This window comes from Vicia villosa, unplaced genomic scaffold, assembly GCF_029867415.1.
Source record: "Vicia villosa cultivar HV-30 ecotype Madison, WI unplaced genomic scaffold, Vvil1.0 ctg.000060F_1_1, whole genome shotgun sequence".
NCBI lineage: Eukaryota > Viridiplantae > Streptophyta > Magnoliopsida > Fabales > Fabaceae > Vicia > Vicia villosa.
This window is the reverse complement of record NW_026704990.1, coordinates 1,155,019-1,223,735: the sequence shown is the minus strand read 5'-3', so window position 1 is coordinate 1,223,735 and position 68,717 is coordinate 1,155,019. Positions and strand designations below refer to the sequence as shown.

Here is a 68,717-nt window from a genome sequence, read left to right as displayed (position 1 = left end):
AAAATACTATTATAACTACTCAATGATGCTCTTCTATGGATTCAAAGAGAATAGTTTGTTTCCAAGCTTGTAATTCAATGTAAGCGTGTTAGAGATGGTCATTTTCGAATGTGAGATTGGTCATTGATTGTGAGAGTTGAGAGCGAGAGTGTGTTTAAGTTTAGGGCTGATCCCAATTTTCTAGAGGTCTGGAACAAATAAAATGGACCTCCAATAAAAAGGTTGACTTTTTACTAACCTCCAAAATGAAGAAGAACCTCGGAAACAATATAAAAAAAAAAAGAAATTTTAGTTGTTTCTTAAAAAAAAAAAATTTAATACGAATAAAAGTTTTAACAAAAATTTAATAATGAATAAATTAATTGTATGATAAACTTTTAAATATTTGATGCCAAATGTAATCTTCACATGCATGCTGATACCAAAAAATGATTGTCCTTATTTTACTTTGTTTAAAAATAAGGATCGCCAATATTTTTATAGAATTTTAAATTTTTTGAAACCAATAAAAAAAATAAATTATAAATTAGTCTAATAAGGATTGCCACAACATTTTCGGTTAGTTCTAATTAACGTGCCAAATGTGTGAGTGAAAAATATTTGAAGGACTATTTTTCAAAAAATAAAACAAAATTCTCAATATTTAGCAAGACCATAAACATATTTAATCATTAATTCATTTATTTTTTAAAAATAATAAATATAATATAATAAAATTATGCTACTCACTATTTATTCTTCTCATTTTTTTAATAAAAAGGTTCAAAAAAATCGAATTGAATTTGAAATGCAGCATTCAGTTGAGTCTTCAGCAACAGTGGATCATTTCTATTTCTCAAATCATCACTTCAATGGTGAAGTTCGCAAATTGCTCGAAGCATCCATTTCAGTTACCAGCAATGCTTTCTCCAAATGGAACCATTAATCTCCCACCATCAACGCCTCGTTCTTCCTTCCTTTCTTCCCTTTAATCGCCGTTTTTGGATTCAAAGGTATCAATTTTTTTTCCGTTGTTAGGGATTCAATTACATTTACATTTTCCCATTCGGTACTGATTCTTGCTTCGATTTAACAATGCGGTGAAGCTGGAGTGGAATGATTGCTTCTAGTGTTACCGAGCTTCACAGTCACAACAAAAGATTGTTGAGATTTCCTTTACTTCAAAGAATGGTTACACTTTTTGTAATGATTAAGGCCCAAGTTTTATAGGCCCATTAGGATTAATAGTGATGAGTCATTACTATTTAGAAGGATCTAGATAGTGGTTAATTAATGGATTGTAATGTTATAAATAGATGCCTTGTGAATGTAATAGATAATCAAGAAAATGAATGAAGAAGTTAGTTTTATAGTTGTTAGTATTTTTTAGTAGTATTTCTTTATTTCTCTTAGTTCCAAAGTTATGTTCATAACAGTTTTCTATACTTTTCCCGCGTGGATTGTTGAAATTGACGCTGGATTGTTTTTATTCAAGTTGAAGTTTGTATAAATTGTTCAAAATTCATTGCACGTTAGTTTACTCTATGCGCTTTAGACATTATCTGCTTGAATTATAGAATCCGATATTAATTCTAATTCGTCTAACTGATTCAGAAGAAACAGAAAATTATAGAATGAAGTGAAATTAATTTATTGAAGTTACTCATCTAACTAACTGTTGGTGATTTTAGTATCATCAATGCATTTTGGTAGTAATGTGATTTACTATAGGTCAATGCAATTATGCGTTAAGTTTGAAACGAGTTAGGGTAGTGCGGAGTGCACGCTCGTCGAGCCAAACGCGTAATTGAATATGAATAATAGAAACGAGCATAACGTTTCGTTTGAATAGTTGCACCCGTTCCCAACGGACATAACGATTCGTTTGAATAGTTGCACCCGTTCCAACAGACATAACTGTTTTCCGAAAGGGTGTGTCTGTTCGTTTCTATTATTGGTCTCCTATATAAGAAGTCTTTTGGTCTTGATTTGATATACGAAATTACATACTTCCTCTCTACATTCTGATCTGTTCTCCATTGTCAGAAACAGATCGTTCTTCAAGAATTATTCCCGCAAAGATTTCGTGAACCTAGACAAGAATAGGGTCGAAATACTTTGTTCGGAAAGTGAACAAACACGATTCTTGAAGATATCCAGGATTATCATACCATTATCATACATTGATGTAATATCATCAATGTATATAGCAGGTATATACATAATACACATATTACATCAATGTATGATAATGGTTTCTGAAAACCATCTAAAATAAATTCATATTGGTATTATTTTTTGCAAATGGTTTCTCTATTATTAAAAAATATATTTTAACCTTTGTTTTCATATTGATATATTTCAATTTTTATAATTATAATTGGTGTGTGAACGGACAGTGAACAAGTTTTGGTCAAATATTTATGAAAATAATCTTTTATTGGCATATCTATGATAAAAACTAAATCGAAATAGAAAATTTGAAATTTTAAAGTATGGATTGGTTGAATACTAAAGTAGTCAAATTTATTCATAATTTCAAAATATGCAATTGAGTTTTGATTTGGATTCTATGTGAACAACATGTTTTGTTTAATGATATTTATTATTATAAGGTGTAAAATGATCATCTGAAATGGATCATGACTTGTATAGAATTTTGGATTTGGAGTCTAATATAACTATTAAATTTGGAGATGTGAAATTTTGAGAATCTTATCGCGGAGGATAAGGAATTTGTGATTCACACAAATAAGGAACCTTGTGAGGAGGTTTCTCCAAGGGTTGTTGAAAACAAAAATCGAAAGTTCGTCAATGATTGTTTGTGATTAATTTGTGACTACAATTTTGATAGAGAAATGTACTAATATTTCTTTACGAGGCTTGTTATGATAAGGCATATAAAGATCAAAATTCATTGGATGCAAATGGATGTTTAGAAGAAAGTGTCATAGTGATGGTACATTAAACATCTACAAGGATTGATTAGTAACCAAAGGCTTCAGACAAAAAGAAGGGATTGATTATTTCGATACCTATGCTCCAGTTGCCCGTATCACTACTATTAGATTGTTGATTGCCTTGGCGGCTATTCATAATCTAGTGATTCATCAAATTCGTGTCAAAACAGCATTTCTGAATGGTGATTTGGAAGAAGAAGTGTATATGAAGCAACCTGAAGGTTTTGTAATGCCTGGTAATGAGCATAAAGTGTGTAAGCTAGTTAAGTCGTTGTATGGGCTGAAACAAGCTCCGAAGTAGTGGCATCAAAAGTTTGATGAGGTTGTTTTGTCTAATGGTTTCATTCTAAACCAAGCTGACAAATGTGTATATAGCAAATTCGATACACCCGGTAAAGGAGTTTTCATTTGTCTATATGTTGATGATATGTTGATCTTTGGCACCGACCAAAATCAAGTTGATAAAACAAAGAATTTCTTGTCATCAAAGTTCTCCATGAAGGATATGGGAGAAGCAGACGTTGTTCTTGGTATTAAGATTAAACGGGAGAATAAGGGGATTGTAATTACGCAATCTCATTACATTGAGAAAATACTCAAGAAGTTCAATTATGAAAATTGTTCTCCAGTAAGTACTCCCATGGATCCGGGAGAAAAGCTTATGCCAAATACAGGTAAACCTGTGGATTAACTCGAATACTCAAGAGCTATAGGCTCTTTGATGTATGCTATGATTAGCACTAGACCGGATATTGCTTATGCGGTTGGAAAGTTGAGCAGATTTACTAGTAATCCTAGTAGACATCATTGGCATGCGATAACTAGGGTATTCAAGTACTTGAAGGGTACTATGAATTATGGATTGTCATATATGGGATTTCCTTCGGTGTTAGAGGGTTATTCGGATGCTAGTTGGATAAATAATGTTGAAGATTCATCCTCTACAAGTGGATGGGTGTTCTTGCTTGGGGGAGGTGTCATCTCATGGGCTTCCAAGAAGCAAACATGTATAACTAGTTCCACAGTGGAATTTGAGTTTGTAGCATTAGCTGCTGCTGGTAAAGAAGCAGAATGGCTAAGGAACTTGGTATATGAGATTCCGATATGGCCTAAACCGATATCACCAATTTCTATCCGTTGTGATAGTAGTGCCACATTGGCTAAAGCATATAGTCAAATATACAATGGAAAGTCTAGACATTTGGGTATTAGGCATAGTATGATTAGGGAATTAATCATGAATGGAGTGATATCTATTGAGTTTGTTCGGTCGCAACAAAACTTAGCTGACCACTTGACGAAGGGGTTAGCAAGAGACTTAGTGAAGAAGTTGGTAATTGGGATGAGATTAAAGTCCATTTAAATCTATTAGTTATGGTATACCCAATTCCCTTCTAATACAACGTTAGAAGCAGAATTCAATGTGGAAAGATCATAGTTAAAGATTGGAGCAATTGTGTTTATCTTCCCAAGGTATGTGCTCAGACCTGCAAGTGATGGCTAGGTTGAAGTATATCTTCTTAATGGTTCTTTTGAAAAATTGCAAATGCAGGTGCAAGATTAAAAGGATCACCTATGTGAGCATGAAGTTTTGCCGCTTCAAGAAGCTTGGACTTGGCTTCCTATATGCTTATTAATGGATAAGGACACATGGCTTGTAAAGTGTCAAGTATGAATAGTAGAGTATTGTAAGAAACATATGTGTACTATATCTTTAGATATTCAAATGGATTGACGGGTTCAATCATTATGACACCCCGATTTTCGAATATTTGGAATGTGTATTTGTACTAAGATGAAAATTCAATTGTAAGACATTTTCTTCTATGCATTTGTTTGATCGTTATACCTGTAAAGTAAATCAAGGATTATACTAAAATGGGGGGAGTTTGTTGGTGATTTTAGTATCATCAATGCATTTTGGTAGTAATGTGATTTACTATAGGCCAATGCAATTATGCGTTAAGTTTGAAACGAGTTAGGGTAGTGCGGAGTGCACGCTCGTCGAGCCAAACGCGTAATTGAATATGAATAATAGAAACGGGCATAACGTTTCGTTTGAATAGTTGCACCCGTTCCCAACGGACATAACGATTCGTTTGAATAGTTGCACCCGTTCCAACAGACATAACTGTTTTCCGAAAGGGTGTGTCTGTTCGTTTCTATTATTGGTCTCCTATATAAGGAGTCTTTTGGTCTTGATTTGATATACGAAATTACATACTTCCTCTCTACATTCTGATCTGTTCTCCATTGTCAGAAACAGATCGTTCTTCAAGAATTATTCCCGCAAAGATTTCGTGAACCTAGACAAGAATAGGGTCGAAATACTTTGTTCGGAAAGTGAACAAACACGATTCTTGAAGATATCCAGGATTATCATACCATTTATCTAACACTAACTAACTAACTAACTGCAAGTGATCGTTAAGGCATCCTGAGTGTTTGGAATCTCTTCCAACCTCGAGTCCGAGACACTATTTTCTGAAGTATTGTTTGCTTGTTCACTTTCTCGTGAGTCGTCGATTTGTCATTAAGAGTTGTCTATATTATTTGAGGGAAACAATTGTCTATAACTTACCTTTGGCCTCATTTTCAACTTCTAGTACTGTGAAACCTTTTTTTATTTATAGGAATAGTATGCTTTTTGAAGTATGCAGAACACTTGCAAGAAACCAATAATGCACAATGAGTTTGTGGCTTTGGCTCATGATATTTTCCTTTTTAATTCCTCTTGATTTGGAAGGTATGCCAAACTTATTCAAATTTCTTTAATTGGAACAAGGTGTAGATATGCAATTGTGATGGTGCATCTTTTGCTAGTCTCCTAGAAAATGAGGTAAGAGTTAGTTTATCTTTGCAATTTTGTAATTTTAGGACTATATTTATTGTTTGGTCTCGTTGATTGGTGATTGTTTGTGTGCTGGCTGTATATCAAGATAAGAAATGTTTCCCTTTGGCTTTATTTTGATTTAAGATTTTATTTCCAGAACATACTACTATATATACTGCAGAAGGAAGTTGGTTGTTTTTCATATGCTAAGATCATATGGGAAGCTATTATGAATGAAATCTTATCAATTGGCATGTCTGAACTCTGAAGTAAAATAGGTTATTCTTCCACTGTAATAATACCGTTGCTGTGTGCATTGCAAACTTTCTACTTGCTGCAAAAAAGTTAGTTCGTTTGACCTTGACTTGCAAGCTTGTATTTTTTAGCTTAAAGTGTTTATAATGTGTTATATTGACTCACATTAATTACCTAGAGAGTTATTAACATTAAAATTTCCTACAAATCTTCTTGCAAAATTTTTATGGGGATATAATATTTACTTGCAGAATTCAAAACTTGCAGGATAATTAATCTACAGGAAACTGTTCAAAATATAGTCAGCTGCAGTCTGCAGATGCATCTTTGCAGTGATTCTTTGGTCTTTAACTGCATATAGATTGAATGTGAATGAATCTATGCATAACATCCTCCCGCATGCATCTACGGCGTGGTGGGATTGGAAACATGCTAATTAGCTTCATCAACACAGATACCTCCAACAGGTTTTGTTAAATTTAATGCACATGCAGACTTTTCAAATGAGTTTGATATTACTAGGATAGACATCGACTTTATAGGGGGCTAGGGAGAGTTTAGCTCAGTCTGTTCATCTGGGTCCTTCCTTGAAGACCAGTGAAGGTGACAGAATGCCAATCTACTTATATGATCTTTAAGTGTTTATTCATTAACCATAATTTGGGTTCAAATGGAGTACATTTGAAAGTAAACAATGTGTTTAAAGTCCTGGTTAATTGTGTTCGGTTGATGGTTAATGAAGTATAATACTTTGTTATTTTATTAACCACCAAATGAACCGCACAATCACACATTTAAACCACAATAACTATGTTAAATTTGTGTCAAAAATAATTTCTCTTTATTTGTTATTGAAAAATAATAGGATGACGCAATATTTGGTTATACTAAGAGCGAAAAGATTTAGAAGACTTTTGCTTACAAATAATACTCTATTTTAAATTATGTGACGGTTCAGCTATTTTACATGAATTAGAGAGTGTAGTTTACTTTATATGAGAATTCTAAATTATAGGATAATTTACAAAATTATTTTTCATTAATAAAAAAATTAAAAATTTAAAGAAAAGAGAATAAAAAGTAGGAGGTGGTATAATGAAAAGATAAATATAAATGTTTTACTAAAATTAAGAAAATTTTTAAATTTGGGTCAAATATTTTTTATGAATCAAGTAATTTGGAATGAAGGTAGTAATATAAAAGTTTTATGCAGATAGTTTATAAATTGAGTAGATTACCAAATTTATCATTCACTCCTATAAAATGTATAAAAAAAATATTTTAAATAGCTTTTCTTAAAAATTACTTTTACAAAATATTTTTTCCAATAAATATACAATTTTTATTATGTTAAAGTGTTTTACAATAAATATTCAAGTCGCTAAATTTTAAAATTATCATAAAAGAGTTAGAAATAATTTCAATTATTTTAAAGTAATTTTTCATAAAAATTAATTTTAGAAATATTAAGATAAAATTATTTTTAAAAGTATAACAAATACCAACAATTTTTATTATATCATTTTGACAATTTACATTATTAAAAAAATATAATTAATTTTATATTAAAACAAAGAGATTATAAATTTTTTTACAAAATTATTATAAATTATTATTTATTAATGATAAAAAAGAAGTTAAAGAATAGAAGAAATAATCCTTAATATATTAAAACAAAATACAAGTTTGCCTCCCAATCCTTAATAAGTTTTCCTCCTAACTTCTTATTAAATCTATAGTTGTATTTAATTATTCAAATCTTTTTATTTTTTTATACAACTCTTTTCAAATTACCAATTCCAAAAATTTCAATTCCACAAATTAATTGTTATTTTTATATTCATAACATATAAAATATATTTTATTTTTATTTTTATAATTAAATAAATACAATATCTCTTTTTAACTTATCCTATGCATCGCACATGTAAAAGTACTAGTTAATAATTAAGAGCATAATATCGTGACTTATAATTTAAGTTTTGATTTTGGAAACATAACATAATAAGAGAGAAGAAAGGAGATAGTGTTAGTAAATTAAATTTTGAAAAGTTGAAATTTGAAATATTCATAACACTATTAGAGACTATTTTAGTAGTAGTTTAGTAATTTAAAATTTCATAAGTTGTCCACGGTTCTTACTCCCAAGACAGAAACATGGGAGGGAATCTATGTTAAAAGTAACACTACTTTTTGCGAAGTTTAGCGGGAAAGGTGGTGAAGGGACCTACACAGACATTTTCCAATTTTGTATTCCATTTTTTAATCTTTGATTTTTTCGAGTACCTTGTCTAAACTCCTATTAGTTTAAATATTTAATTAAATTATTATTAGTTAACACCGACGAGCCTCAAGTTGTCGTCATGTTTATTGGTAAAAGATGCAGACTAGTAGGGATCCTCTCCATCTAGTTGGGTGGTGGTTAATACTCCAGATCGTCGTGACCCATTCTCTCATATCTACGACGCAGTCAACACCTCAGCAAAAGCGTTGACAAATGAGTGAAAAAAGAGTAATCATGGAGAGAGAAAAAATAGCCTCTTTCGTGGACCTTTCTTCCCACCTTTTAATAGACTTAAAATGAAGATTTCTTTGTTATCCCTTGCAAAAATATGGGTAGAGTAGAGCTACTTTACGATGGGTAAAGATTTTATACTGTAAAAAATTGTAGGACCCACCCCTCAGGTTTGTATTCCCCCATAAAAGAAAGGGGCTACTGTTTTATTTATTTCAAGTGAGTTTTTCTATAACAGATCTAAGCAACCAGACTCCTTTTCTGTTTCTGTTATCATCTGTATTAACTCCTCCACTCTCTTCTCTTCCCTTTCTTGGTTTACACCAAACAGAAGCTAAAAAAAGAAAAAGTGGTGATAACTAATTGATTATCTGAAATATATATGCCTACTTCTCACAAAGAGTACGATGTATTCATTAGCTTTAGGGGAGAGGACACTCGTAAAAACTTCACTGCCCAGCTTCATCAAGCTCTTACAGATAACAATATCAACACATACATTGATTATATTCTTAAAAAAGGAGATGAGGTTGGACCTTCTCTTGCCAAAGCAATCAAGGACTCACATATCTCTCTTGTAGTTTTCTCAGAAAACTATGCAACCTCAAAGTGGTGCTTGGATGAACTCCTCCATATACTCCAATGCAGAGAACTTCATGGACAGGTAGTTATACCCGTGTTCTGTGATGTAGATCCATCACATGTACGTTATCAGAAAGAGAGTTATCAGAAAGCATTTGCAAAATACATGAGAGAACTAGCCAGCAGTAAATCTCATCTTGACAAAGTGTTGGAGTGGAAAGATGCTCTCACTTCGGCTGCCAATATATCTGGATGGGACTCTCGCAAATATAGGTAAGTACTACCTCGGTCCTTAATTATAAGACTTGAGTTTTTTTCTTGTTACTTTTTAAAAAAACTATCTTCCTCTTAATCATGGTTACTTCTAAAATGGTCAAGTACCGATACCGGATAAGCATACGTACTGGGTATACTTACCGTATTCGTGATGCTTTATTTTTTTTTCCATTATTCGATTTCGAATGTAATTTGTAGTTTTCTCAAATATCTGTACAGTTAGTATGTTTATGTATTTTAATTTCTTGTTATTGTATCTTAATATTATTTTTGATATTTTAAAACTTTTATAGTAATGTTTTGTTGTTAACATAACGATTTAGTTCTCTATTCATACATTTTATAGAAAACCTTTATTTTTTATTAAGGTGCTCGTACCTTTTTTTTTAAATGACGTATCTTGTACCGATACCACTCCCCGTATTGGATACCGTACGCGTACATATGCATCATAGCTCTGTTCACATGTACATTAAATACTTTTTAAAATATATGCTCCTAATTATATTACAAATTTTTCTACTATCTACATTAAATACTCTTACACAAATATTAAATAATACTCGGTCTTAAGAATAAACTTGTAAAATTATAAAAATAGTCAACAAAATTAATACTACAACCAATTTTCTTAATTCTTGTGATTTACTTTAGAGAGTCTTATATTAGAGACGAAGGTAGTACAATTTAATTTAATTTAATTCCTCTACACTCTTATTCAATCTTATGTTGTACTATATATTTGTAATTAACTTTTCAAATTAAAGGTAGTTATATTAATGCTGAATTTTTGATGAAAATATAATATGATGATTCTGGGTGTCCAATTGAATCATTCATCAACACAAATGCTCGCATTTAGGGGGCTGATCCTGTTTTCAAATAAAATTTCAGAAATTGGCCAAACTAAAGTTTTCCTTTAAGTTTAATTTGTTTTTAGTTTTTATCTTTCAGGGATTATTCTCAAGTCATCCATGAAGTTGTGGCAGATGTTAAGCAGAAGTTGTCTCTCATGTTTCCTAATGAACTGAAAAACCTTGTTAAAGTTGATGAAAAGGATGCACATATTGAATTATTACTGAAAACAATACCAAGAATCGGAATTTGGGGCATGAGCGGAATAGGAAAGACAACCATGGCTAAACAGATGTTTGCCAAGAACTTTGCCCATTATGATAATGTATGTTTCTTGGAAAATGTAAGCGAAGAATCAGAAAAGTTTGGACAAATGTATGTTCGTAATAAGCTTCTTAGTGAGCTACTGAAGCGAGAAATTACTGCATCTAACGTTCATGGACAACACACATTCATTAAGAGGAGGCTCAGTGGTAAAAAAAGTTTTATTGTACTTGATGATGTTGATAATGCTACACAATTAGATGATTTGTGTGGAGTACTTGATGGCCTTGGAGATTACAGTAGAGTCATCATCACAACGAGAAACAAAGATATTCTTAGCGGAAGAGTAGACGAGATATATGAGGTCACACCATGGGAGCTTAAAGACTCTCTAAAGCTTTTTAGCTTAGGAGCCTTCCGGCAAAGCTATCCCAGAGAGGGTTACGAGCGTGTCTCGGAAAGGGCAGTTAAATATGCAGGTGGTGTTCCATTAGCTTTAAAAGTTTTGGGTTCACATTTTAAATCAAAAAAACCAAAGTCTTGGGTGTCTGAGTTGAATGATTATGAGAATAAAGGAGAAACCTTCCCCGGTATTCAAAAAGTGCTAGAGCTAAGTTATAATGGATTATCATGGCGAGAGAAGGAGATGTTTCTAGACATTGCATTCTTTTTCAAAGATGAAAACAAAGACTTGGTCACAAGGATACTAAATACCTGTGATTTCAATGCAACTAATGGAGTAGAAGTCTTAGAAAATAAAGCTCTTATATCCATTTCAAACAGTGATACGATACAGATTCATGGCTTACTACAAAAGATGGCATTTGATATAGCTCGACAAGAAGATAATGATCGAGGAAAGCGTCGCCGATTGAAAGATGCTAAAGACATTTGCGATGTACTTAGAAATAACAAGGTATGGGGTGTTAAGTGTTAACATTTTCTAAATATAAAGTTATAGTTGATTTGCTTTGCTAATGTAGTGACTTCTTTGAATTTGTTAGGGCATTGATGCAGTTGAAGGAATAATATTAGATTTGTCTCAAAAGCTAGATTTAGAAGTTCAAGCTGACACATTCAACTTGATGACTGAATTGAGATTTCTTAAATTCCACGTCCCCAAAGGTAAGAAGAAATTGGGCACGGTGCATCTTCCTGAAAATTTTAAGCTATATTTTGAAAAATTGGCATACCTTGAATGGAATGGGTATCCCTTGAAGTCTCTCCCTGAACCTGTTCGCGCTGAGCAGCTGATTCAGATTTGTTTGCCGCACAGCAACATTGAACATCTCTGGTTCAAGAAACAGGTGTGTGTACTTGTATACTAATTCATTTTGGTTTATGGGGCTCTCTCTTGTTTTTATTCATTTGTTTGCTTCCTTTGTATGATGTGAAAACGAATGGATGCTTGAAAGACCAATGTAAATTAAATTTGAGAATATTAATAGGATTTGAAGTGTCGTTTTGAATTATTACAGGAACTTGTGAATTTAGAGGCAATCGACCTAAGTGGGTGCAAAAAGTTGAAGAACCTCCCTGATTTGTCTAGGGCGCCAAAACTCAAACAGTTGCGCCTTTCTGGTTGTGAAGAATTACTTGAAGTTCAGGCTTCTGCTTTTTCTAAGGACACACTTGTTACTTTGCTACTGGATGGGTGCAAAAAATTGTCAAGTCTTATGGGTGAGAAGCATTTAAAATCTCTAGCGAACTTCAGTGTCAAAGGTTGCTACAGTCTGAAGGAATTTTCGTTGTCTTCGGATGCACTAAGAAGGTTGGATTTGAGCAATACAGGAATCAAAATATTGCACCCATCAATTGGTGATATGAGCAATCTTTATTCGTTGAATCTAGAAGGTTTAAATCTGACAAGTCTACCGATTGAATTGTCTTACTTGGCACTTACTGAACTTCGGGTTTCTAAGTGCAGTGTAGTAACTAAATCAAAGTTAAAAGCCCTATTTGATGGTCTGAGCTCATTAACATTACTACACTTGAAAGACTGTTGTAACTTGTTTGAACTCCCTGCAAACATTAGCTCCTTATCATCATTGCAAGAATTAAGACTAGATGGAAGCAATATGAAGGAGTTGCCTGCTAGCATCAAATACCTCTTAGAGCTAGAAGTTCAGTCTTTAAACAATTGCAGTAAGCTTCAAGGTCTGCCAGAATTGCCTTTAAGCATCAAAGAGCTTCAGGCTGACAACTGCTTGTCGTTAACGACGGTATCCACTTTGAAGACTTTTTCAGTAAACATGATTGGACAGAACAAATACATTTCTTTTCAGAATAGTATTAAGATGGAATTGGATGGACCCTCCCTTGCCTGCATGACAGAAGATGCCATGTTAACAATGAAAAGTGCTGCCTTTCACAATGTATTAGTGAGAAAGTACAGATTCCAAACCCACAGCTACAATTATAACAGCGCCGAGGTATGTCTGCCAGTAGACAAAATTCCAAGTCAGTTTAAACAAAGATCCTCCACATATGCCTCCTTAACTGTCGACATTCGCAATTGGGTGGGCTTCATTTTAGCAGTCGTTGTTACTCCATCTAGCATAACAGATGAGCATGAATACTTTGTTGGAATCTTATGTCAATGCTATTCGGAAGATGGAAGGACGGAGGTGGGAAATAAGTCTAAGTGGAAGCCTAAACTGGTTACAGATTTGAAAATGGATCACATTTTTGTCTGGTATGATCCATTCCTTTGTGATACCATACTCAGAAGGCATGAAAGAAAGGTTTCTTTTAAATTCTGTATTACAACTTATACAACTAGTGGCAGAGAACTTGGTGACCTTTTAAAAATCAAAGAGTGTGGGGTTTGTCCAATTTACTACTCAGAAAGTCAGAAGGTTTTAGGCACCAGCAATTTAGACAAGGACTTGGAAAAAGAGTTGTATCAGGAAATTGAACTTGAGAGATCAGTTGAAGGCTATGATGAGGGAGAAGGCATTGACATTGAATCAAATGACAAGGAAGGAATGAGCCTACAGATCCAAGAGTTGGACTGTTTAATCGGTATGAAACCTTTTCAATTCTCTCACAAATGTTGTATGTTAAGTTTCTTTTGATGTTTTTATTTTACAAGCTCACAGTTTCTTTTTCTTTGATTAGATAGTCAATTTTTCTGTCAAACTCACCGTTTCTTTTTCTAGTCTCTAAAGATACTCTGGTACATGACAATCCTCAAGAGAAAGAAAATTTGGAAGATGATGATAATTCCAAAGAAATGATGAAATCTGAGATTCTTCATTATAGTACTTCTTTGAAGTCTGGAGAGAAAGATTCTACTGAAGGGAGTTCTGATGCAGAATTGTCAATCAATAAAGAAATTAAGGTATTACTTACACCTACACCTTAAGACGGAAAAATAATAAAAAAAAATACCTTATCATTTATTTTTGTTACCTTTCGACAGAGAGGCGACTCTTCTGGTGTTGATGAATCACACTCTTCTACTTTTACAGTAAGATTGAGTTTGACAAACAAGTTGAAGATATATGAGGTTTTTATTAAATCCTTAATGAATTGAAATATGCTTCATTCTTATTGAAAACTACTTTTTTCCTTATTGACACTTATGTTTGATTGTATCTTAATCTACCAGGAAACTAAGAATCTTCAACAGTCAGTGAAGATTCCATCTGATTCTTATACTAATTTGTTACAACTAAAAGAAGCTCCCAACAAACTAAACCCAAACTCCTCAGTGGCCGCTGAAGGCTATGATGAGGGAGAAGGCATTGACATTGAACCAAATGACAAGGAAGGCACGAGCATACAGATCCAAGAGTTGGACTGTTTAATCGGTATGAAGCTTTTTAAATTCTCTCACAAATGTTGTATGTTAAGTTTCTTTTGATGTTTTTATTTGACAAACTCACAATTTCTTTTTCCTTGATTAGATAGTCAATTTTTCTCTGTCAAACTCACCGTTTCTTTCTCTAGCCTCTAAAGATACTCAGGTACATGACGATCCTCAAGAGAAAGAAAATTTGGAAAATGATGATAACTCCAAAGAAATGGTGAAATCTAAGATTCTTGATTATAGTACTTCTTTGAAGTCTCGAGAGGAAGATTCTACTAAAGGAAGTTCTGATGCAGAATTGTCAATCAATAAAGAAATTAAGGTAATACTTACACCTTAAGACGGAAAAATAATTAAAACAACAAATACCTTATCATTTATTTTTGTTACCTTTCAATAGAGAGACGACTCTTCTGGTGTTGATGAATCACACTCTTCTACTTTTCCAACAAGATTGAGTTTAACAAACAAGTTGAAGATATATGAGGTTTTTATTAATTCCTTAATGAATTGAAATAAGATTCATTCTTATTGCCAACTACTGTACTTTATTCCTTAATAATACTTATGTTTAATTGTATCTTAATCTACCAGGAAACTAAGAATCTTCAACAATCACTACCATCATTAGTGAAGATTCCATCTCATTCTTATACTAATTTGTTACAACTACAAGAAGCTCCCAACAAACTAAACCCAAACTCCTCAATGGCTGCTGAAAGTTCTTCAAGCAAACCTTCTTCTTCAAAGGGTCAAATAAAAACTGAAGAAAACTCTTCAAAATTAAAGAAATCAAGTACTCCAGAACATTCTCCTGTCGATTACTCTGAATACAAGAAAACTCTTGAAGAAGACCCTTGGGCAATCATAGAGAAACTCTTATCTGATGAACATGGTAGTACTTCACAGGCTTCTCAATCTACAACACAAGCAGAATCTACCGAAACTCAGAACGCGTCAATCCAGATGCTGCTTGATGAATTAAGGCAATTGGCATTTTCAAGGAACCTGTTGAAAAATTTAAACAATGATGTGACCCTTGAAGAAGATGTGAAAGCTTTACTAGATAAACTCAATGATAGAGCTAATGAGCTTTCTGAGAAACAAAGTTCTGGTATTACTGCTTTCACCACAATCTTTAACAAGGCCTTAACCAATATCGATGAAGAAAAGCGGAGCAATGCTACTCTTCAACAACTTAATGTGGACCATGAAGATTCAATATCCAAGCTTCAAGAATCTAAAAACAAGATAAAGAAGTTCGAAGAGTCCATCATTGCTGATGGGGATAAGATTAAGGTCATGGATGTTGAAATTGAAGATATTAGAGCACAGATTGTTTTGCTGGAGGAAAAAGCAGTTAAGGTTCAACAAGAGAAGTTGCAGTTAGAGGATGCCTTGCTGAAATGTAAAGAGAATAGAAGTGGAATTTTCGATGAAGCTAAAAATGTGGCCTCTAAAACCATACAAACCCGGGAGAAGATTGATAATGTCAAAAGGAGGAAGCTGGAGTTGGATTCAAATAATGAGAAGCTTCAAGAACATTATGCCATAATGAGACTATCACCTCCTTTTTAGAGTCCACCTTATTATTATGCCTGTTAATTCCTATAGCTTTGAATAAACTGTGAGAACAATTTCCAAAATATATAGTCCTTATAGTTTCTATTATAATTTGTTTACTTTTTAAATTTATATATTTTTACTTTTATGTTAATTCATCAATTTTATTAGATATATCATTATTAAACTTTCACACATTTTAATATAAATATTTATTTATTTCTTAACTCAACAACATCTTTACTTTTTTTAATTTTGTTAAAAACTTAAAATTATATGTTCGATTAGTTTTTATTAGAAATGCGAGTAAATAGGTATGTGTATAGGTAATTAGGTACCTAGAGGGTATAGGACAAGTATACATGTTGGTGTCCACGCAGGTATGAGTTTGGGTACGTAGATTTTTTTAAAATCGTGGGTATGGAGACGAGTACTATAGTACACTTCAAAACCCCATTCATTGTCGTCCCTATCAACAAAGACTTCCGTTTAATAAATTGGTTGGATACCGCCCACCATAGGAAGAAGTATGATTTTATGTCTTTTTTAAAATATGGTATCAATGTGTCTCTATGTGATTCTTTTTGCTATGTGTAATATTTGTTTTTCTATGATTATTTGTTCTCTGTTTTTTGATAATGGCAAAGAGGGAGAAATATAGTTTTAGACTTTGTTTGAGAGTTTGGAAGAGAGGAGAGATAAAGACTTTGATTGAGGGATTTAGGCGATGATGATTTTAAGATATTTATTTTTATTCAAAAATCAAAATCGTTCTAATTTGAGGGAACTAAACAATTGTATAGAAGAAGGGATTTGAAGGGTTTAAACAAATTGTACAAATATAATCTATGTTGTTATAGTATTTTGAAAATTAAAAATATGTTAATAATAAACACTCTTTTATCATTTTATACAAATTTATTTTTTCAAAAAATATTAAAGATTATTATTTATTTATTTATTTATTTATTTATTTATTTATTTTTATTAGATCAATAATGTAAAATTAAGCGTGTGCTTGATAAATGCCAAATTTATTGATTTTATTTAAGTACTTATTAATTTATATCACAAGTAATCACGAAACAAATCTCTAATTTGTCATAAAAAGGACATAAAACACCTGTGTGAACTTTTTAACCATGTTATTTATAAGTACATGCGAAAATAATCAAGGAAATTACAAAGTTTATAAGCTTAATGGTAGAGACCTTCCAGGAGAAACAAGGGCTCGCCCGACCAAAAAGTAGAACATTCGCTATGCAAGACAAGAGCTAGCTAAGCCAAAAATAGGACAAACCTTTCAGGGATCTCCTCACCAAGCAAAGAAAAAGGTCTTGCTAAGCAATAATGGAAGTTCAAAAATCACTTCAAACGCAAGTTACTTCACAAAGAAGGAAGACACTCGTTAGGAAAGACAGTTACCTCGCTAAGCAAGACAATGTGGTTCAGAGATTTCTTGACTAAATTACTTTATAGTGAAATAAGAGTTTGTTGCAAGGTGATAAAGGAAGGCTCACTAAACGAAGTATGGCTGCAAAAACCTACTAGGGGATTAGTTGAACATGACTTAGAGGTGAAGAAAAGAAGACTCGCTAGGTGAGCTAACGGTCTCGCTAAGCGAGAAAGCCTCAACATAACTCTATAAATATCAGTCACACCCATTCATTTGGAGAGTTCTAGTTACAATTTTTTATATCACACTTTCACATCAGAAAAGTACAAAAATACAACAGAAGAGAAAGAAAAAAGGAAGATTGAAAGCGTTGTTTGAGAAATCGACATAGATATTCAAATTCTTTCCTCTAGATCGTCATTGTACAACTACTATGAGTAGAGTAGTTAATTTATCTTTTTTTTTGTTTAGATGTAGTCTTAGAAATACTCTTGTATCAATCTCGATCATGGTGTTTTATGAAGTTCTAATTATGCTTTAATATTGATGATCATTTTCATGCATAATGTTTCTTTAGGAGTAGCTAACTATAACACATTTGCAAGGTTTTGAATCGATATTGAGAAATAATTTTCATATGCAACCTAACTTTTCTATTTTAAATTTTTTTATGCAAAATTTATTTTGTGAATTGAAACAGGTAAAATCAGATTTTGCCAATTTTGCAGACATTTTGCTGGGTGAGATCATCTACTCGCTAAGCAAAGACTTCACTTACATAAGCTTACCCAACGATTTATTATTGTCGCTAAGAAAGAATTTCTATCTCAGATACATATTAAGGACTCAAATCCTAATTTCCCACGATACTAGCCTCCGAACATGCCAAGGTTTTCTACAGGGGTGGATGTTGAGACAAGGGATAAAGCTCGTCAAAACATATGAAATTTGATTCAATTATTTAAATTCTTTATTAATGTTCAAGTTCCAACACATGAGTACCGTTTGGACAAAAATTTGAGAAATTTTGAATTTTTTTGTTCGAATATTTGTCTATTACAATTAAAGTGAAGATGATTCAAATGGATTGAAAACTCAGATGCATATGAATCAAAAAGTTCAGGTTGATGACAAAATCAGAACAAAGGCATGATAAAAGAATATTTATTTTAAAATGTTTCATTCATGATTGATATTGTGATTATCTGCAAATGATAATATGAACATGAACTAGTTGCTTCACCTAATTTGAAGTAGAGGTAAATCAAACAAGAGCTACCTTAGTTATACTCACAAATCCTCTCCAAGTCAATAATGTATTTGAGATAGATGACATCAACATAGGTTACACTTTTGTCCACAAATATGGATGTGCCAACCAAAAACATAAGGTATGCCCTGAATGCACATCCTTTGTGATACAAAACCCATGCATCATTACCACATTAACTTCCACTTCATCAGCTAAGTGATCTCAATATAACGTTTCCAAGAATGAAAATCTTACATGACGTTCTCTGGTGCGTCAAGTCAACTGCATGTGAAGTAGTTTAATAATCTTCACGCGATCGTAAAATCTAAGAGGTATGACACATCATCAAGTGTAAGGGACATGTCACTGATTGAAAGATGGAATGACAATGTATGTGCGTGCCATCTCTCTGCAAAAGCAGACAATGTACCATTGTTAATATAACCATACCCATTTCGGCATAAATCTTATAGCCCATATGCATGTATAACATCTTGAAACCATATTTTTTAGGCTCAACAATTTTGCAATCTTTCTACCATGGTTGATACATCTCAACGTATAACGGTACTATATAAAAAACACCATTGTCAAAAATCTCAAATCTTATAACACAAATGTTCAAAAGAATAATTACATATTTATGTTACCTCTCAATCCCACATGTATCTAGCTAGGAAAGTAGTGACAATTCTGAGGGGTCTTTTGGAAAAACATTAGGAACGACAAAGAGAGGTTCAATAACAAACTTATAGGACTTCTATGGCATCAGAGATAATAATAGGGGACTCATGTTTTTGGGAGACGATGTCAGAGACACGTAAACTTGTGAAGATTATGTTTCACCATCAAGTAAAGTGGAACTAGCGGCTAGACGAGAGATTCTAGCTTTTTCCCTCCAAACAGAAGCGTGTTAGGACACTCTTACCATGTTTCAATCTGTCTTGGTTGTCATACATTTATCTTTAATTACTCCAGAAAAATCATATCATAATAAAAGAGGCAAACCCAGAGGACAGAACAAGGAAAATCAAACAAATAATACATAATAGGTAATTTGAATTTTTTTTCTTCCAGACGCAGAGTGCGGAATCCAATATCTAAACAAAACCAGAGAAGCATAAAACGAACATACAAAACAGATCATATGCCCTAAGCTCTAAACTTGAAAAAATCTAAATACATACATCACAAATCTATCCATCTACTATCTACCCATTAATAAAAGATTGATCAAACTTCCAAAAATATCCTTCTCTTAAATTATTTTTACACTACACTTTGGATATTTTAGTAATTAACAAATTCACTTTAGCTTTCAATCATCATTGGACACTTGGCAACCTCAATTCTTTTTCTCCCCAACACACATCTTCTCCCTCTTAATTCAAATTTCAAATTTCTTTCACATTTCATTTTCCCACACTTTTTTACTTTCATTTTAATTTTTCTACATTTACTTATTATCACAAAAAATATTAATAATCTATTTTTTAATTTTAATAAAACTAAATATTTATTTATCTCACGGGTCACTATCAACACAATATTTAATTTATTTTAACCGACCATTGCACACTTTCTCTATCTTAATTAAAATTTCAATTTTATCTCACATTTTATCCCACACCTTCTTCCTTTCATTTTAATTTTTTTCTATTTAGTTATTATCCCTAAAAAATAATTTATTTTTTAATTTTAATAAAATTAAAAAATTTATTATCGGACGGGTCATTATCAACGCAATATTTATTTTATTTTAATATTGTTTTAACTTGAGAGGTAATATTCTTATTTTTATGACGGGCCACTATCAACACGTTTTTTTTTTTTTATGATTATTTAATACAATAAAATATATATGATAAAAATAATGAAATGAATGAGAAAATTAGAATCACTCAAATTTGCTATTTTTATGGGTCACTTTCACCATTATACATTTTTTATTTTAATCAACAAAATATTTATAAATATTTATAATTATTAGTAATATTCGTAAATATTTGTAATGTTAGATAAATCCTATAAAAATTCATGCTTTCTTTACAAATGGAATCCTATAATTATCATAAGACCAATATCCATTTAAGATTATGTATTTTAGATGATGTACCATTGTTCATCATCTCACCAAATATATTGATTTTTTTTTTTTGTATTTAGAACATATTTTATCTATTCTATTTGTTTATTATCACTAAAAATACCAATTAATCTATTTTTTAATTTCAATAAAATTAAAAATGAACTTTATCAAAGAGAATAATACTACATAGTTATTCACACAACTAATTTTTTATCTTACGAGTCACTATCAAATTATTACCATTATTTTCAAATGTCAATTTTTTTCTTCTTTTTCCATGTCACAAGTTTTTTTTAAATTATTTAATACGATTTAGTTTATCTAATAATTGTTTATTTTACCATGTGTATCTAAATACATCATATATCAAATTATTTTTTGTTATAATATTTTGATTTCTAAATTTTTCATTGTATTTTTCTAATAAATATGAGTTTTTCATATGTATATCTAAAAAAATTATTTCGTCAATATTAAAATAAATTCACCCGTGCGGAAGCACGGGTCTCTGACTAGTTACGCTTTTAAACACAATCTAATGTGCCATAAATAACCTATTTAAGTAATGCATTCATCACAAATAAAAAAAAAAAAAAAAAAGAGGGAAATGAAAACTTATCAACTTGTGAAAAAGCTTGAAAGTGAGAAACCTTGATTGAATGAAATGGAGTTGAGGTTGAGTGATGTCCTGTACTTAAATGCAACGCAATAGAGGTTGATGTACTGTACTTACTAAATGAAGTTTGCGATTGACTGACTACATGTCTATATCCAAAAAAAATAGTGTTGTTCCACTTTTCCATCTTTCTTCAGCGTGTTATCGAAATAAAAAAATGATTAACGAAAAGTACAAAGATTGAAAACGCAAGCCTTAACAAAAAAGTCTCTTCAGCATTCACTGTATACAATACAGCCATGGCTTCTTCCTCTCGCGCCACTGCTACAGTACCTCTGAAAAAACACGATGTTTTCATCAACTTTAGAGGCGATAACACTCGTGCTGGCTTCACTAGCCATCTTTACGAAGCTTTATGCAGAACCTCTTTCCAGACATACATAGACTACAAGATCCAAAAAGGAAACGACGTTTGGGAAGAACTTGTGAAAGCAATCAAACAATCCACTCTCTTTCTCGTTGTCTTCTCCGATGACTATGCATCTTCAACCTGGTGTTTAAACGAACTTGTTGAAATTATGGAGTGTCACAAAATTGAACAGAACAACGCTATTGTTATTCCTGTGTTCTACCAAATTGAACCTTCTACCAAATTATGGAGTTGACAAAATTCATCAAGTTAAGAAGATGAACTCCCAAAGCTCCCTCCAGCTATTCAGCTTGAATGCTTTTGACAAAGTCTTGCCTGAGTTGGGATATGTGGAGCTCTCAAAAAGAGCAATTGATTATGCCCAAGGCAACCCTTTAGCTCTAAAAATTTTGGGATCGCTTCTTTGTTGCAAAAATGAAATAGAATGGAACTGTGCACTAGATAAACTGAAGGAAACTCCCAATACAGAAATTGACAGGATATTGAGATGGAGTTATGACGAATTGGATGATAAAGAGAAAAGCATATTTCTGGACATTGCATTGTTTTTCAAAGGACATAAAAGGGATATGATAACAAAAATATTAAATGAGTGTGGTTTGTATGCAGAAATAGGGATGAGACGTCTTTTAGACAAGGCTCTTATAAGAGTTGACTTTCAAAATTGCATACAAATGCATGACTTGATACACGAAATGGGAAAACAAGTTGTTCGTGAAGAATGTCTTAAGCACCCCGGACAACGCAGTAGATTGTATGATCGTAAAGAAGTATGTGATGTATTGAAAAATAATAGAGTAAGAAAATGATACCCTGACTTGCCTTCCTAAACTTATGTTTACTATACATAAAATGCAACTTACTATCGGAACACTGACATATTTTTATTTTTCAGGGAACTGAGATAGTTGAAGCTATATTCTTAGATGCTACGGAATGTACACACATAAATTTAAGCCCCAAAGCATTTGCAAAGATGCCAAACCTAAGACTACTTGCCATTCGAGACCACAAAGAAATTAAATCTATAAGACTTCCTAGTGGCCTTGCCTTATTGCCAGAAAATTTGAGATATTTTCTATGGGATGGCTATCCTTGTAACTCTCTGCCTCCAAGCTTTTGTCCTGAAATGCTTGTGAAGTTTTCCTTGCGAGACAGCCATTTAGAAAAACTTTGGAATGGAATACTGGTATGCACAATCCAACTTATTTTCCTGTTTTTGTAAAAATTTAAGTATTTTTTAATGGGAAAAGATACCAAAAACTGAAAACTTTATAATTTAAGAAAACGTACTGACTTGTTTGACCAACTGTATATTGTTACAGAATTTGCCAAATTTAGAGATACTTGATCTCAGTTACTCCAAAAAGCTGATACAGTGTCCAAATGTATCTGGTTCTCCAAATCTAAAAGAAGTCATGCTCACTGGTTGTGCAAGCTTGCCTGAAGTGGATTCATCAATTTTCCTTCTCCAAAAGCTTGAAAGATTGTTGATGATTCAATGCACGTCGCTTAAGACTCTTTCTAGTAACACTTGTTCACCAGCCCTCCTTGACTTTGATGCCACATATTGCATCAATCTCCAAGAACTCTCAGTCCCATTTGCTTCTGTTGATTGTTTGTCTTCTTTGGCTTTACCAAAGTGGTGTGTGAATGAACTTCCATCGTCAATATTGCATTTCAAAAATCTTGAAAGCTTTACTTATCCCATCAGTGATAGTCTTGTGGATCTTCCTGAAAACTTCGCCATTTCTATTTGCCTTGTGGGTGAGAGTCTACTGAAAGGTGAACGTGACCTGTCCATCACTTTACGTAAATTACTTCCTAGCCCTGCCTTCCTGAGTGTAAAAGATTTATTCATTGACCATGTTTCTATCTTGTCTGAAATCCCAGACAATATCTCCTTACTATCATCATTAGAGTCTTTATCACTAGCCGGTATCGCCATTCGAAGCTTGCCTGAAACCCTTAAGTATCTTCCCCGACTCAAGCGTCTTGATGTTTTCCATTGTAATATGCTTCAATCTATACCTGCACTTTCACAGTTCATTCCATATTTCATTGTCTGGGAATGTGAATCTCTTGAGGAAGTGTTTAGTTCAACTAATGAACCATCTGACAAACCCAAGCGTGGTTTTATGCTCCTTAACTGCATAGAATTGGATCCACATTCATATCGAACACTTCTGAAAGATGCTATTGCTGGGATTAAACTTGGAGCAAGACTAAATTCAGAAAATAAAGATACATCTTTAGATGATGATGATGATGATGACGATGATGATAATGATATTATCGAGTACTTCTTACCGGCTATGCCTGGCATGAAAATTGTGTCGAGTTACCATTCTACACAAGCTTCTTTCACTCTTGAGGTTCCTCCCAATTTGTTGGGTTTTGCCTACTACTTGGTTCTTTCCCAAGGCAATGTGGGAAGTGGTGTAGATTTTGGATGTGAGTGCTGCTTGGACAATAGTTCTGGTGAAAGGTTCTATATAACAAGTTTCAAAAGAACCGATTTCCCCAGTACGCTATCTGTTTATGATGATAATTCAATGTACATGATGTCCAATCATTTGATTTTATGGTATGATCCAGCAAGATGCAAGCAGATAATGGAAGCAGTTGAAGAAATAAGCACCCGTTGTTACAATCCAAAGCTTACGTTTAGGTTCTTCATTGATGAAAGGCTATATAATGAAGTAATGATAGTCGAGTGTGGTTTTCATTGGATAAATCACTTTGATTTTTGAATCTGATGATCAAGAAAATACAGTTCCTCCAACAAAAAAATTAAGAAGCAGGTGAAAGTGAAGACTTGAGGTACATAATGTTCCTAGCAATCATTTTATTAATATAACTTGGAAACAAAATTTAGTTTACACACTCATGCATTGTCTGCTACTGTAGTAACTCTGTCTATGAACAGGTATTCACTTGAACGACTCCTGCATATTGGACTTGATGGAGACCTGCTGAAATAGAGAGAAGGAAATTGCTACTGATTTAACTGCTGTAATACATGTTAAATTGAATGTTGAATTAAAGAACATGACATTGTTTATAATCTGGTATTACCTGTACTATGAACATCTAGATTAATAAAATCTTGTTTGCTTTCTTTTTAAATATAAAAAGAATAAGAAGTTCGTTTTGGATACATGGAGTGACGTTGGAGTTGTTGGCTTTTTGAAGAAAAACTTGAAAAGGGCATTTCTTATTGGGGTCAAATATTAAACAAGTGTACAATATTTGTCTAAAAAACAACAAGACAATAAGGGGCCCAATTGTTGAAACTGTTTGATGGGCATCATTATGTATCTAGACGCAGAGTGTGTGTGGATGGAAAAATTGTTCGAGATATATTTTGGACACATTTTCTATCGTATTGATAATTGATTCAACATATGAGACAAATAAGTACAAACATTATGATATTCTACAAAGCTACCAAAAAATGCTTTAGTCATTAACCATCTCCTTCGAGAATATGATTGGAATTCTAGTCAACACATCAATCCAACTAAGTGTAAGTTTTATGGTAGAGGTAGCTCTGGATCTATGTTAAGGCACGTTATAGACATGTTTGGACTTACTGTAGGACGAACGCCATTTAACTATCTTGGAGTTCATATATTCAAAGTCAAGTCTAAAACTCATCATCTTCACATCATAGTAGATAGAGTATTGACCAAGCAAGCTATCTGGAAGGGACGCCTTCTTTCTATGATGAATATGGTTCAATTGATCCATTCAGTCATATAAGAACGCTTATGTATAATCTTAAGTTTTATGAATGACTAATCAATCTTCTTAACAAATTGGATTCTTGCATCAAAAATTTTGTATGGACATGTAGCATAGTCAATCAAAAGCTAATTACTACATTTTGAAAGGTTATTTACTCACCTTCGTCTGAAAGAGGTATTGGTATATGAGATATTAAGTTAATAAACGAAGATGTTTATTTATCCCTTTTGTTAAAAATTGTTACCATCAATAATCAATGGTTTTCTATGCTCTTATTAGTAGATACTCCAGATACAAAAAATTAATCATGCATCATATTTCTTCGTCAATATGCCCTATCATTAAACATTCTTGGAGAAACATATAGTAGATGATAAACTGGTAATGAAAAGGACATTGATTTATGGACTAACAATTGATTGGAATATAAAATTAAAGATTTACATCTAGTATTTCCAGTAGTTATTCAATTTATACAAACTACTAAGGTCGATTCAATTATTCAAGACATCAACTGGAACATTCCTCATGACTTATCCATTTTGACTCCTCAAATTGTTGAAGACATTTTGAAGATTAACTTGTCTTTTGATAATAATATTGATGAACTCATTTGGGCAGAATCTGTAAATGGTGATGTATCATATAAAGATGCCTACATTGAACCTTATTGAAAAACTTCATTTGGTATCCCTTCATACCTTCTGCTAAGTCATTAGTGACTTATAAGCTATAATAATATTGCAACAAGGGACAACATGAGTTGAAGGGGAATGTATATGATACCGAGGTGCTCTCTACAGTTATGATGTAGAAACTGCAGACTTCTTATTTCTTATATGCAAGTACAACTTGTATTTTTGACATTAGATGAAGCGATTGTTTAAAATGAACATTGATAGAACTAGTTATGAAAGTTTATTCAAACTCGTTGGTAGAAGTTAGAACTCTCAAATTCATCATGACTCTCATCATAATAATTATTTAAAAAACTTGACGTACAAGAAATGATATCATATTTCAAAATGGTAAAATTGACTTTCATAGAGATATTCTTCATGTTAAACAATTAGTTTATATGATATCAACTTCTTACAAGTGGCACATGTAACATCCAATTCACGAATTTACAATTATTAAAAATTTTGACTTCAAATGTCGACCTTCTTCCACATCTTAGAATACCAACTGATGATTTTGATCAAATAGCCTAATTGTTGGAATTCGGCCTTTAAAGATGAATAAACGGAAATGAGATGTTGTCGGTTCGAATTGACTGCATTCAATATTAACCACATATGCGGTCATTGGATCCAAATACTCCAAAAGACATTACATCCAACCTAGAGACTACAAACAAACTTGAAATAGCTTTAACAAGAATATATATGTGTGAATGCAAAGACTCAATTTTGATGATTTCCCTTTCTTTTCCATTTTATAATCTATGATTTCTTTGGTGTCCTTGTCTAAACACGTATTTATTTTATATATTCAATTAAACTATTGTTGACTAACCACTTCACCAACCCCTCCACCCCCAACTTGTCAAGATTACTGATTAAATATAGTTGGCTGCTGGTGATATACATTGACATCCACCTTCCTAAAATTCATAGATATATAGTACTACTATTGTCTATTTGTTTCTGTTTAATCATATCTATGAACCCCTCCAAAGAGAAACTAAGAGAAAGAAAAAGTGGAGATAACTGATTGATTATCTGAAATATGCATTCTTCAGACAAAGAGTACGATGTATTCATTAGCTTTCGGGGAGAGGACACACGTAAAAACTTCACTGCCCAGCTTCATCAAGCTCTTACAGATAAAAACATTAATACATACATTGATTATAGTCTTAACAAAGGAGATGAGGTTGGAGTTGGACCTTCTCTTGCCAAAGCAATCCAGGGCTCACATGTGTCTATTGTAGTTTTCTCGGAAAACTATGCAACCTCAAAGTGGTGCTTGGATGAACTCCTCCACATACTCCACTGCAGAGAACTTCATGGACAGGTTGTCATACCTGTGTTCTGTGGAGTAGATCCTTCACATGTACTTCATCAGAAAGAGAGTTATCAGATAGCATTCGCTAAATACCAGAGAGAATTCGCCAACAACGGTAAATCCCATCTAGACAAAGTGTCTGAATGGAAAGATGCTCTCACTTTGGCCGCTAATATATCTGGATGGGACTCTACCAAATATAGGTAACTATTTAATTTAATCTAATTCCTCTAAACTCATATATTCATTCTTATTTTCTATAAACTTTTCAAACTGTATGTAGTTATATACTCTTATATATTTTATGTTGAATTTGTGTGATGAACATGATATGATAGACATTTTTCGTTTATTTGTTTTTTCTTCTTTTTATCTAGCGATAATTATCAAGTCATCCAATATGTTGTGGAGGATGTTTTGCAGAAGTTGTCCCTCATGTATCCTAATGAACTGAAAAACCATGTTAAAGTTGATGAAAACAATGAACATATTGAATTATTACTGAAAACAACACCAATATTCGGAATTTGGGGCATGAGTGGAATAGGAAAGACAACCATGGCCAAACAGATGTTTGCCAAGAACTTTGCCCATTATGATAATGTATGTTTCTTGGAAAATGTAAGTGAACAATCAAAAAAGTTTGGACAACTGTATGTTCGTAATAAGCTTCTTAGTGAGCTACTGAAGCAAGAGATTACTGCGTCTGATGTTCATGGACAAGGCACATTCACCAAGAGGAGGCTGAGTGGTAAAAAAAGTTTCATTGTACTTGATGATGTTGATGATGCTATGCAATTAGATGATTTGTGTGGAGAACTTGACGACCTTGGACATAACAGTAGAGTCATTATCACAACGAGAAACAAAGATATTCTTAGTGGAAGAATTGACGAGATATATGAGGTCACACCATGGGAGCTTAAAGACTCTCTAAAGCTTTTTAGCTTAGGAGCCTTCCGGCAAAGCCATCCAAAAAAGGGTTACGAGCGTATTTCAGAAAGGGCAGTTGAATATGCAGGAGGTGTTCCATTAGCTTTAAAAGTTTTGGGTTCGCATTTTTATTCCAGAAAACCAGAATTTTGGGAATCTGAGTTGAACTATTATGAGAACAAAGGAGAAGCCTTTCCCTATATTCAAAATATGCTAAAGCTAAGCTATAATGGATTATCTTGGCAAGAGAAAGAAATGTTTCTAGACATTGCATTCTTTTTCAAAGATGAAAACAAAGACTTCGTCACAAGGATACTAAATGCCTTTGGTTTCAATGCTACTAATGGAGTAGAAATCCTAGAAGATAGAGCTCTTATATCCATTTCAAACAGCAATAGGATACAGATTCAAGGCTTACTACAAAAGATGGCATTTGGCATAGTCCAACAAGAATATAATGATCGAGGAAAGCGTAGCCGACTCAAGGAAGCTAAAGACATCTGTGGTGTACTTGGAAATAACAAGGTATGCGGGGTGTTACATTTTCTAAATAAAAAGTTACAATTGATTTATGTAGTAGTGACTTGTTTCAATTTGTCAGGGCATTGATGCAGTCGAAGGAGTACTATTTGATTTGTCTCAAAAACTAGATTTAGAAGTTCAAGCTTACACATTTAAATTGATGACTAAATTAAGATTTCTTAAATTCCATGTTCCTAAAGGTAAGAAGAAATTGGCCAATGTGCATCTTCCTATAAATATTAAGCCGTTTTTTACCAAATTGACATACCTTGAGTGGAACGGGTATCCCTTGAAGTTTCTCCCACAACCTTTTTGTGCTGAGCAGCTGATTCAGATTTGCTTGCCACACAGCAATATTGAACATCTTTGGTTCGGGATCCAGGTGCGTGAGTATACTTGCCTTGCATGGTGTGAAAATGAATGGATGCTTCAGAGACCAATTTAAATAAATTTTTTGAAAATGTGCATAAAATTTGAAGTGTCCGTTTGACTTATATTACAGGAGCTTGTGAATTTAGAGGTAGTGGACCTAAGTGAGAGCAAGCAGTTGATCAACCTCCCTGATTTGTCTAGGGCGTCAAAACTCAGACAGCTGCTCCTTTCCGGTTGTGAAAACTTATGTGAAGTCCGGGCTTCTGCTTTTTCTAAGGACACACTTGATACTTTGCTACTGGATGGGTGCACAAAATTGCAAAGTCTTATGGGTGAGAAGCATTTAAAATCTCTAGAGAACTTCAGTGTCAAAGATTGCTCATGTATTAAGGAATTTTCGCTGTCCTCGGATTCAATAAAAAAGTTGGATTTGAGCAGTACAGGAATCGAAATATTGCACCCATCAGTCGGTGGTATGAACAGGCTTTATTCGTTGAATCTAGAAGGTTTAAATCTAACAATTCTACCGATTGAGTTGTCTCACTTGAGATCACTTACTGAACTTCGGGTTTCTGAGTGCAGTGCAGTAACTAAATCAAAGTTAGAAACCATTTTTTATGGTCTGGGATCATTAACATTACTACACTTGAAATACTGCTGTAACTTGTTTGAACTCCCTGTAAACATTAGTTCCTTATCATCATTGCATGAATTAAGACTAGATGGAAGCAGTTTGGAGGAGTTGCCTGCTAGCATCAAGGACCTCTCAGAGCTAAAAGTTCAGTCTTTAGATAACTGTAGTAAGCTTCGATGTCTGCCAGAGCTTCCTTCAAGCATCAAAGAGTTTCAGGCCGACAACTGCACCTCGTTAAAGACAGTTTCCACTTTGAAGACTTTTTCAGTAAACATGATTGGACAGAAAAAATACATTTCGTTTAAGAATAGCATTAAGATGGAATTGGATGGACCCTCCATTGCCCGCATTGCGGAAGATGCCATGTTCACAATGAAAAGTGCTGCCTTTCACAATGTATTAGTGAGAGAGTACGGAGACCAAACCCACGGCTACAACTATAACAGCGCCGAGGTTTGTCTGCCAGGATGCAGAGTTCCACGTCAGTTCAAACACCGATCTACCATATATTCCTCCATAACTATCGATGTTTCCAACTCGGTGGGCTTCATTTTCTCAGTTGTTGTTACTCCATCTAACATAACACAAAAGCATGGATACTTTGTTGGAATTGTATGTCAATGTTATTCGGAAGATGGGGGGAGGAAGGTGGGGCCTAAGTCTAAGTGGAATCATAATGCGATTACAAATTTGAACATGGATCATGTTTTTGTATGGTATGATCCATACCACTCTGACAGCATACTCAGAAGGAATGAAAGAAAGGTTTCTTTTAAATTCTGCATTACTACTTATACAAGTAGCCGCAGAGAACTTGGTGGCCTTTTAAGTATCAAAGAGTGTGGGGTTTGTCCAATTTACTACTCAGAAAGTAAAAGGGTTTTAGGCACAGGGAATATAGACAAGGGCTTAGAATTAGACTTGTATCAGCAAATCGAATTTGAGAGATCAGTTGAAGGCTATGGTAAGGAAGAACGCATTGACACTGAATCAAATGAGATAGGCGACGACAAGGAAGGCACTGACATACAGAACCAAGAGTCGGACTGTCTAACCGGTATGAAACTTTTTTATAACTCCATTATTTCATCCCTTTGTTCTTCTTTATCAAACTCACGGTTTCTTTTTCTATAGTCTCTAATGATACCGCACATGACAATCATCAAGAGAAAGAAAATTTGGAAGATGATGATAATTCCAAAGAAATGATAAAATCTGAGATTCTTCATAATAGTACTTCTTTGAAGTCCGGAGATGAAACTGAATCTTCTTCCAACAAACGAAAACAATTCGAGAAGGAGGAAGATTCTACCGGAGGAAGTTCTGATGTAGAATTGTCTATGAGTAAAGAAATTAAGGTAATGCTTACATCTTTGATCTCTTTATCCCGGCTAATTATATCCCAATCATCCTCTTATTATCCATCAAATTAGTGTTCATTTCTGTTAAGGCAGTATATCGAGTTAAATTACCATTCCTTTTTGTTAATTGAAACTTGATGATTTCTTAAATTCGTGTATCCTTTATTGTGGTCAGAGATCAAGCCCTCATGTCAATGTTGACAGTATTCAAATTTTCGACACTCCAAATGTTATTGCTCATCATGTCAACTATGATAGCAACGAGAATGGAAGCTCATGTGGCGATGATGTGCAGTTTCAAGATGGACTAGAGTCATTCTCATCAACGAATGACATTCTCGATAATTCTGATATGCAAAAGCCTTGTGAAGATGTTCCTGAGAGTAGAAAAGATCTACAAATTGTTTATGCAGAGAAGCCACTTCAAAAGACAAACTGCAAATTTGTCTGTGGACTTTCTTTCCTGATTCTTGCAATTGCAATGCCTCTACTCTGGATCAACAGTCAAGAAGAAGCACATTTCCTTGTCCCTACATAATACGCTCGTTTATTCTAGTGAACTAAATGTTGGGAACTTCAGTGCAGTACAATTTATCACTTTCAATATGGTTTAGTTTTCTTTGTATGAGTTTTGACTGAGTTTTACCTTATGTTGAAGTTTAAACAATAAACACAGATGCTGTTTTTGGAATTAGATGAATCATTTCATTACATTCTGTAAAATAGATAAGTAGCAATGTTTTTAAAAACCTATCCGGATATTCAATTAGCAACACTACCTGGTCATTGGTTTAACCGCTTTTAAGTTTTAACCAATCCATTCCAACTTTTGTTTAATATATACTAAACTTTATGAGAGTGAGTTAAACTGCACACAAATAATAACTCTGGACATGCTTTTCAACTTTTGTTTAACAGAAGATTTCCATGTTTTTCTGAATCTTGTGTCGTCGCTCGAATACGGAGAACTCAAAAGTAAATTCCAATTCAAAAGGCGGTCGTATTGATCTCTCAAATCCTATTTATAAGATATTGAGATTAACGTGTGAGAATAACACTAAGTAGACTATATAATATATAGTCTCCTTTGTAGCGTTCTTCTCACCAGGTTGATCTCAATATTTTACATGATACTAGTTGAGGTTAAGATCCAAACACCTTTAGCACCGCCGATGTCGTTGCAGATCCTCCTCCAGCACTGCCATTCGTAACTCCTCCTCCAGTTCTGCCCCGCCACTCACTACTGCGTTCAGCAACCGTAGCCCTCCCACCTTATCGCATTGCGTCTCCCTTTGTCAATCACCATGCCTTCCTCTTCCATGTTCATGTTCTTTCTCGGCACCAGATTGTTGATATCTTCACCAAAGACCTCTCTAAAATTCTCTTTGATAATTTTAGGATATGTCTAAGCAACCGTCAACCTCCCGCTTCTATTACAGGGTGTGTGTGTTGTAGAATAGATATACTACCGGTTCTGTACCAGTATTATGTTTCTGGTTTTTAAAGAGGAAATATTGATTTTTTCTGCCACCTTATCATTTCATATATAACTGAAAGTATGTTTCCATTATTATGGAAAATTCATAATGCTTAAAATAGTAACCAGCATAGTCAACTATGATCAAACCATTTCTTCTTCTTTTCTTAGAACTTGTCAAAAATCCTTCCATTTTTCCATTCTAAATCTTCATTTTAGTGGTTCATCATATCAAAATGAGCTCAAGTGGAATTTAAGGTAAAGATGAGAAGCTTGTGTTCATCAACCGTGAGCTGAAGAACGATGCTGATATACGTGCTATGTGGAATACTTTTACTAGTTTTGAGGAGAAAGTTCCGATCGAGTTAGATGCGACTATTTCAAGATCGGTGGATAATATTATCATGATGTTGCAACGTGGACGTTGATTTGTAATGTTTAATTTATGTTAAAATCCTTAATTATTTCCTAAGAGTGTGTTTGGATGGGGTAATTAGAAATTTTAAAGTAATTTAAAATTCAAAGCAATTCAAATGATTCAATTCAAATCCATTCATTTTTAAATTGTTTTGTTTGGATGGAGTATTAAGATAATTTATTGTTAGATTTTTGGTGTCATTTTGTATAAAATTTAAATTTTTTGGACCAAATTAAAAAATGAAAAAGTAGGGACTAATTTGTAATTTTTAAAAATTTGAAGGACCAAATTGTAAAATTTAAAACTTATTAAGGACCAATTTGCAATTTTTAAAAAAAAATTGGGGTCAATTTTATAATTTTGAAAAATATGAGGACCAATTTGTAAATTTTGAAGAAATAATAATAACAAATACATTCTATGGAACATGAAAGGAATTTCAAATTCTTTGGTTTTTGGTGTCATTTCAAAATGATTAAATTTAACTTAGATGAAATACTCCATAAATTTCCATCATTTTAACAATTCTTCATTTTTGTATCCAAACAATGGATTTTGGTCAAATCATTTTAAATTTCCTCAAAACATTATTTTCCCTCATTAAAATACTCCATCCAAACACACTCTAAGTTTATGTTATGAATTGTATTTTGAGTTTGTGATATTGGTGTTATTCAACGATGTTTTTCTGGTTTCTGTGTAGCATAAAACCGAAATTACTTCTTCGGGTCAAAACTGAAAATTAAATTTTGATTGTAATGTATAGTTTATCAAATTTTGATGCGTACTGGAAATATACTTTCGATTTTAAGGGACATTTAAAAAATTTCGCGCTGTACGTAGAAAAAAGTATGGGGTGGAATAGAAAATCTCCTTCAAACAATCTATCGACCACAGGTCTCTCGGGCCGACCAAAGTAACCTCCTGTCTAGTTTGGACTCAAAAACATTTATTTCGCACAATCTATCGACCTCCTAGAAAACCATTCTTATAGAAAATTAATTTTATTTTCTCAATATATTTATATCTTTAATTTATTTATTACTCTTTTCTTTTGCTATTAATAAAAAATAAAATTAGAAAATAGAAATTTAACTATAATAGTTAAACTTTGGGAAAATGTCAAAACATTATGTAATTTGACAAAATATCTAGTTAGCTATGGTATCTATCCAAGCATGATTAAGGCTGCGTTGACCCTTATCTGAATATCTGTATACTGTATAGTACAATGCAACTATACTGTGTGTAAATAATCCCAATCCATTACAGCAAGAAAAAGGTATCCGAAAATGTCAAGCTCTCACAAAAAGAACGATGTGTTCATTAGCTTTAGAGGTGAAGATACCCGTGAAACCTTGACAAGCCATCTCTACGATGCACTCAAGAAAGAAAAAATCGAAACATACATTGACTACAAACTTCAAAAAGGAGATCAAGTTTGGTGTGAACTCGTCAAAGCAATTCAACATTCAACTGTGTCTATCGTTGTGTTTTCAGAAAACTATGCTTCCTCGAAGTGGTGTTTAGATGAACTTGTTCAAATACTTGAATGTAGAAAAAATAACGGTCAAGTAGTTATACCAGTGTTTTATAGAGTAGATCCATCACATATTCGTCATCAGAAAGAGAGTTATGAGAGAGCATTTGCAAAATATGAGAGACAGATTAGGAATGATGAATCTCATGAAGAGAAAGTGTTGGGTTGGAAAGCTGCACTCAGAGAAGCTGCTAATATTTCTGGATGGGATTCATCTACTTTCAAGTAACTAAGATTTCATTTTACAAGTTTTTTTGAACTTCTTTTTATATGATTTCTATGTTTATTTTAGTTTTCAAAGATATTAAAAATCCAGTTAGATTGTAGAATTATTGAATTTGTTATTTAGGGTTTGTTGTAAATGAAATTGGAAATTAAAGAAAACTAAGTAAAAAGCCAAATCACTGTGAAAAAACACATCTAAAATCATATCTTTTATGTTAAATTAAAAATCAATTATTCAATTCTTGATGGGTTGTAAAATCATAATTCCTTTATTTCCCTTAACAACTATCATCAGTTACTTTTACCATGATTCATTAATAGAACTGCATTATCCAGATCTACAACTCCCTATATTGCATTTTGATGATGAAATTTTGGTTAGCACATTTTATTTCAATTTACCCAACACATCATCCTCCTATCAGCAAACCTTCCCATGAAAATGACTTTGTATCCAAACAATCTCGGGAATCACCTTCTTGGTGCCTTATCAAAAGAAAGTAAGTAAAGAGATACACCCGCCCTTACATAAAGATTACCTCTTTCTCAGGGCCGTCTTTGAGGGCGTGTAAGGCGGGCTACCGCATAGGCCTCAAAATTTTCACAATTACACTGAACTCAAATAAGGCCATTTGGTTAAATAGAGCCTCTAATTATTTTTTTATGATTAAATCATGACTAACCTACATAGGGCCTCAAAGAACTTGAGACTGCCTTGCTCTTTCTAATTGAACATGAAAGAAATTAGATGTTGGTAGCAAAAAACTGTCCACTTTCAACAAGAAACAACCAATACGTCTCCTTCTCACCAAATCCAAAACTTCATTAATAGAAACGTGTTAAAAGTTCCACATTGGACAATATATGGTCCGAACATATGTTTATAAGTGATCCTCATTTTATAAGCCGGTTTTGTAGGGTTAAGTTAGGTCCAACCACAATTCTAAGAAAACCCATTAAAAACATTCATCTTTAAGTATAACCAAGATCAAACTTACAAAAATAAAATGTTCCTCCAACATGATTTGTTTATTTTAGTTTTTTATTTCACATTGTTATAACTTACATACTATTTATCTCTATTTTTGGTTAGGGATGATTCTCATGTCATCGAGAATATTGTGAGAGATGTTTGGCAGAAGTTGACCCTGATGTATCCTAAGGTCTTGAAAGGCATTCAAATTGATGAAAACAGTAAACATGTTGATTTATTACTGAAAAAAGTTTCAAGAATTGGAATATGGGGTATGGGTGGCATAGGAAAGACAACCATAGCAAGACTCATGTTTGTGAAAAACATTGCAAAATATGACAGTGTATGCTTCATGGAAAAGGTAAAAGAAGAATCAGAAAAGCTCGGACTAACACAAGTACGTAATAATATTTTTAGCGAGCTACTAAAGAGACAGATTACTGCATCAGATGTTATTGGAGACACATTCATTAAGAGGAGGCTCAGTGGTAGAAAAGTTTTCATTGTACTTGATAATGTCAGTAATGCTGCACAATTAGATTATTTGTGTGGAGAACTTGATGAACTTGGACCAAACAGTAGACTCATTATCACAACAAGAGACAGGCACACACTCAGGGGAAGAGTTGATGCTATACACGAGGTTAAAAACTGGAACTTCGAAGAATCTTTAAATCTTTTTATATTTGAAGCCTTCAAGCAAAGCTGTCCGCAAAAGGGTTACGAGGGTCTTTTGGAAAGGGCTGTTGAATATGCAGGAGGAGTTCCATTAGCTTTGAAAGTTTTAGGTTCTCATTTTCATTCTAGAAGTCCTAAATTTTGGAAATCTGAATTGGATTATTTGAAGGACAAAAGAGAATGCATGGATGAAATTCAAAAAGTGCTACAAGTGAGCTATAGTGGATTAACAAAGCGTGAGAAGGAAATTTTTCTAGACATTGCATTCTTTTATGAAGGTGAAAGTAAAAATTTCGCCACAAAGATACTAGATGCATGTGGTTTGAGCGCTACTAGTGGGATAGAAATACTTGAAGATAAAGCTCTTATAACTATTTCAATTAGTAATACAATACAAGTTCACGACTTACTACAACAAATGGCTTTTGATATAGTTCGTAATGACCAAGGAAAGCGTAGCCGATTGAGGGATATTGAAGAAGTTCGCGATGTACTTAAATATAAAAAGGTAAAAGGTGCTAATATTTTTAATGCGTGTTCATAGTTTTATTATAACTGGTTTTCTATCGATTACTAGCTTCTTTTGTTTAAGATATTGATCTTTTTTTTACTCAGGGGGCTGATGTTGTGGAAGGCATAATATTCGATTTGTCTCAAAAATCAAATTTATATGTCAAAGCCGACGTATTTGACATGATGGTTGATTTACGATTTCTTAGACTATATGTACCCTTGGGTAAGAAGAGATTGGCTACCTTGAATCATTCTGATCAAGGCATTAAGCAATTTTCTGATAAACTTAGATACCTTGAGTGGAATGGATACCCTTTCAAGTGTCTTCCAGATCATTTTTGTGCTGAGTTTCTTGTTGAGATTCGCTTGCCGCATAGCAATGTAGAGTATCTCTGGCACGGGATACAGGTGCATATTCTATGCACACTTAAAAAGCTTTTAATTTATAAGACTTGCTGTTTTGTGTGGATAAAAAAATGTAAATGCATGACGAAACATGGGGGATGTGGGCGGTAACTGCATTTTGCATCTTAAAAATAATTTTAAAAAAACAAAGTAGATCAAAATCATGCATGGTTGAATGGTTAGAAAACAGTCGTTAAGTTTCGTTAAAAGCGTATTCATACTATTTAGCTTCCTTAGCTTATAGGAAATGAGTATTTGAATTTATATGAAAAGAAATTATATTGTGACATACTTCTGTTGTTTGAATTGTTACAGGAACTTGTGAATTTAGAGGCAATCGACCTAAGTGAGTGCAAACATTTGACCAACCTCCCTGATTTGTCTGAGGCGTCAAAACTCAGATCGTTGTACCTTTCAGGCTGTGAAAGTTTGTGTGAAATTCAACCTTCTATTTTTTCTAAGGACACGCTTGTTACTCTATTGCTTGATAGGTGCACAAATCTGCAAAGTCTCGTGAGTGAGAAACATTTAAAATCTCTACAAAAGATCAATGTCTACGGATGTTCAAGCCTGAAGGAACTTTCATTGTCCTCTGATTCAATTGAAAGTTTGGATTTAAGCAATACAGGAGTTGAAATATTGCATTCTACAATTAGTGGTATGAGCAATCTTCTGTGGCTCAACTTAGAAGGTTTAAAACTCACAAATCTACCGAATGAGTTGTCTTGTCTCAGATTACTTACTGAACTTCGACTTTCTAACTGTGATATAGCAACTAAATCGAACTTAGAAGGCATATTTGATGGCTTGGAATCATTGAAAATACTATATTTAAAAGATTGTGGTAACTTGGTTGAACTCCCTACAAACATCAATTCTTTATCGTCATTGTATGAGTTAAGACTAGATGGAAGTAGTTTGGAGACGCTACCTTCAAGCATCAAGTTTCTTTCAGAGTTAGAGATTTTATGCTTAGACAATTGCAGAAAGCTTCATTCTCTCCCAGAGCTTCCTCCAGAAATCAAAGAGTTTCGTGCTGAAAACTGCACTTCATTGGTCACTGTATCCAGTTTGAAAACTTTTGCAGAAAAGATAAAAGGAAAGGAGAAATACATTTCATTCAAGAATGACATGATGATGAATTTGAATCGACCTTCATTCAACTGGGTTGTGGAAGATGTCATATTAACAATGCAGAGCGTTGCATTTCACAACATATTAGTAAGGCAATACAGTTTGGATGCCCACAGCTACAATTATAACAGTGCAGTGGTTTGCTTACCAGGAAGCGAAGTTCCATGCCAGTTCAAATACCGAACATCAGACTCCAAAATAACTATTGGATTTCCTGACATATATTACTCCTTGGGATTCATTTTCTGGGTGGTTATTTCTCCATCCAATAGAATGAAGAATGAGGATGGTAGTGGTGCTAAAATTCAATGTAAATGTTACAGAGAAGATGGCAATAGGGTGGGAATTGTGAATAAGTGGTATAGTGAACCTATTACAAATTTAAGCATGGATCATGTTTTTGTGTGGTATGATCTGTACTATTCTCACAGCATACTCGGTTATGGTAAAAGGAATGTTTCATTTGAATTTTTCCTTACAAATGATATGAAGGAACATGATGGCTTCTTCAATATAAAAGAATGTGGTATTTCCCCAATCTTATCAACAGAGTTGCCAAGGCTTTTAAACAAAATAAATTTGAGTGCGGACATGAAATCAGATTTGTATAATGCAGTGAAACTCCAGTCAAAGTGAATTGGAACATATAATGAGAAGAGTGTGGTCTCTTTACTATTGTTTGCTAATTCTTTTTTATTCTATTGAGTCAGACACGTTTGTATGATATCCATCAATATGTCAGAAGGTAGATTGTTTCAACTCAACCAATATGAAGTAGAAAAGTTGAGATCTTTCTCTAGTTAATTAGAGAAACCAACAAACACTTTTTCTTTGACATATTCTGATATGTTTCTATTTTCACTTCTTCTTGGTAAGTCTCAGTTTTCTTTTAGATTTTATGCCTTCAATAAACCCTATAACCAATATCGATGATTGCACTAGGATTACTTAGGTCTACTTGTTAAAACAAAACTGTGAAGTATGTAGGGTTGGTGTCCTAATCTTTTGATTTTCACATTGTCTTCAAATCTATTGAGATCGGCAGGTTTAAAATTTTAAGTTTTTTTTTTTTTTTTTTTTTGAGTAAGCAAGTTGTATTAAAAAGAGAACTAAGGGTTCTCAACACCTGTTTACATCAAAAGAGCGGAAGAAATCCCTCACAAAAAAATCAACAAGAGATTACAAACCGATTTGACACTACGAAATAAAGAACAAAGGATCTTTGTTGAATTCGTAGAAGCCACAAATAGGATGAGTAATATCTCCTATAAAAGCCCACTTCCACACCAAAACCTTGATGCTCCAAATAGTATTATCCACATTCCACACCTCATTCCGAAAACACACACCATTTCTATACAACCAAAGAGACCATAAAGTTGCTAACCAAACTACTCCTAATTTACCTTCTTTAACTTTCTTCATTTTACAAAAGGACAACCAATCCAAAAAACCACCCAAACAATTCTCCTCCATCCCACCATAAGGTTTGCCTATCCACCTAGCCATTGAAGACCAAACCAAAGCAACCGAAGGACACAAAAAGAAAGAGTGCATCATACTTTCCGGATGAACACCACAAAAAACACACTTGGAAAAATCTCCCGAAAAAGTAATACCTTTCCGAAGCAATAAATCCTTTGTAGGTAGTCTATTAACCAAGACCCTCCACCCAAAAGCCTTAATTTTAAAAGGAACTTCCATTTTCCATATCAAGCTCAATGCCCCATCAAATTTATTTGAAGGACCAAACGGAATACGGAACCCGGCAAAAAACTTATAACAAGAAGCAACGGAAAAGACACCATCCGCTTCGGCCATCCACTCCACGGTATCGGACTCCCCACTACCCGGACCGCGGCCTTCCAACAAAACCCCCAAAGAAGCCAAATCCGAAACCAAATTATGAGCGCTCAAATCCAACGGATTGATCCCTAAATTCCCCCACGACCACACTCCATCAACCCATCCTCCCATGCCCGCCACCGCCACTCTCTTCAACCCCGACACCTCAAACAAACAAGGAAAAACCTTCTTTAAACAACAAGAATCCAACCATGAGGCTTCCCAAAACGGAGTAGAAAACCCATTCCTAACTCTAAACCGACAAAAAGACTCCATAGGATCTCTCTCCCCGTAAACCCCCCTCCCTCCAATAGACACCAAATCCCTCCACCAAACGGAACCAAAAGAAGGAGAAGAAAAAGAAGAAAAAGAAGAAAGAGAGGAAGAAGGAAAAGTACCTCCACATAAGATCTTCATGTTTAGATCACCATATTTTGCTTTTAACAAATTGAGCCAAAGCACATCCTCACCTCTTAAGATTCTCCATCTCCATTTATTCAAAAGAGCCAAATTAAAATCCGAAATATTTTTAATGCCAAGACCCCCTTTATCCACCGGAAGACAAACATTCTTCCAACTAACCCAACTAATCCTCCTTTTTTCCTCCATACCTCCTCCCCACAAGAAGTTACCTTGTATACTAGAAATTTCCTTAGCCACCGTTGCCGGCATCTTATAAAATGACATAGTAAAGATGGATAAAGAACAAATAACCGATTTCAAAAGAGTAATTCTACCGCCCAAACTAAGATACCGATTCTTCCAACCCATAAGACGCTTCTTTAATTTTGATACAAGCGGTTTCCACGTGTTAACCTTTCTCGGATTACACCCCACCATAATTCCAAGAAAAGAGAACATCCCCTCTTCCAACTTACACGAAAGAACATAAGATGCCGCATCCAAAAAATTCTTGCTAACATTGTAACCGATCAATTTACTCTTATGATAGTTTATGCCCAACCCCGAAACAAGTTCAAACGCCCTTAGCACCGCCTTGAAAGCCCACACTTGTCTCCAAGAACCCTCCCCCACCAAAAGAGTATCATCCGCAAATTGAAGGATATCCACCCCACACTCCCCATTGATATTAATGCCATTAAACTCACCAATCTCCATCGACTTCCTCACTAAGCCCGCTAACCCCTCAACCACCAAAACAAAAAGGAAAGGCGACAATGGGTCACCTTGCCTCAAGCCTTTCTCTACCTCAAACTCCTTTGTAGGACTTCCATTCACCAAAACCGACATCTTGCTATGAAACACCAGAACATCCATCCATCTCATCCACTTAATGCCAAATCCCATCTTTAACATCATAAATCTAAGGAAATTCCAAGAGACTTTATCATAGGCCTTCTCAAAATCTACCTTAATTTTAAGATTGTCTCATATGTGTTTGCGCCAACTTAATATTTGTATTAGTCATCGTAATTAATTAATTAATTTATTTGATGTTGGAATATTTGGTTCGAAAGAGACTTATTACTTATTGTGCGTTATCACATGGGGTTGTTTGTTTGTGAATCAATTTATGTTGGCGGTTGGTTAATTCTTCGTTTTGAGAAGTAAAGACTCTCACTACTTGGATCGATGTATATCAAGAGAGAAGAAAGCATGAAACTTGACAAGGCTGATCTTCAGGTGTGAAGCACAACTAAAATGATCTAAAATATTAACAATAAACCTGAATTGAGACTTTTTGATCTAGGACGACATTATCTGCAAGCAAAAGATGGGAGATGTGAGACAAGCTAGAGGAGATATAGATAAGTTTTTAAGAGCCACTATGAACAACTTCTAATATGAAAATAGTGGTGAGTGGTGGAAAAAGCGGTTTGTTGGTGGTTGGTGCTATAAAAAAATATCCTTCAAAAAACTTGGATTTCCTATTGAATGATTGTGTTATTCGATCTCAATATGCCATTAGGGAGATTAATTATGTGAACCCAGTTGAAAATTCAAAGCTCAACAACTTCCATGGTGGTTCCACATAAACTATGCTTTGAGCTATGGAGGAATGATATCTTGATATTGGATTCAATAGCCATCATTAGTATATGATATATGATGTGGAACCAAATTATCAGAGTAATTTAAGGTCTTCCATACATTGGAAAAATAATATCAGGTGTACGGAAGAAGGATCAAGGAAGATCCTTCAAAGAAAAATGGTACAGTAACTCAATAACTGGAATTCATGAAAGCATTCCAAATCTTAGTAAAAATACCAATTAAAAATGGAGGGATAAAATCAAACAACTCTCATTAACAGAAAAACTTAACTACTAAAATATAAGCAGCACATTTAAGTACATCACATGAGAGCATTATGTTAGAAGAGTTCTTGTGAAAGTGTCTCTGGCTGTAGCCCAAGCCTGAGTTAGTGTCTGCAATATCAGAAAGTCAATGTCAGATTGACGATGGAATAACATGCCATTGTGCATTTGTGTCGCAAAAATCAATAAAATGCACACAGAACTGACTGAAACTAAGCTGAAAGAGAGTTGTGTTACCTGCTCTGATAAGGGGGCATCAGCATCCATGTTATGGGAGGTCACTTTTTCGGCTATAAGAGGTCCATTTGTTTCAAGAATAATCCTTCAAGCAAAAAAAAATGTTGTTAAGAGAACTAACAAACTTTCATTGGAAACACAATTTGTGGATAATAAGTATATACATACCCTCCATCAACAATCTCGTCAAGACATAAAAGAATGAGATCCAAGTTCTCAAGTGCCTCACCTTTGTCAACATTGCTCCTGTAAAAGGAACACAAAGATGAGTAGAGAGACCCATCTGGTTTTAAATTCGGATGGCAAAATACAACCATAAATACCTCAGCAAAAGGGTGACTGCATCGAAGAAACCTTGAAGAACTGATGCCAAAATGAGCTCATTTTCATCATCACCACCAGTGACAAAGAAATGCAGGTCTTGCACAAATTTGTAAACAATGATATTGTTCTCAAGCAGTGTTATCTCAGCTGCAGATGTTAAGTTTGTAACAATATATCAGTTTTAAAAGAAACCCGATAACCATGAGTGCTGACAAAAGTTTTTCTATAATATAACACCACCAGATACCGTCATTTAGTGCTTTTTACAGCACTTTGATTGCCCGAAAGGGAATCAAAAGAACCCGTAATTATGCCTCAGTGTTGTTGTTGGCGGAGCCAAAATCCCGCCATACCGGCTGTTTTGCGGCGCCATGAAAGCGGATTATGGAGGAAAAACCCGCAATATCGACCGATATTTACCATTGCGGCGAGCCCAAAAACCGCCATGTATATCTGCCATAGCGGCCATGGCCCCATTATTTGATAACACTGATTATGCCTGGGGTTTTCGGGAAAGTTCACGTCCCCTTCATATGTTGAAAAACAGTAGAACATGATATGGCCATCAGTACTAGTAAATGGCTTATGAACTTTTCAACCTTATCGTTTATCAGTAGATATAAAAGACACAACAAAATACTACATGTATGGTAGTATGGAATATTGCCAACTTGAATGGAATTTTTCATTACATCAAAGAAAGTTACAAAGGTTTTCTGTAAGCATTAATATTGAAGGTGTCAAAAAGGAATCCAGAACTTTAGTAAAGAATGGCCGAGTCTATTTTTTAACTAGTTATGCAGCAGATAGTGATGCTGGCTCATGAGAATGTTTCAAAATATAACCGAATGTTTTACATATTGATGCAAGACATCAACTGATGTAAACTGAGATAGCCACCAGATCTACTTTCATCCATAATATGAAAAGACACATAAATTCTTAATTTTATTATCTATCTAAAGGCACTACACTACTACTACTAGAACACAATACAAACATAATTGACTTCATAGCATGATGAGTATTTCTCAAACTTTGTTGCTTACCTTCTGTCCTCGCATTTGTCTTAACAGTCTTGGTGAACACAAACTTCTCAAAAGCTAATTTTGAACTGTTTGTTGGCCAATCATCTGAGTAATACTTGACCGCCACACGCTTCCCTTCCGAATCTAAAAGAAGAATGTTTTTAATCGAAGGACACAAGCCCTACAATTGTAACAACATGGAGACATGTCAAAAAAAATGAATCCCTTTCTCATATCATCAATCAATTATCTCAATAGTTGAAACTTATCTTACAAAATTAGATGAAAACACAGTAACAAAAATTCACATATATATAAGTTTATTATCCAAAGCATAACATTAACAAATAAACACTGGGAGAACAAGTGCTTAACACGGATCTGAAATGAGGAAAACCAGATATCTCAAAGTCCAAATCAAGGGATGAGACGATCCAACCAACAAACAAACACAAAACCAAAACTTTTTGGAAACCCAATTCCTAAATCTATTGGAATAAGCTGAAATAGGATCCATATATCTTCGGATCCATCAGAGCAGACAAGAATCTCAAAATATTTGCAGTAAATCTATATGCTTAGCTATTGCATTGGGATTGAAGTACATAGATTGAAATGATATAGAAGATGAGAAAGGGACTTACGTTGGATGCCATGTCCAGGGAGAAGAAAGATGCAGTGTGTGTTTTTTGTCGTTTGAAGTTTGGAGATCTGCGATATGAAATAAAGGAACAATTGATTTGGTGAGTAGGAACAATTTTAATATATATCAGGGCTTATTTTTATTTTTATTTATAATAAAGTTTTCATTTTCAAAACTTAATTAAAAAAAATCGATTTATTTATTTTTAATAAAACAAACTCAATGCATTTTATTATTTAATTCTTGTATAATACAAGAGAGAATCATTTAATAGTACTACGCCTGAATTGACCGCCTTCGCAAGAAAATGGGCAATCGAATTCGCTTGGCGTTTAATAAACTTCATCTTCAAGTTAGAAAAAAACAAATAATAATCTTCTAATGGACATAATAATTAGAGCATCTCCAATGGTAGTATTTTTCTTTGAGTTTTCCAGCTGGACATTAATATAATAATTAAATATTGAAACAATTTGTCATGTCATAGTACAGTTGCATTGCAATGTAACTAGTAAAAAATTGCGGTACCCAATCAAATTAATTTATGAGGTAAAGTTGTGGGACCCATTAGAATTACACCAATTAAATAAAAATTAAATAAATTATTTTGAGATGATATGGCTGGTGGGACCCATAAAGAACTTAAAAATGGGTTGCACCATTGGAGATGGTCTTAAACTACATTCTGAATCACCTTATGATTGGAATGGATAGCTTGAACTACCTGTTGAGAGTCACTTTTGAAAATGACATTTTTCAAGTGCAAAGCTATAGCTCTGCAAATAGCCTCCTTGAGGGCCAAAGCTTCGGCTTCTAAAATGGATAGGGTACCAAGATCCCAAGCTACACCTGGAATAATAAAATTCATAATGTTATCTCGCACACATCATCCCATATTGGTAGCTCCATAGTAATTATTAAACCCCGCATTTACATTACACTTTAACCACCCTTCTAATGGAGGATTCCAGCTAGTGATGTGATGATGATTATTCTCGCTTTCCTTATCTCCTTGGGCCATAGACCATTCCTTCCAATTATGAAACACAATCCTACCAAGTTTGGTTGCTTCCTCCTTCTCATTATGCCAAATAAGATTATTTTTATTCTTCCATATCACTTTCATCATAAGTGCAAATCTGCTTGCAACCTTCCTCTCCCCTGAGCTACATATATCAAGAATGAGGGACTTAGCATCACTAGAAGAATACAATCGATGTTCTAAGATATCTGACAAACTTGTTGCCTGCCAACACTGAATAATCGCATCACAACCAAAGAAAACATGTCATTCATCTTCATTATTATTCTCACACACCGTACAGACTGACAAGCAAGGGACGGAGTATTGACGAAGTCTGGTACGCATCGATAAACAACCTATACAAATTCTCCATAAAAGATGTTTGACTCTAACTAGGGCTTTCACATTCCACAAACTACACCAATCATCCTCCTCGATAATATTAGCTTGCCTTATATGCGATCTCCTCTACATTCTATAACTAGAATGCACATTGTACACCCCATTTTCTCTTCTTTCCAAACCATTCCATCTTCGGCTACTTCCTCCATTAGTGAAACCCGTGAAATACCTTTTGTAGATGCATAATAAAAAAGATCTCTTATCACCCGCATATCCCAACACTTATTATACGACAACATAAGATGTTTAACACTAATATCATATGCACATTGATTTTGGGGTCCAATCAGACAACCTTCTCTTCTTCCCCTAAGACAAGGTTCATTCATCACCATGATTTGACTTCCATCCCCTATATAAAGGGCCTGTTTGTTTTGATTTTTTTAAAAAAAAAAGATTTTTATAGTATAACATAATTGTGTGTAAAAAAATTTATAAATAAACTTTTCATAAAAAGCTTCAAATGAAATTTTGGTTTGAATAGTTATTTCTTAAAATGTCATTTTAGATATTTTATCATTTTAGTGAACAAATTTTGAATGTCAAAATTTTAAAAAATCACTTAATTTTGAAGCTATTTCAAATAGCTTTTCATAAAAATCATTTTTAAAGTACAATTTTTTTTAAAAATTGTAACTTCGTCTATGTTTTGATCTTCAATTAATGTATGTTTATGTTATAGGATGTCAAAATTAGTATTTCAATTTTTTAAAAAATTAATATTTTGAAAAACGATTTTATAAAATTTATTTTTTAAAATACAAAGAAAAAAATCCATTTATTTAGATCTGAAAAAAACTTAAACCTGAAACAAACAAGCCCAAAATATTTAAGTTGGCTTTTCTTTGATGAGTCTGGGACACTCATTCTTGTAACGGTCAGGCTCTTTGCATTCTAAACAGCTAACTTCTTTGTCAGGTATAGACTTCTTCTGCCCAAAGGTTGACTTAGAACGTCGACATGTTCTTTTACAACCGATGAAATTCTTCTGTCTTTGCTTCCAAAGCTGGTTAAATCTTCTGGACAATAGAGACACCTTGTCCTCTTCGTCATAATCTTCTTCAGCTTGAAGAGCTTTAGTCTCTTCATACTTGCCCTTATACTTCAAAGCTATGAAGTATCCTCTCTTCCAACTCTGTCTCATGACTTCTTAAATAACTAACAAGCTCTTCCAGAATCATACTGTTCATATTCTTGGACACTTTAAGAGAGGTCACCATAGGCCTCCACTTCTTTGGTAAGCTTCTAATGTTTTTATTTACGTGATTTGCAGTAGTGTAGCCTTTGTTTAGAAATTTTAAGCCAACTACAAGTGTTTGAAACTTTGAGAACATGTCTTCAGTAGTTTCATCATCCTCCATTTTGAAGGCTTCATACTTCTTAATTAAGGCCAGAGCCTTGGTTTCTTTCACTTGTTCATTTCTTTCATGATTCATTCTAGGAGAATTAAATATAAACTATGCAGAGTCTCTATTTATTATCTTTTTATACTCAGTGTATGAGATAACAGTCAACATGATGGTTCTTGACCTGTAATGATTTTTGTTATCTTTATTTTGTTGGTCACTCATATCATTTCTTCCCATCTTAGTACCATCTGCATTCAGGGGATGTGTATAGCCATCTATGACCATATCCCACAAGTCTGCATCATAACCAAGAAGAAACTTTTCATTATATCCTTCCAATAATCAAACTTGTCTCCAACGAAGATTGGAGGTTTACCAGAGTAGTGATCTCTATCATTGTTGATAGCTGTCATATTGTGTTTCAAAAACTGGATCTTTTTCTAACATGGTTAAGTGTTTGATAAACAACAATTAATACCAAAACTGGAGCTCTGATTTCAATTAAAGGTACGAAAAAACACAAGAAAGGGGGGTTTGAATTAAGTTTTTAGTTTAAGAATTTTTTCTTCCCAAGAACACAAACAACAAGAATGCAATAAAGATGAAAGACACAAGGATGTTATACTGGTTTGCTATTAATGAAACTATTTTCAGTCCATCCACCAAGGTGATTTTTCCTTCTCAATAAGGACTTAATCCACTAATTAAAACTTGATTACAACCTCAATGACAATCTGTCAAAGACTTCCTGAGAATCCTAACTAAACCCTAGTCTATCAAGGAATACAAATCAGTGTTACAACAAGGATTGTGTTTACAATATTGCTTCTAAAAATCTAATACACACAAATGATTTACAGACTTTACACTTTAGAAAAATATATAATGAAAGGTATAAAGTGTAGAGATGACGGTTTTTCTCTCAAAGATATATCTTGCTTTTTCTCTATTCTTTTTTTTTCACGCTTGTGTTCCACACTTGTTTCTTGCATTTTTCCAAACTTCTAAGACAATAGAAACATCCTCAATTTTTACAGTTGTTAATGAAAGTGCTTGCTGCATGTAGTGGAGTGAGGATGGAATGAGTGACAACAACAATGATACAATAGTATAATCCTTTTCCTAATATTTAGGTTAGTGGAAAGGGTATCAACTAATTTGTCCTTTTAGAGAACATTTGATTTTGTTACTTTTAATGTTGTACTATTTAGGAATATTCTTTCAATCATTTATCTAATCATTGGATTTATATATAAGAAGAATTGAAGCTTGATCAGAGTTCAGAGCATGTCTTCAGAAAGACAATGGGGAGAAAAAGTGTGTAATGCTATAAATGTGAAAAATGGGGTCACTTGGCCAAGAATTGTTGGTTAATGAAAGACAAGGAGTGATAAAAGGCAAGGACTATGAAGGAGCAAAACTTACACGTCAAGATTCAGATGATCATGAAGCTATGATGCTTAAGGCTGTAATTGCAAATGAGCATGTTGACTCCAAGATATGGTTCCTCGACACATGCTGCTAGAATCATACGGCTGGTCGAAGAGTGTAGTTATCAGAGTTTGACGATACAAAGAAGATCAAGATCAAACTTGAAGATAATAGCTCGTTGCAAGCAGAAGGTACTAGAAACATAGTTATTCAAAGGAGAAATAGAGCAAAATATATGATTAAAGATGTACTCTATGTACCTAGAATAAAGTGTAACCTGCTAAGTGTTTGAAAACTGATTTGAAAATGTTTCTTAGTGTTTATGAAAGATGGAGTCTTAGAACTGTTTGACACCCAAAATAATTTGGTCTTAAAATCTCCTTTGTTGAAGAATAGGACATCTAAAACCATAAATAGTTTAACTAAGGTATAATCCCTAAAAGCAGTTGTCGACCACAAGCATAGTTGGTTGTGGCATTTAAGGTTTGTCCATTTAAATTTTAGGTCACTAAATCAACTTATTACTCAAGATATGGTAACTAGTATACGAAGTCTTGTGATGCCTGACAAACTTTGTGAAGGTTGCTTAGTAGGGAAGAAATCTAGAAATTTTTTCGTCTTGACTATGCCAATGAGATCCTTTTGCATATTAGAAGTAGTATATTCATATGAATGTGGCTCGTTTGAAGATCATATCATTGGTGGAAACATGTATTTTGTCTTATTTGTCAATGCTTATAGTCGAAAGCTTTGGATATATGTGATCCAGCGCAAAGACGAAGTATTTGCAATCTTTAGAAGATTCAAAATGCTTGTTGAAAACCAGAGTGAAAATAAGATCAAGATTATGTGAACAGACGGAGGTGGTGAATACACATCCAAGATATTTGAGGAGTTTTGTGTAGAACATGGTATTGATCATAAGGTAACTTCTCCTAACAAGCCTCAACATAATGGAACTCATAAAGAAGAAATAGAACCATATTAGATATGGTGAGATGCATGTTGAAGTATAAGAATCTACCAAAATCCTTTTGGGGTGAAGAAGTCACCACTATATTCCATATATTGAACATCTTCCTTAATAAGAAGCTGAATAAAAAGGTTCTTGAAGAACTATGGAGTGTCGAACAACCATCAGAGAGTCATCTAAATGTGTCTGGCTCTATCTTCTACAAGCATGTTCCTAATGTAAGAAGAACGAAGCTTGATGATAAAAGTGAACCAATGATTATGGTAGAAAACTACAACATCGTTCCAGTCAATAATAAGATCGTAATGAGTCGAGACATTGTGATTGGTGAGAACTTTGCATGGGATTGGAATTTTGGGGATTCAACTAACAAGCCATTGATGAGTTTTGGTGTTGATAAAGAAATCAGTGAGCACAATCGACAAAGACAATAAAGGAGGTGTGGCTATCACAAGCCAAAGACCTCAAAGAACTAGAGTTCTCCCATCAAGGCTTCAAGACTGTGAAGTGGTTGGTGATGATGAAGTCACACAAGATGGAGAATTGGTTCATTTTGCTTTACTTGCAGGTGCAAAACCAATCAACTATAGTGAGACTTTAAATAATAAACATTGGTTTCTTTGGTTTAAAACTAGAAGCGTCAGAGAGATTTTAACAATTAAAGAACCCGTTATTTAAATAATCAACTAGTGTTAAAGCTTTGGTTCATTTTGATTAATAAAGTATGTTTCTTTGGTTTAAAACTAGAAGCGTTGAAGAGATATTTTAACAATTAAAGAACATGAGATGAACGATGGGTTGCAAAATGCTTGAAAAACATTGATTAGTGTTAGATGTTTTTCAAATACAACATAATTTTTCATATTATTATTTCCAAAAACAATTTAATAAAATATACGTTCAAAGAGGGGTTGGTGAACCAAACAATCTATATTAGACAAAATAAACTCAATTGTATTTTCTATCATTATAATGTCCTCTTGACATGTTCAGATGAACAAGATGAGAGTTGCACAAAGAATCATAAAAAATATAATATTAGTCTCAAACTCAATAGCAATAACTAAACCCTAATAATAAAGATTTCAAAACTTTGCCAAATATAACAACTAGACAACAACATCAATAACATCAACAACTCAAAACAACAATAAATAACAATAATATTAACATTATCTTCTTATTGGGTGAACTAAGATTTTTTATTTATTTTTTATAGTAGGTGTTAGAATAAATTTCTGCTGGATGTGCATCACGCTTCACAACAACCTTGATAAGTATCAGTTTCATTTCTTAGCTGATGCACACAGGTTTAGGTAGGAGACAACGCCTTTGAACTATTGGCTATAAACTTTGAGATATTAGCATATTTAATATTAATATTAGTACCATCTTTTGTATCCTTATAGCAGATTCAAATCAAGGTGCTAAGCTTTCATAGCCTTTGCCTCTACCCCGAATGGTGTGTAAGAGAACAAAAATAGAACAATATTTAACGAATGTAAGAAAGTGGATATTGACCTATGCCTATTATTTCCCAAAATGGTGAATTTAAAGATGACTGTGCCATTGGTAGTGTATGGTTTTGACCTATGCATAATTCTCTATTTTAGTTTATCCGAGCTTAAATATTTTCTAATTATGGAAATTCTTGACTAGGTTAAATTCTCATATAACTTGAAGTAGATATGTACTCTCAACTTTTTTCCAAGAGAAATGCGAATTTGAATTTGAGTTATATATTCTGATTGAAAGCTTGATAAAATATAATGGGAAGATTCTTGTGCATCTACTCAATTAAACTAAAAATTGTTACACTCACTTTATCTTCATTGATTTAGTCACAAGTTGATGTTTTAATTTTTGTTTATTGAGTTTGTACAATATTTGTTTTAATTTAATTTATTTATTTCAATTTTAGAATATCTATATTTTGATTGGGATGGTTTTTGGTTTTCTATTTTGAAAATTTCAAAAACAATGTTTAAGTTTTGAGCTTTTAAGCTTTAGTTATAAGTTTCACCTCTAAATTAAGTTTTATTTAAGTTGGGCCTAAATATGTTTAAAGTCCTTCTAAAGGTATTTTTACTTTTCGTCTAATAAAAAATCTTGTTAAAGAATCGTCTCTTTAAAATTAGAAATTTTAACTTTTAGTCTCTCCTATAACTTAACGACCGAATTAATGATGATTTGTTACTTAGCGACTAAATTAATAATGATTTTAATAGGATGACCAAAAGTTAAAATTTTTAACTTTAGGGAGATGATTCTTCAGCGAAATTTTTTAGAAGATTAAAAAATAAAAATAATGAATTTATAAAAATTTTAAATATTTTTATAACTAAAAGACTTTATTTATCTTATCTCACTATGAATTCATCCAATATAAAATAATTAAAAATAACAATTTTTTTTTTATAAAAGCCATCAGTGTTAGCACCACATTCGAGCCATGAAACAATTATTTTGAGAACTATCTTAATAATATTAATGGTTTCCCTAAATTAATATTTAAAGATATAAGTTTTTTTTAAAAATTTTGAAAAATAATATGAGTAAAATATATATCATAAATTATAACTTATTTATTTAGTAATAATTTTAATGATATTGGTTGGAAGTGATGGCCGATGATGGTTAGATTGATGATCAAAGTAGTGATTGACGATGATTAGAGTTAGAGGTGACAAACGGGCATGCCCGCTCTGCAAAAGCCCGCAAAAATATGGGGCGGGACGAGACGGTCGTAGTTGAGCGTGCGAGCCTAAAATCTTCGTTCACCCTGCAAAAAAAATGAGGGCGGGGCAGATTAAGCCCGCGATCATTGCACTTGTTAAGTCTAAAAATGAAAATTTTATGTTAATGAACGTGCCCGCAAAAGCCCGTATAAAAAACGGGGCGGGCGGGGCGAGTACACTAGAGGGTGAGGACCTAAATCCTTGGCCCGTCCCGCACAAAAGTGCAGGCAAAACGGACATGCCCAACAGGCCAGACCTGTTTTGCCACCCCTAATTAGAGTGGTGATGGTCAAATTCGTAGTTGGTGGTGGTTGAATTAGTAATCAAAGTAGTGGTCGGCAGTGCTCAAAGTGATGGTTGTCAAAATTGTAGTGGATGGTGTTGTTCGTAACAAAAAACACATAGAAACGTAAATGCCGACAACAAACATAATATTTGTTTAAGCAGTTAGACTATGTGTCTATGTCTATGACTATAGAGTAATTGTAGTTATTTATTATTACTTGAATGAATTAGGGTTTTAGTGTTACAAGGGATATGTATACTACCATAATTTGTATTCAACAATTTCAATCTTTTCAAATATCAAAATTCTATGAAGATTCTCTGCATGATACCCGTGTAACAAGTTTAAGTATTGCTTAAACTTGTTACTGGTGACTGAATTGGCCAACATATGAGCTACATTTTCTCACGTACGACATTTTTGAATTAATTTTTGTACATATGCAAATAACTCTCTAATATTGTGAAATCTCACATTAATATGTTTGGTCCTTGCGTGATATACCTAATTATTTCCCAAATAATGACACTATGACTATCACAATGCAACTCAATTCCTCCTTGCTTAACATATAATTCCTAAACCAATATTGTAATCCATAAGACCTTTTTGACAACCTCAGAACCTATGTACACTATATCAATTGTAGATAGGGCCACTATGGACTGTATTGTCGATTTCTAGTGAATAAGTCCACCTACATGAGTAAATACATATCATGTTGGAGACCTCATAAGATTTATATCACCCGCATTACATGAATTAATATATCCTACAAATTAAGGATCAAATTGTCCATTACTAAACATAATACCACGGAATATTGTACCTTTCAATTACATGAAAATCCATTTGAATGCTTCTCAATGAAATTTACATGGTTTAGACATAAACATGCAAATTCGACTTACACCTTGTGCTACATCTGATCTAGCGCAAACAATTACATAATTTAAAGAAACAACAACACTAACATAAGAAACATTTTTACACATACTCAAATTTTGCATATATTCTTGGACATAGGTCCAATAAGAGTTTAAAGTGATTCGCCAATGAAATACTCATAGCCTTCGAATTAATCGTGTCAAATATGTCCAAAACCTTTTTAACATAGATTTTATGAGAGAGCCATAAATTTCTAGAACTCTTATTCATGTGAGTTTCCATCGCAAGAATCTTCTTAGATGCACATAAGTCTTTCATATCTAACTCTTTTCCCAATAATATTTCTAGTTCATTTATATCATATACAGGAGAACATATCCTCCACGTATAGTAACAGGAGAATAAAAAAACATCATCAAGGCTTTTAACAGAAACATAAAATTTACACTCACACCTAATGTAGTTAATCTGAAGCATGTATGAATCAGAGTGTTGGTGTCAGTGTCCTGGAGATTGCTTTAAACTATACAAAGACTTCTACAACTTACAAATTAGTCTGCCTTTCCCAATATCACTGAAACCCTCTAGATGATCTATATAAATTTGTTTATCTAGATTACTATGAAGAACTATTATCTTCACATTCATCTACTTTAAATGCATCTCTTTAAAGACTACTAAAACTAACACTACACAAATAGAAGTATGTATGACAACCAGAGAAAATATTTATTCATAGTCAATCATCTTTATTGTGAGTACGCCTATGCTACAAGATGATCATTTAAATTTTCTTTTTCTTTTTTGTTATTGTTTGCTTTCTCTTGTATAACCACTTGTAACCAATAGCCTTTTCTCTTTAGGAATCTAAACAAACTCGTATGTTTATTTTTTCTTCAACGACTCCATATTTTCCACCATAACAATAGGCATTTATCATTCTCATATCTAGATATTACTTTTTGAAAGGTGGATGGATCTCTATAATTAATACGAAATACATAAGTTATTGAGTTTTCATATCCATATCTTTTTGGTGGCTTGGTCTAACACCGATTTCTGTCAAAAACAAGAGAATAATCATGTGCTTCATTTGAATCTCAATACCCACGATGAATTTCAGCATCATATTTTGGTTTGACTTATGGTTCACGTACTATCCACATATTTATCACTAGTATTGGATTAATATCCATCAGAAATTTGGTTTTTCCTTCGGATGTTGACGTATCTGGTGCAAATGAGTGTTTCAACATGAATCGCTCATGATCAAAAACATCTTTGTTGATAACCATCTCTTTGAAACTGGATCCCGTAATTTGAACATCGTCACACCTTTTGTTTTATCGATGAAGGAAGACTTTTTCGACTTTGGATTAAGTTTGGACTGATCTTCATTGAATATATGCAGATATGTTAGACACCAAAAATTCCTTAAATTGTCAATATCAATAGAGTTACATGTCCATACCATTTCTGCGACTATCATATCCAAAGAATCACATGGTGACCCATTGATAAAATAACACGCCATGTTAATACCCTTTGCCAAAAAAAAACTCTTTGAGAGTCCATCATTCAACTATAGACATCTCACCCTTTCAGTTAGAGACATCTCACCCTTTTGAATGAGTGTACTTTGTCTCATTATCCGAATAAAAATATTTGATATTTTTTGCTTGTTTGGTTTTCTACCTCTTCTTGCCATAACTCGAACTCAATAAAGACTTCATATTTTTATTTCAAAATATATATTCAAACATTGAAAGAAAAATCATCAATAAAGGTCACCAAATACATGAACTTTTTGCTAGGTCCATATACATCCAAATGCACATAATTCATACTTCCAACTTTTGTATGAAGTCATTATCCTCTAAGTCAAGAATGAACATAATTTTTGGATAAACAACTTTTCGTTTTCATCTTGACCTAGTAATCTTATATTAAAGATAATAAACAAACTCAAATAAATTAATTTAAAAAGCCTCTTGAAACATTAACAATAGTAACCATGAATAACCAAAACTCTTTTGAATATGAAGATTATACAAACTACATGATAAGAATTAAGAACTAGAGAATGAAATAAAAGAACAACATTGATATTTAGTTGATAATAATAATGATAATGGACAAGAATATTAATCATGGACTATAGAGAGAAGGACCACACTTGCATTTCCAACTCTCAGGCTCATAATTTGCATACATAATCCCTAAATGATTACTTGTGCTTGGAACTTGAATAGCTTCACATGGATAACAATCATAGCATTTGTGCTCACAACTTGGTGGACTTGACCCTATTTTACTCACTCCTCTATCATTTTCTTCCTCCCTTTTCTTTCTCATTCCATCTCTTCCCATTATACCCTTCAACTGAAAACAAAAACAAAAACATTAACATAATAAAAAAAACATAAAACATAAACATAAACACAATCAAACAACATAAAACAACTCAAACATACCTTTTTTGATTCAATGGTATAAGGTGGTGAAGATAGTAGTGGTGCCTTTTCTTGAGCTGAATGTGAAATGTCATGAGATGAAAGAAATGGCCTCTTTGCAAACAAACTTACTATATGAAGAGTTAGTAGTATAAGACATAAGAATCTTCTTCCCTTCATTTTTCTTCAAGAGAATGAACAAAATGATGAATGTGATGATGATGATGATGTGTGAGAGAGGTTTTGTAATATATATATGAAGTAAAGCTAGAGAAAGGGTACCAAATGAATTTTGAAGATGCAAATCCCAAAAAACAGGCCAGGACCCCCAAACATTCCAAGGCTACTGTTTAAAACCTTTGCTTTGGCCGAGAGATTTTGATTCACAAGCAAATGATTTTTTGGTTTCTTGTCAAACAGTTATAAACCTCAGCAAATTTTTTCACCCCTCATTTGACAACTCACTAGGTACTACAAAAAGTCTAGTCTTTTTTCACTGTCATTATTTATACACCTAACCTTGGTATTTGGTTTTTTTAGTAGCATGATGAGTCAGCCACATTTGAACCGGTCCGACAAAACCGTCTTATGTGTTCAGAGACCCTGTGTAGGTTATTCATAGTTTAACTGTGTCAAAATAAATAGTACTCCAATTTTGCCAGGGTTTAACCGTGACATTAATTTATAAGGCTACAATTTGATTATATCAAATTTTAGACTCTGTATTGTAGTTCGTCTTGCACGTTTTCAAAGACGACTCTGCCGTTCGATTAAGATTCAACGGTTCAGATGTGATTATCTGCGTACAACTTGAATCGTTACGGTGGTTAAGTTATCTTTCTATACAAGCCAAAATTAGCTTTTTTTTTCAAATCAATTTAAAGTGGAAGTACTATATATGGTGGTCCATAAAATCAGAATAACAGCACCTTTTTTGAGTCTGATATGTCAGAAAAACCTGCAACACCTCTATAATTATATCTGATATTTCAGATTTCTTTTTCTTTTTATCAAAAGATAAAATATTTGATACATGATGTATACAATAGTGTATACACTTATACTACCTTTTCTTTTCTCTGATGCTTCATTACCATATAAGGAAGAAAGAACTTCAAGGACATAGAAAAAAGCATCAGTTCTGAAGGAAAATATATATATATTTATTGAGTTTGTTAATGAAATAAATAAGGTACTATTGTTAACTTTCTTAAGGTTGGTTGTTGAAGAATAGTATGCAAATTTCATCACTAACTTCCAATATGGACTTTTCCTTTACTAGTTGGTATTAAATTTGGGTGTGTGTTCTCTTTTGTTGGATAGTTTACCACATTTATTGAGAGGACCATGTTGTGGTTGCATCATTTATTATGGTTCTTATGGCTCAAATGATGAAAGTGGAACTAACAGGCATGCGCAATTTGAGGTTGTTATACATAAGGGTTTGAGTTTGACTGTAGAGTTAATAGGAGAAATTGTAATAAAAAAGAGTAATAGAAAAAGAGATCATCTTTATTTTTCAAAAAAAATATTATGAAGAGTTTGTGCATTTAGATATAATCAAGTAGTTAATGGACTTCACTTAAAGATCAATTGTTCGAAAGATTCTGAGCTTAAATTCTGATCGAAGTTGTTTCGCTAAGGAACTAGAAATGCTTCATAAAAGGATGAAGTAGAGTTTTGATGCAGCGGAACAGATCTTTGATGCGGTGGCGCGGGGGAGGACTTGCAAATGCGCAAGTCAGTAAGAGAATGAGACGTAATATGAGTTATTGTTAAGAGAATACTTCGAGTTTCACATGTGATGCTTACATATGAAAGACGGATATGGACGTCCCAGGCGTGGAATGTGGGAGGCCGCCTGATGACATCTAAGAGTGGGTAGTAGTCCATAGCGTAGATCTAGTGTGGTGTGTGGGGCTCCAAAGTAGGGTTATGCTGAACCTTAAATGCCTTGATGAAGTGACTTTGGACTGATGATTGAGCCTCTCCTTTTGGGTCTGTGATCGGCCCAGAACAGAAACAATCATTGATTTAGTTTTACTTACAACTATTCAAACTTTAAATTATCCTAGTCTCTCTTAGAATCCAGGGTTAAGGCCAAACAATAATGCTTTAAACATATCTTCATTTCTACAAAAATAATGAAGAATTCAATTAGGGCGACCGAACCAAGAGGAACTTAGTAATCCACATCATGCTCATGCTGGAGAGTCGAGAGTACCTACTGTGCATCAATAACCGATTTATAAATAAAGAGATACCAATATTTATTCCTACTATATTTTTAATCTACCTGAAACTTGAGATTTTTTCAATACATCATACAATCGACTATATAGAAGATCCAATTTTGTGTATCAGCCAACAACATATTTTTAGTTGTGTATTAAAAGCTGCTAAATTTCATTCTCTCATTGTATAAGTTAATTAGGCATTAGTATAAAGCAAGAAACTGTCCACTGCAATAGACTGCAGCCAGGTCATTTTTATGTGATAACAAACATTTCACAAAGATAGACAATAGATAAACTTGGCCATATTGTATAAAGGTTAGTCAAAATGACACAAAACAAGTCATCAATCAGTCATTTTATAAAGGCAAACCAGGGGGAAAAAAGGTACAAGTAAAACAAAATATCAACCTATAAATACACTCTTTCTTAAGGTGGGGGTACACCATTGTCTCAGAATTATTTACTTATAGTGCAGCTTTATGATTTGAGTAAAATGATCTTTCATTCTTATTGATTTGTTGTTGATGTGCTATGTAGTCAAGGAAGAAGCTGCTGATGTTACCTACCTACTAACCTATGATAAGTTTTATTTTTTGCTATAAAGGTGATTCAAAAAGTTGCCTAGTGATGGTTTAGAGTTTAGGGCTGCTGAAAAGAAGTCATGATAAGAAAGACATTGAGGGAGGAAATTGGTATGTGTTTTAGGTTGGATTTTGTGCATGAATGTTTGGTCTTTCTGGTGACGTTAACTTGGAAATAAAATTACAAATGATGGATTTCAAATACTTAGGTGCAGTTTTTCTAGTTTCTTGGTGTTTGCTTCTAAGTTATCTAAAAAGGTTCCCTTGTTTTTGTGCTATATATATTTAAAAGAGAAAAAATTGATCAGAAGTTAACACTTTGTGTTTATTAACCATATTAGAGTATGATCAGGACCGCAAATTGTAATGGCCGAAGTTGAAGCCGACTGTTGTAACGTTCTTCAACAAAGCGACCACGTTATCTGTACGCACTCAAACACTTGAGTCAGCAAAAATTTATAAATACTTTTTCAGCGAAAGTAATCGTGCTTGAGTAGTTATTGAACATTATGTGGTTACTTTTTTCTATCGTAGTTTCTAACAGTGGTTGCCGCATTGTAGGACATTTTTCTATCGTAGTTTCTAATAGTGCTTTGCCGCATTGTGAGACCTTTTTCTATCGTAGTTTTTAACCGTGGCTTGCCACATTGTAGGACCTTTTTCTATTGTAGTTTCTAATTTTGGTTTTCCACATTGTAGGACTTTTACTATCGTACTAGTAGTTTCTAACTGTGGTTTACCACATTGTAGGAGACTAGTTTCTTCTATTGTATATTTAAGTATTAGAGTTCAATGTACTTAAACATCCATATTAGTAACATATAACTGAATACCAAATTTTATTTCAAGCCATGTGGAGATAACTATGTTCTTACAAACTAACCACCAACTAAGCAGAGGAAACATACTTGGAAAATCTCAAATCTTGTTGATGAAGAAACAGATCAGACTCTACACAGAACTTTAACATTGATAATGAAACAGTTAAAAATCCATGGAAAAGAATAATACTTTACTTTTCATATCTAAGGGAAACATTGACAACAACAAAAAATAGACAGAGCAAACATAGTAGTTTTGATGGTTAACATCATTGAGAGTACAAGGTTGATACATACTCTTTGTTACAAAATTTAAAGGTACATCCTTTCTAGCTAATAGCTATGATCACTTTGATGGAGAGTCTTTAGTGTCAGATTCTTTCTTGGGATGAATGGCTTCAACTACAGCTTCAATCTCCTCCTTCATCCTTCCAAAAACACTCGGAGCTTTCACTTCTTCGACAGAAGTTCGCTCGTCAATGTCATCGTTTCTCCCATGGGTTTCTTTGTGGTGGCGAGGCGATTTGTCATCTTTGAACACTGCTTTAATTTCCTCCTTAGCTCGCTCAAGAATGTTTGGAGATTTCACATCATTTTCTTTCAAATGAAAGAGAGAATACACAATAATCAGTTCCCATATATACCTAAAACCATTAATTACTTATCATGTTTTCTATAATGAATATCAACATGTTCTTCTTTGGAGATAGTATTGTGGGGTGTTTGCCCTTGATTCATATGTTTTTCACAGGATTACTATAGCGCACATTTGAATCAAATACTCTCAATTCAAAGTATATATCCTTATAAACATTCACCTACGCGCATATTGGTACTAAGTGCGTGTTTGGATCGTGAATTTAACAAAAGCTACACTTTTGAGCTCCAACAAAATTAAAGTGTGCCACCTGTAAGGTCTAACCTAACCATCAACGTTGAATTTGTTAGTCTAAAAGTTTTCTTTAATTACTCGGGTTCAAAACTTGGGATCCCCCCTTTGTATGAGAGTTTTTGTCACTCTGTCTACGAACCACCATAGTTTTGTTGTCTAACTCACCATCAATCCAAACAAACATGCACGGTATTAGACAAGATACATAAGAAATCAAATAACTTCCACACCGTGTTATCAAATAGCAGCGCTATATCGTAACATAATTTAAACTGATTGTTATTGTTTTACAATACATTATTATACTATTTAATACAAAATACTGTCAATTTGGCATTGCTATGTCACTATTATTGTGTTTGACAACGCTACTTCCATATAAGTTGTTAGGATTGGCTTAGTGGTGAGGGGTTTGGGTAGTATGCATAAGGCCATAGCTTCAAACCTTATTGTATGTTCTGAGCCGTTCGAAGTTTTTGAAGGCACCGTCTAAATCACAATTTTTCTATGACAAAACAAATAAAGACCCTATTTAATCACTATTTAACTAAACAAGTATTTTATGAGCCCTATTTAGCAACAAATTTGGGGTCTACGAAGTAGTCTGCCTTGCACGTTCTCAAAGACATCCCGACCATATCTCTATCTCTATCTCTATCTCTATCTCTATCTCTATCTCTATCTCTATCTCTATCTCTATCTCTATCTCTATCTCTATTGTACTCAAAATAAAACAAACTAAAAACAGTCCCTTTGACAAAAAAGAAAAGAACTTTAAGCAATGGAAAAGCAGAAAAACTCTTAAAATCCAAAAACAAAGCCATAAATGGATTATTATATGGGTGATTAACATACAAATATCTGAAATTACCCTCTTCTCTCAAGATTTTCTCTATCAAATATTATCGCTTTATGATAAATTTCAACAATAGCATTAAATTAATGAATTGAAACCAAGGCAACAAAATCAGAATCAAGAGTAATATAGGAAAATTATCTGTAAATACGAAGAGAAGAGAAGAGAAGATGATGATACCTGAAAGCGAACCTTTTGGTTTGGGTTCCGTTTCTGCCATTGAATTGATGGAAACAATGCGTGAGTTTGAGGTTACAAAAAAAGCTTGTATTTTTTGTAGTTCCGTTTTTACTTTTCTTACCATATAACCCATTGGTTGCTATTTTCTTCACTTTTTTATTTTTCTTTTCATAGCTTTTTTCTTTTTTAAAATCAAAATTGAAGGTGATATAGATTGTAATTTATTGATGTGAATATGTGATATCCCAATCTCAAAAAGTGTTATTTAATAAATTAATTAATAATGGTAATTAGGCAAACTTAATGAAGATAAGGTCTCAAATTCTCATTTAACTAAGTGTAAGAGCTTGGAGGAGAAATTCAACTTGATGAAGTTGAGGGCCAAAATTCTCACTCACCCAAGCATAAAAGCTTGAAGAAGGAATTTGACTTGTTGATAACAGGACGGAATTATCTTTTAGCCAAGCGTAAGAGTTTGGAAGGGAAAGTCTGACTTATAGTCTAGCATAAAAGAATCATGTATCAATTTTGGATGAAAACTCATTATCAAGTGTGTTTAAAAATTTACTATTTGTTAGAAAATTATTTTTTCCAAATTATTTCAATTTGCTAACTTGGTCGAATTAAAATCATCTCAGTGTGCATATGGTATAGAACTATGCGGTTATAGGTATAATAAGAAGTGATCAAAGCTCGCAGATAAGTAAGATATGCTTGGCCCTAATAACATCATGGTTTTCATGATGATAACGGCTAGTGATAACAAGCCTGAAGAGATCCAAGGACAGAACTTAAATCAAGGGTCAAAGATGCACAAGATTGTTGATCAAGCTATTCCTTCAAATCAAGTCAAATAATTAGGATTTATGATCACTAGTGATATTCTCTGATCATGGCTTCTAACTTGAAGATATATCAAGCCTCTTCCATAATAAGATTAAGTGAAGTGCTTATGTGATTGGCATATCAAACAAAAAGACTTGAAGCTTTCAGAGTGTGAAAGAGAGAAAGTGTGAAAGCTCACCAGATCGTGTCTAGTTTAGTGATCGATATTTTGTAAAAACACATGGGCATTTTAGAAGTAATATGGATAAATCACACAAGCACACCAAAACTAATTTTAAAGCCTCTATTTTTTTTAAAAAAATTGCCTAAAATGTATTTGGAGTCTGGCTAGATGAATTAGGAACTGTCAGATGGATTAAGGCTAGTTGTTGAACTGCCTAATCGATCAGACCAAATGCCTAATTGATTAGACAAGGAAGTAATAAGTCTATAATAGATTATGTTTGTGTCTTAATGAATGGTAATGACTCTCTATCAAAACCATCTATTTTTGAAAATAATAATTAATTATGGTATGTTTCTAATCGATTAGAACATTAATTTTGCCCAGTTTCATCTTTGAACTATCCTTTGGCCTATAAATAAAGCTCTTCCCCTTCATTTCATTTTATCCAGAAAACGTGAGATATCTCACTTTCCTCTCTAAAACTCTCAATACATTATTTTCCTTTCTCTTACATACTTTTAGAAATAGCACTTTGAGAAACGTTCTTTAGTTTAATGAAGTTGTTCTAGAAGGGGCATTATTCTAAATTTACCAAGAGTTCATTTTCCTCTTGAGTTAATTATTATTCCTTAGTAAGTAATTGTTTAAGTTTGAGCTAAACTTGTTAAAAGATTTTTTGGGGGGATTAGTATATATCTCTAATTGGTTTGTGAGCTCTGCTACTTGAAGAAAAGTTTTTGTTCAAGGTTCGTGAAGAATAACCAGTAAAAAATCTTCACATCAGTTCTTGAACTCAACCTTATATTAAAAATTAGTCAGTTTGAGATCATCCCGATATAAAATATCACTTCGATTCGTGGTCAGCCCAACATAAACCTTGTTTCGGATCAAAGGATAAACAATTCAAACTCCAACTTGGTTCAAGATAATTTCATATAAAGTCTCGGATTGGCTTAGAGACTAACCACTTGAAGCATTGTTCACTGTTTGGCGTGAAGACTAACTGCTTTATTCCCTCGTGTTAGGTTTTGTTTTTTGGCTACATTTTGTTAAAACAAGTATTCTAGCAAGATGTTGGATAAAATGTCGTGACAAGTTGGTACGACATCACAATCTGTATTGTTTCTATTTTTAGAATATTTGTATCTTACAATTTAGAAGATTTGATTTATGTTTCATGTGGACCAAGTTGTGCTTATAAAGATTGAATTCTCTGAAGATTTATTTCAAGCAAGAAACATATGATGATTTGGTTCTCAAGATTGGATGTCAAAACATTAATATTTTCCACCAGAAGATTTGATTTGTAAACTATTTTGGCCAGATTTATTATCCAAGCCCAAAACGGTTCCGTGGCTATAAAAAGGAAGTCTCTAAACCTAAGATAGGTACGAACCGCATATGTAAAACTGTCAATTATTAGGGTTTCGTATGTTCATTGTTTATTATGAGCCACTCTTGTATCATTTGATGCTAGGGTTAGATTGTTAGTTGAGTTGTAATTGTGAATTACTCATAAGATTTTAAATAGTAGTTGATTATGTTTCATTGGAAGTGTGCCTTCTATTTGTTTATTATCATTGTCATCATTGTTGTGTGATTGAAGGGAAGTGAGAGAGATATCATATCTAGGAGAGTCTTGGATAGAAATTACATAGAGTGATTAGGTGCAAAGTTTTTACAACCAGGGGTTGTTTAGAACTTCAAACTAATATTATTATAGTTGATTTCCTTCCTGACTTGGATGCCCCTAGATGTAGGTGACGTTGCACCGAACTGGGCTAACAATTTACATGTATTATTTATTTCCTATAGATTATTATAACTTGTTTATTGTTCTGTCTGTTGTTACGATGTCTTAACATTGCGTTTGACATCATGGTATCCAAACTTCGTATACAACATCTGTTCTTTCATGTTGTGCCAGAATTTCAATTGGCATCAGAGCAGGCACCCTGTTCTATTTTAGGTGAGCTATAAGAAAGATATTTTTTGGTACTATGGAAGGAGGGGGTGTGTGTTTTGGTATTTTTTTTATTCCCTTGAGGGGGAGTACTACTTGATGGGGAGTAGTAGTTTTTGCTTCTGATTTAGTGTTTAGGGAGAACATGATATTTTGATGCTTACATGACTGTGATATGTTTATGTGCTTAATATCATACCTGATGTCTTCACATCCTGACTGTGAGAATTTATTTTTCTCTAAAGTAATTTTTTTGTGAGAATTTATTTCTCTCTGATGATGTGCTCTGTGACGCTAGGTTTTATCCTTTATACTGCGTATGCCTTTGATGTGAGCTGGTGTAGTTCCAATTTCTTTTGTGCATTATTTTTGAAGATGTTCTTTTGAGGTAATGTTGAAGCTTTATCCCTCTTATTCTTAGATGTTTGTGTTATAGTTTGGTATTTGCAAGAAATTTTATGCAAAGGTTAATTTAGCCAAAATTTGCCAAAGGAGGAGATTGCTAAGTTTTGTTTTGTTGGTTGCATTTTGTTAAAACAAGTATTCTAGCAAGATGTTGGATAAAATGCCGTGACATGTTCGTACGACATCACAACCTCTATTGTTTCTATTTTTAGAAGATTTGTATTCTGTAATTTAGAAGATTTAATTTACGTCTTGCATGGGCCAAGCCGCGCATATAAATATTTGATTCTCTGAAGATGTGTTTCAAGCAAGAAATATATAATGATTTGGTTTTCAAGATTGGATGTTAAAACATTAATATTTTACACCAGAAGATTTTATTTGATTTGCAGATTATTTTGGCCAAATTTATTATCCAAGCCCAAATGCTTCCCTGGCTATAAAAAGGAAGTCTCTAAACCTAAGAAGGGTATGAGCCGCATATGTAAAAGTGTCAAATATTAGGGTTAGTTTAGTTGTAATTGTGAATCACTCATAAGCTTTTAAGTAATAGTTAATTATGTTTCATTGAAAGTGTGTTTTTTTTGTTGATTATTGTTGTCATCATGTCTAAGAGAGTCTTAGATAGAAATTACACGGGTAGTGATTAGTTTTTTGAAGTTTGTAAAACAAGAGGTTGTTTTGAACTTCAAACTAATAATATTATAGTGGATTTCCTTCCTGGCTTGGATGTCCCCAGATGTATGTGACGTTGCATCGATCTTGGTTAACAATTGACATGTATTATTTATTTCCTGAAGACTACTGTAACTTGTTTATTGTTCTATCTGTTGTTATGATGTCATAAAGAGTTCGAAATTGTGTTTGATATCATGGTTTCCTAACATCGTATACGACATACGTTCTTTCATGTTGTGCCAAAATTTCTCCTTGTTTGTTGTTTCGTTGGAAGTTGGCATGAAGCTTCATTTGCTCCGTGTAAGGGGGTTTATACGACATAAAGTTTTGAAGCATTATTGGATACGCTTATTATCATTTCTTAGGGAGAGGAGTAGATAACTTCTTTAAGATAGAACCTCTATATATCTTTGGTGTTGTCTCTTTTTCTCCTAACTTTTTGTAAGGGTGTATACAACAAGGGTTGGGAATTAATGAACAAAATGATTGAAATGTAACTTAACGAGATACATACATCATTTGGTAAAAGCTTCACAATATTAGAACATAAATTTAAGGACAAAAATATACTCACAGTTGACTGATAATATATCTTGACCAGAATTGAACTTTATCTATCAAGAAATTGTGCAAGCAGAGAAAAAAGGTTCAAATAGCTCCTAGTTTGGTTTTTACTCTTAGAAGAACATACAATCTTCCTTGTACTTTTTTAATAGCCAAAAAGATAAAACTCGATAGACCTATACATAAGGATGAGATAAACCTAACACATCATATATACTTTTTAATCTCGACATATTAATCTCGACTATGCAATAATGGACATATCTCATGTTTGGATAATAATATTCAAATGGGTCTAGAAAACACTATCCAGACGATTTGACAGCAGTGACAAATAAACATAACAAAAACCCTAAAACTTCTAAAATTATAATAGTGACACACATGCATTATATGGGACATCTAGAAATCAATAGTTGAAATATGAAGATATAAATAAACGAGACTTCAAAACTAAAAAGAAAATGAATTTATACAGTGAAAGTAATGTGAGGATGTCAATGTTACCACATATCTCTCAAATGCCGAAAACCTAATGCGAGGAATGTCCAGAATTTCTTAATGAAACTAAACGTAACATAATTTTGTGTAAAAAAAATTTTAAAAAAACTTTTTATAAAAATTTCAAATTTGGTTTAAATAATTATTCTTAAAATGTTATTAAGTATTTTATCTTTTTATTGAAACTTTTTTTGGATATCAAAAAATCCCTTAATTTTGAAGCTATTTCAAATAGATTTTTATAAAAATCATTTTTGAAATAACACTTTTTGAAAATAATTGCGATTTTGACTATGTTTTGGTCTTCAATAATGTTTGTTTATGTTATAGGATATCAAAAGGAATGTTTCAATTTAGAAAAAACTTGTAATATTTTGAAAAACGGTTTTGTAAAATCTATTTTCAAAAATACAAAGAAAAAATTCATTTTTTTAAAGCTGAAACCAGTGGCGGAGCTAGAAATTTTAGGGAGCTTGGGCAAAAATTTTACACCCTGTTTTTACTAATTTTACACTCTGATTATATTAATTTTTCCGTTGATTTTGTCCAAAAATTTCACACCTTATTTTTATTAATTTTGCCTTTAATTTTGTCTAAAAATTATTAATTTTACCTTTGATGTTGTCTAAACATCGACTATTCTGTGAGGAGTTTACAACGAAATAAGGAGTTAAACACGGACACGTGTTCGAACTCGCTGGACTATAGATCCGCCCATGGCTTAAACAAACAGACCGTAAAATGAATAATAATAGCAAACATTGTGATAATGTAAGGGTAAGAACACCCTGTATTCTATGTTAATACAATTCATTTGTTTATTAAAAAAAATAGTAAGAATAGAGAGATTTTTTTTGAAAATATACCTATTTCATGAACATGGAAGGAAATTAGAGGTTCCTCTTTTATTTTTACACTTATTTAATGAGGGGGAAAGCAAAACGTAATTTATAATAAAGGTGTGTTTCTATAACACCATTTCGATAGTCTGTCCCGATAGAGATGGAATTGGATCAATTTGGACTGGTTATTGATAAATAAAAAAAAAGTCTGAACCAATAATATTTTTATGGATTTGGTTTGATTTGGTTTTTAACATTTTTAAAAAACAGAATCGAATCAAACTAACCGGTTTGTTTTGGTTTGGTTCCGTTGATCGATTTTCAATGTTTTTTTTCTAAATATTATATTCATCAATGTATTCTTCACTATGGTGTTTTTGAGTGAATTTTATGCTATTATTTTTTAAAGTAATACATTTCATGTCATTTATTTCATACTCTATTTTTTCAAACAACTTATAAGTTGCTCTTAATTCATATGAAACAGTGACATGGTTTTATCGCATCATGAAATAAATTCACTATAAAATATAAAAGTTGAAACTTGACATTAGAATGTTGGAAATAGATTTGAAACTTTAACAAGTAAATACAAAAAAAACACACATCAATTAACATGTTTCATACCTTAAATACACATTAAAACTATTTTGTAACAAGA

General features: G+C 33.2%; 8 protein-coding genes across 8 annotated transcripts; 4 read left to right on the top strand and 4 right to left on the bottom strand.

Moving 5' to 3' along the window:
* Window positions 1-8,470: 8,470 nt before the first annotated feature.
* LOC131623352 (disease resistance-like protein DSC1) lies at window positions 8,471-15,984 on the top strand. Its single transcript, XM_058894365.1, has 10 exons — window positions 8,471-9,397; window positions 10,355-11,435; window positions 11,524-11,826; window positions 11,998-13,543; window positions 13,681-13,862; window positions 13,944-14,030; window positions 14,133-14,334; window positions 14,474-14,655; window positions 14,734-14,820; window positions 14,928-15,984. The coding sequence occupies exons 1-10, from the start codon at window positions 8,925-8,927 to the stop codon at window positions 15,909-15,911; spliced, it is 5,127 nt and encodes a 1,708-aa protein (XP_058750348.1). The 5' UTR covers window positions 8,471-8,924; the 3' UTR covers window positions 15,912-15,984.
* Window positions 15,985-21,548: 5,564 nt separating this feature from the next.
* Window positions 21,549-21,932, top strand: LOC131623356 (disease resistance protein RLM3-like). Its single transcript, XM_058894368.1, has one exon. It carries the CDS (start codon window positions 21,549-21,551, stop codon window positions 21,912-21,914), a length of 366 nt encoding a protein of 121 aa, XP_058750351.1. The 3' UTR covers window positions 21,915-21,932.
* LOC131623302 (disease resistance-like protein DSC1) lies at window positions 21,932-32,241 on the top strand. The gene is made up of 9 exons (XM_058894301.1): window positions 21,932-22,476; window positions 22,575-22,868; window positions 23,005-24,414; window positions 27,158-27,642; window positions 27,817-28,897; window positions 28,974-29,276; window positions 29,397-30,957; window positions 31,035-31,258; window positions 31,437-32,241. The coding sequence occupies exons 1-9, from the start codon at window positions 21,937-21,939 to the stop codon at window positions 31,797-31,799; spliced, it is 6,261 nt and encodes a 2,086-aa protein (XP_058750284.1). The 5' UTR covers window positions 21,932-21,936; the 3' UTR covers window positions 31,800-32,241.
* Window positions 32,242-34,325: 2,084 nt separating this feature from the next.
* Window positions 34,326-39,406, top strand: LOC131623353 (disease resistance protein RPV1-like). The gene is made up of 4 exons (XM_058894366.1): window positions 34,326-34,921; window positions 36,015-37,080; window positions 37,188-37,493; window positions 37,806-39,406. Exons 1-4 carry the CDS (start codon window positions 34,449-34,451, stop codon window positions 39,258-39,260), a joined length of 3,300 nt encoding a protein of 1,099 aa, XP_058750349.1. The 5' UTR covers window positions 34,326-34,448; the 3' UTR covers window positions 39,261-39,406.
* Window positions 39,407-42,718: 3,312 nt separating this feature from the next.
* LOC131623354 (coatomer subunit zeta-2-like) lies at window positions 42,719-45,098 on the bottom strand. Its single transcript, XM_058894367.1, has 6 exons — window positions 44,982-45,098; window positions 44,359-44,518; window positions 43,309-43,456; window positions 43,154-43,231; window positions 42,986-43,070; window positions 42,719-42,859 (listed from the first exon to the last, which is right to left on the bottom strand). The coding sequence occupies exons 1-6, from the start codon at window positions 44,991-44,993 to the stop codon at window positions 42,800-42,802; spliced, it is 543 nt and encodes a 180-aa protein (XP_058750350.1). The 5' UTR covers window positions 44,994-45,098; the 3' UTR covers window positions 42,719-42,799.
* A 555-nt stretch (window positions 45,099-45,653) lies between these two features.
* On the bottom strand, window positions 45,654-46,555 carry LOC131623301 (uncharacterized). Its single transcript, XM_058894300.1, has 3 exons — window positions 46,529-46,555; window positions 45,920-46,235; window positions 45,654-45,829 (listed from the first exon to the last, which is right to left on the bottom strand). The coding sequence occupies exons 1-3, from the start codon at window positions 46,553-46,555 to the stop codon at window positions 45,654-45,656; spliced, it is 519 nt and encodes a 172-aa protein (XP_058750283.1).
* A 9,664-nt stretch (window positions 46,556-56,219) lies between these two features.
* On the bottom strand, window positions 56,220-57,173 carry LOC131623300 (EPIDERMAL PATTERNING FACTOR-like protein 6). The gene is made up of 2 exons (XM_058894299.1): window positions 56,546-57,173; window positions 56,220-56,453 (listed from the first exon to the last, which is right to left on the bottom strand). Exons 1-2 carry the CDS (start codon window positions 56,702-56,704, stop codon window positions 56,220-56,222), a joined length of 393 nt encoding a protein of 130 aa, XP_058750282.1. The 5' UTR covers window positions 56,705-57,173.
* A 3,158-nt stretch (window positions 57,174-60,331) lies between these two features.
* Window positions 60,332-62,244, bottom strand: LOC131623266 (uncharacterized). The gene is made up of 2 exons (XM_058894265.1): window positions 62,092-62,244; window positions 60,332-60,760 (listed from the first exon to the last, which is right to left on the bottom strand). Exons 1-2 carry the CDS (start codon window positions 62,222-62,224, stop codon window positions 60,510-60,512), a joined length of 384 nt encoding a protein of 127 aa, XP_058750248.1. The 5' UTR covers window positions 62,225-62,244; the 3' UTR covers window positions 60,332-60,509.
* Window positions 62,245-68,717: the final 6,473 nt, after the last annotated feature.

Bases quoted from the DNA above. Each gene is read 5' to 3' on its own strand.
- LOC131623302 (XM_058894301.1), top strand. From the start codon at position 21,937: ATGAACTCCCAAAGCTCCCTCCAGCTATTCAGCTTGAATGCTTTTGAC. The intron at 24,415-27,157 runs AATCACTTTGAT...TTGATTATCTGA, and splicing joins AGTGTGGTTTTCATTGGATA to AATATGCATTCTTCAGACAA. The intron at 27,643-27,816 runs GTAACTATTTAA...CTTTTTATCTAG, and splicing joins TGGGACTCTACCAAATATAG to CGATAATTATCAAGTCATCC.
- LOC131623353 (XM_058894366.1), top strand. From the start codon at position 34,449: ATGTCAAGCTCTCACAAAAAGAACGATGTGTTCATTAGCTTTAGAGGT. The intron at 37,081-37,187 runs GTAAAAGGTGCT...TTTTTTACTCAG, and splicing joins ATGTACTTAAATATAAAAAG to GGGGCTGATGTTGTGGAAGG. The intron at 37,494-37,805 runs GTGCATATTCTA...GAATTGTTACAG, and splicing joins ATCTCTGGCACGGGATACAG to GAACTTGTGAATTTAGAGGC.
- LOC131623301 (XM_058894300.1), bottom strand. From the start codon at position 46,555: ATGGAGGAAGTAGCCGAAGATGGAATG. The intron at 46,236-46,528 runs GTTTGGAAAGAA...GCGATTATTCAG, and splicing joins AAGTAGCCGAAGATGGAATG to TGTTGGCAGGCAACAAGTTT. The intron at 45,830-45,919 runs GTAATGTAAATG...TTATTATTCCAG, and splicing joins ATTAGAAGGGTGGTTAAAGT to GTGTAGCTTGGGATCTTGGT.
- LOC131623300 (XM_058894299.1), bottom strand. From the start codon at position 56,704: ATGAAGGGAAGAAGATTCTTATGTCTTATACTACTAACTCTTCATATA. The intron at 56,454-56,545 runs GTATGTTTGAGT...TTTTGTTTTCAG, and splicing joins ATACCATTGAATCAAAAAAG to TTGAAGGGTATAATGGGAAG.
- LOC131623354 (XM_058894367.1), bottom strand. The intron at 43,232-43,308 runs GTATTTATGGTT...TTCCTTTTACAG, and splicing joins GCAGTCACCCTTTTGCTGAG to GAGCAATGTTGACAAAGGTG. The intron at 42,860-42,985 runs GTAACACAACTC...CTGATATTGCAG, and splicing joins ATGCCCCCTTATCAGAGCAG to ACACTAACTCAGGCTTGGGC.
- LOC131623356 (XM_058894368.1), top strand. From the start codon at position 21,549: ATGGCTTCTTCCTCTCGCGCCACTGCTACAGTACCTCTGAAAAAACAC.
- LOC131623352 (XM_058894365.1), top strand. From the start codon at position 8,925: ATGCCTACTTCTCACAAAGAGTACGATGTATTCATTAGCTTTAGGGGA. The intron at 13,544-13,680 runs GTATGAAACCTT...TTCTTTTTCTAG, and splicing joins AGAGTTGGACTGTTTAATCG to TCTCTAAAGATACTCTGGTA. The intron at 13,863-13,943 runs GTATTACTTACA...ACCTTTCGACAG, and splicing joins CAATCAATAAAGAAATTAAG to AGAGGCGACTCTTCTGGTGT.
- LOC131623266 (XM_058894265.1), bottom strand. From the start codon at position 62,224: ATGGGTTATATGGTAAGAAAAGTAAAAACGGAACTACAAAAAATACAA. The intron at 60,761-62,091 runs GTATCATCATCT...TTCATTTGAAAG, and splicing joins ACCAAAAGGTTCGCTTTCAG to AAAATGATGTGAAATCTCCA.